The sequence below is a fragment of the Procambarus clarkii genome, chromosome 47 (assembly GCF_040958095.1).
Source record: "Procambarus clarkii isolate CNS0578487 chromosome 47, FALCON_Pclarkii_2.0, whole genome shotgun sequence".
Taxonomy (NCBI): Eukaryota; Metazoa; Arthropoda; class Malacostraca; order Decapoda; family Cambaridae; genus Procambarus; species Procambarus clarkii.
The window spans coordinates 1,952,879-2,024,967 of NC_091196.1; positions in this window are offsets into that span (position 1 = coordinate 1,952,879).

Sequence of the window (72,089 nt, forward strand, 5' to 3'; positions counted from 1 at the left end):
AATGGTCTGTGGTAAAGGTTGGACATAAGTTTGGGATGTCTCCCTAAAGTTTTTAGTAATTGTAATTCAATATTTTCAAAGAGAAAGGAGACAGAGGGGAAACAGGGGCAGGACGAGGGGAGTGACGAAGTAGGGGCCAAGTGGATTGGAACGAAAGAGGTAAAGTGGGTGATAAGTTGAAGAGGAAGGAAGAAGGGGAAAGAATGGGAGGGACACAAACACCTGGGTGCTACTGTGTACTGTGATCCCGTGTGTCAGGATCACAGTACACAGTAGCATAATGTGTAGGCGACCGACAGGCTCATCAGAGGTTGTCATTATTATTATTATTATTATTATTATTATTATTATTATTATTATATATATATATATATATATATATATATATATATATATATATATATATATATGTATATATATATCTATATATATATATATATATATATATATATATATATATATATATATATATATATATATATATATATATATATATAATGTAAGTATCTATATATGTATGTATATATATATATGTATGTTGGAGCTCTGTTGTTTGTGCATTGTTAATCGTCTAGAAAGAGACGTTGTTGTCTTCCCTATACACTGAGATCTTTGGGGCTGACAGTCCCCAAGTGGGCATTTGAAGGCATAGACGACGTTGGTTTGTTTCCAAGCGTTCTGTTTGGTGTCTGGAGAGTTCATGAGTAGGTTGACCGTTTTCTTGTTGTTGTAGTAAATTGTTAATTGCATCTTCTGATTTGTCTGTGGGGATAACCTTCCTATTGATAATATCTTTCAGGACACTTTCATCCATTTTGTGAGCTGTCAAAAAAGAAGTTCCTGTAAAACACTCTAATAGGAGATACAAGTGTTGTGTTGGTTGACTCTTCAGTGGTTGCATTGCGTTTCACCTTTCTTTTGATGACGTCTTCAAGAACATAACCATTAGAGAAGCCTTTGTTGACTAGGACCTGCCTTACTCTACAGAGTTCTTCGTCGACCTGCTTCCAACCAGAGCTATGAGTGAGAGCTTGGTCGCCATAAGCATTGACAACGCTCCTCTTGTACCCGTCGGGGCACTCACTATTGGCATTAAGGCACATTCGAATGTTCGTTTCCTTAGTGTAGAAAGCAGTGTGGAAGTGACCATTCCTTTCCGTGACTGTTTCATCTAGAAAGGGCAACCTCCCTTCACTCTCCATCCCGTAAGTGAAACTTGACACCTAATTTTGCTCGAATGCCTCTTTCAGCTGCTGCAGACGTCTGACATCAGGTACCTGCATAAAAATGTCATCAACACTGAGGTACATGGCGGGCTTCTAGTCCATATATATATATATATATATATATATATATATATATATATATATATATATATATATATATATATATATATTATTAAATATGACCGAAAAAGTAAGATTAATAATTCTAACACGAATTTTCTCAATCTTTCGTACATTACGCTTCACTGTTGGAGGTAAATCAAAAATCACTTCTCCAAAATTCATTTTTATTTCTAGTCTGACGCGACACGGGCGCGTTTCGTAAAACTTATTACATTTTCAAAGACTTCACAAATACACAACTGATTAGAACTTACGTATCTCTGCTATTATATCTACATTTGAGTGAGGTGGGAGGGATGATGTGGCATATAGTGACGTGGCATTAACACAAGACAGAACATGAGGGGATATTAATAGGGTATTAAAAGTATCAACACAAGACAGAACACGAAACAATGGGTATTGAATAGAAGTGATTGTAGAAGGCCTATTGGTCCATATTTCTTGATGCTTCTATATTGGAGCGGAGTCTTGAGGTGGGTAGAATATAGTTGTGCATTAATTGGCTGTTGATTGCTGATGTTGACTTTTTGATGTGTAGTGCCTCGCAAACGTCAAGCCGTCTGCTATCGCTGTATCTATCGATGATTTCTGTGTTGTTTACTAGGATTTCTCTGGCGATGGTTTGGTTGTGGGAAGAGATTATATGTTCCTTAATGGAGCCCTGTTGCTTACGCATCGTTAAACGCCTAGAAAGAGATGTTGTTGTCTTGCCTATATACTGTTTTTTTGGAGCTTACAGTCCCCAAGAAAGCATTTGAAGAAATAGACGACGTTGGTCTCTTTTAAAGCGTGTCTGGAGAGTTTCTCATGAGTAGGATGGCCGTTTTTCTGGTTTTATAGTAAATCGTCAGTTGTATCCTCTGATTTTTGTCTGTAGGGATAACGTTTCTATTAACAATATCTTTCAGGACCCTTTCCTCTGTTTTATGAGCTGTGGAAAAGAAGTTCCTGTAAAATAGTCTAATAGGGGGTATAGGTGTTGTGTTAGTTGTCTCTTCAGAGGTTGCATGGCGTTTCACTTTCCTTCTTATGATGTCTTCGACGAAACCATTGGAGAAGCCGTTGTTGACTAGGACCTGCCTTACCCTACAGAGTTCTTCGTCGACTTGCTTCCATTCTGAGCTGTGGCTGAGAGCACGGTCGACATTTGCGTTAACAACACTCCTCTTGTACCTGTCTGGGCAGTCTCTGTTGGCATTTAGGCACATTCCTATGCTCGTTTCCTTAGTGTAGACTGCAGTGTGGAAACCTCCGCTCTTTTCCATGACTGTTACATATAGAAAGGGCAGTTTCCCATCCTTTTCCATCTCGTAAGTGAAACGCAGCACGGAACTCTGCTCAAACGCCTCCTTCAGCTCCTGCAGATGTCTGACATCAGGTACCTGTGTAAAAATGTCGTCAACATACATGCAGTATATGGCCGGTTTCAAGTTCATGTCGACTAAGACTTTTTGCTCGATGGTACCCATGTAGAAGTTTGCAAACAGGACACCTAGGGGAGAACCCATGGCGACCCCATCTACTTGCTTATACATGTGCCCATCCGGGCTCAAGAAGGGTGCCTCTTTAGTACAAGCTTGGAGTAGTTTCCTTAGGATATTTTCTGGTATGTCAAGAGGAGTACAGGCTGGATCACGATACACTCTGTCGGCTATCATCCCGATTGTCTCGTCCACAGGTACGTTAGTGAACAGTGATTCTACATCACGCGAGGCTCTTATCCCTGTGGCCCGTGTGCCCCGCAGTAAGTCAAAAAATTCCTTTGGAACAAATTCCTCCACAGGAATTTGTTTTTTAGGATAATTTTTATGAATTAATTGTTTTTCGACTACCTAACCTACCTAACCTAACCGAACCTAACTTTTTCGGCTACCTAACCTAACCTAACCTATAAAGATAGGTTAGGTTAGGTTAGGTAGGGTTGGTTAGGTTCGGTCATATATCTTCGTTAATTTTAACTCCAATAACAAAAAAATTGACTTCATACATAATGAAATGGTTAGCTTTATCATTTCATAAGAAAAAAATTAGAGAAAATATATTAATTCAGGAAAACTTGGCTTATTAGGCAAATCAGGCCTTGCATAGTAGGCTGAGAAGTGCGTTCTGGCTACTAGGTACGACATATATATATATATATATATATATATATATATATATATATATATATATATATATGTCGTACCTAGTAGCCAGAACTCACTTCTCAGCCTACTATTCAAGGCCCGATTTGCCTAATAAGCCAAGTTTTCCTGAATTAATATATTTACTATAATTTTTTTCTTATGAAATGATAAAGCAACCCTTTTCTCTATGTATGAGGTCAATTTTTTTTTATTGGAGTTAAAATTAACGTAGATATATGACCGAACCTAACCAACCCTACCTAACCTAACCTAACCTATATTTATAGGTAAGGTTAGGTTAAGTAGCCAAAAAAAGCTAGGTTAGGTTAGGTTAGGTAGGTTAGGTAGACGAAAAAACATTAATTCATGAAAACTTGGCTTATTAGGCAAATCGGGCCTTGAATAGTTGGCTGAGAAGTGCGTTCTGGCTATTAGGTACGACATATATATATATATATATATATATATATATATATATATATATATATATATATATATATATATATATATATATATATATATATATATATATATATATATGTCGTAAATAGTAGCCAGAACGCACTTCTCAGCCTACTATGCCAATTTCATATATATATTTCATATATATATATATATATATATATATATATATATATATATATATATATATATATATATATGATTTTCATATATATATATATATATGTCGTACCTAGTAGCCAGAACGCACTTCTCAGCCTACTATGCAAGGCTCGATTTGCCTAATAAGCAGAGTTTTCCTGAATTAATATATTTTCTCTAATTTTTTTCTTATGAAATGATAAAGCCACCCATTTCATTATGTATGAGGTCAATTTGTTTTTATTGGAGTTAAAATTAACGTAGATATATGACCGAACCTAACCAACGCTACCTAACCTAACCTAACCTATCTTTATAGGTTAGGTTAGGTTAGGTAGCCGAAAACGTTAGGTTAGGTTAGGTTAGGTAGGTTAGGTAGCCGAAAAACAATTAATTCATGAAAACTTGGCTTATTAGGCAAATCGGGCCTTGCATAGTAGACTGAGAAGTGCGTTCTGGCTACTAGGTACGACATATATATATATATATATATATATATATATATATATATATATATATATATATATATATATATATATATATATATATATATATATATAAATATATATATCAAATCATCGATATATATATATATATATATATATATATATATATATATATATATATATATATATATATATATATATATGTATATATATATATATATATATATATATATATATATATATATATATATATATATATATATATATATATATATATATATGTCGTACCTAATAGCCAGAACGCACTTCTCAGCCTACTATTCAAGGCCCGATTTGCCTAATAAGCCAAGTTTTCATGAATTAATGTTTTTTCGTCTACTTAACCTACCTAACCTAACCTAACCTAGCTTTTTTTGGCTACCTAACCTAACCTTACCTATAAATATAGGTTAGGTTAGGTTAGGTAGGGTTTGTTAGGTTCGGTCATATATCTACGTTAATTTTAACTCCAATAAAATAAATTGACCTCATACATAGAGAAAAGGGTTGCTTTATCATTTCATAAGAAAAAAAATTATAGTAAATATATTAATTCAGGAAAACTTGGCTTATTAGGCAAATTGGGCCTTGAATAGTAGGCTGAGAAGTGAGTTCTGGCTACTAGGTACGACATATATATATATATATATATATGTCGTACCTAGTAGCCAGAACTCACTTTTTGGTCTACTATTCAAGGCCCGATTTGCCTAATAAGCCAAGTTTTCATGAATTAATTGTTTTTCGACTACCTAACCTACCTAACCTAACCTAACCTAACTTTTTCGGCTACCTAACCAAACCTAACCTATAAAGATAGGTTAGGTTAGGTTAGGTAGGGTTGGTTAGGTTCGGTCATATATCTACGTTAATTTTAACTCCAATAAAAAAAAATTGACCTCATACATAATGAAATGGGTAGCTTTATCATTTCATAAGAAAAAAATTAGAAAAAATATATTAATTCAGGAAAACTTGGCTTATTAGGCAAATCGGGCCTTGAATAGTAGGCCAAAAAGTGAGTTCTGGCTACTAGGTACGACATATATATATATATATATATATATATATATATATATATATATATATATATATATATATATATATATATATATATATATATATATATATATATATATATATATATATATATATATATATATATATATATATATATATATGTCGTACCTAGTAGCCAGAACTCACTTTTTGGCCTACTATGCAAGGCCTGATTTGCCTAATAAGCCAAGTTTTCTTGAATTAATATATTTTCTCTAATTTTTTTCTTATGAAATGATAAAGCTTCCAATTTCATTATGTATGAGGTAAATTTTTTTTTATTGGAGTTAAAATTAACGTAGATATATGACCGAACCTAACCAACCCTACCTAACCTAACCTAACCTATGTTGACCAGACCACACACTAGAAATTGAAGGGACGACGACGTTTGGTGTGGTCAACATACTTCAGCCACGTTATTGTGACTCATCGCCTGCATAACCTAACCTATCTTTATAGGTTAGGTTAGGTTAGGTAGCCGAAAAAGTAAGGTTAGGTTAGGTTAGGTAGGTTAAGTAGTCGAAAAACAATTAATTCATGAAAAATTGGTTTATTAGGCAAATCGGGCCTTGCATAGTAGGCTGAGAAGTGCGTTCTGGCTACTAGGTACGATATATATTATATATATATATATATATATATATATATATATATATATATATATATATATATATATATATATATATATATGTCGTACTTAGTAGCCAGAACGCACTTCTCAGCCTACTATGCAAGACCCGATTTGCCTAATAAGCCAAGTTTTCATGAAATAATTGTTTTTCGACAACCTAACCTACCTAACCTAACCTAACCTAACTTTTTCGGCTACCTAACCGAACCTAACCTATAGAGATAGGTTAGGTTAGGTTAGGTAGGGTTGGTTAGGTTCGGTCATATATCTACGTTAATTTTAATTCCAATAACAAAAAATTGACCTCATACATAATGAAATGGGTAGCTTTATCATTTCATAAGAAAAAAATTAGAGAAAATATATTAATTCAGGAAAACTTGACTTATTAGGCAAATCGGGCCTTGCATAGTAGGCTCAGAAGTGCGTTCTGGCTACTAGGTACGACATATATATATATATATATATATATATATATATATATATATATATATATATAATATATATTTAATATATATAATATATATATATTATATATATATATATAATATATATATATATATTATATATATATATATATATATATATATATATATATATATATATATATATATATGTCGTACCTAGTAGCCAGAACGCACTTCTCAGCCTAACATGCAAGGCCCGATTTGCCTAATAAGCCAAGTTTTCATGAATTAATATATTTTCTCAATTTTTTTTCTTATGAAATGATAAAGCTACCCATTTCATTATGTATGAGGTCAATTTTTTTTTATTGGAGTTAAAATTAACGTAGATATATGACCGAACCTAACCAACCCTACCTAACCTAACCTAACCTATCTTTATAGGTTAGGTTTGGTTAGGTAGCCGAAAAAGTTAGGTTAGGTTAGGTTAGGTAGGTTAGGTAGCCGAAAAACAATTAATTCATGAAAACTTGGCTTATTAGGCAAATCGGGCCTTGCATAGTAGGCTGACAAGTGCGTTCTGGCTACTAGGTACGACATATATATATATATATATATATATATATATATATATATATATATATATATATATATATGTCGTACCTAGTAGCCAGAACGCACTTCTGAGCCTACTATGCAAGGCCCGATTTGCCTAATAAGCCAAGTTTTCCTGAATTATTATATTTTCTCTAATTTTTTTCTTATGAAATGATAAAGCTACCTATTTCATTATGTATGAGGTCAATTTTTTGGTATTGGAATTAAAATTAACGCAGATATATGACCGAACCTAACCAACCCTACCTAACCTAACCTAACCTATCTCTATAGGTTAGGTTCGGTTAGGTAGCCTAAAAAGTTAGGTTAGGTTAGGTTAGGTAGGTTAGGTCGTCGAAAAACAATTATTTCATGAAAACTTGGCTTATTAGGCATATCGGGCCTTGCATAGTAGGCTGAGAAGTGCGTTCTGGCTACTAGGTACGACATATATATATATATATATATATATATATATATATATATATATATGTCGTACCTAGTAGCCAGAACTCACTTTTCAGCCTACAATGCAAGGCCCGATTTGCCTAATAAGCCAAGTTTTCATGATATAATATATTTTCTCTAATTTTTTTCTTATGAAATGATAAAGCAACCCATTTCATTATGTAAGAGGTGAATTTTTTTTTATTGGAGTTAAAATTAACGTAGATATATGACCGAACCTAACCAACCCTACCTAACCTAACCTAACCTATCTTTATAGGTTAGGTTAGGTTAGGTAGCCGAAAAAGTTAGGTTAGGTTAGGTTAGGTAGGTTAGGTAGTCGAAAAGCAATTAATTCATGAAAACTTGGCTTATTAGGCAAATCGGGCCTTGCATAGTAGGCTCAGAAGTGAGTTCTGGCTACTAGGTACGACATATATATATATATATATATATATATATATATATATATATATATATATATAACTTCAGAGGTAGGATATATATATATATATATATATATATATATATATATATATATATATATATATATATATATATATATATATATATATATATATATATATCTTCAGAGGTAACCTCTGAAGAGACAACTAACACAACACCTATACCCCCTATTAGACTATTTTACAGGAACTTCTTTTCCACAGCTCATAAAGCGGAGGAAAGGGTCCTGAAAGATATTGTTAATAGAAACGTTATCCCTACAGACAAAAATCAGAGGATACAACTGATCAAAGGATGTGGCATTAACACAAGACAGAACAAAATGTGGTATTAATAGGGTATTAATTTCATCAACACAAGACAGAACAAGAGTATTAATAGGGTATTAATTTCATCAACACAAGACAGTTCTAGTCTGACGCGACACGTCATCAGTCACTTTCACGTTCTAGTCATCAACACAACACTGTCTTGTGTTGTTGAAATTAATACCCTATTAATACTCTTGTTCTGTCTTGTGTTGATGAATTTAATACCCTATTAATACCACATTTTGTTCTGTCTTGTGTTAATGCCACATCACCCCTTCCACCTCACTCAAATGTAGATATAAAATCGGAGATACATAAGTTCTATTCAGTTGTGTATTTGTGAACTAAAGTCTTTGAAAATGTAATAAGTTTTACGAAACGCGCCCGTGTCGCGTCAGACTAGAAAAAAAAAAAAAAAAAAAAAAAAAAATGAATTTTGGAGAATTGATTTTTGATTTACCTCCAACAGTGAAGCGTAATGTACGAAAGATTGAGAAAATTCGTGTTAGAATTATTAATCTTACTTTTTCGGTCATATTTAATAATATATATATATATATATATATATATATATATATATATATATATATATATATATATATATATATATATATATATATATATATATACATATATATATATATATATATATATATATATATATATATATATATGTATATATATATATATATATATATATATATATATATATATATATATATATATATACACATATATATATATATATATTATATTATATTACATATAATATAGTGTTTGAGAAAACATAAGCAGCAAGGTTAAAGAAAGGAGATAAAGAACGCAAGACCCTAAGGTAAGGACAGAGGTGATAGGGTCGACCACAGCGCTGGAAGACCGGCAGAGTGTGGAGCTCAGCACCACTTGAGGCGCTATGTTTATATCGGGCTGCTGCTGCTGCTGCTCTTACCCTGATGATCTTCCCGCGGGAGGAGCGTTAAAGACGATGCGTGCTACAAGGACGTATCACAACCTTCACCTGCTCGACACAATATTAACTGATATATTCAGCTACTAATTATAAATATTACATTTAGTTAACAGTTTAAATGGAAGCCATTAACAACATCAAACAAATGATAATTTATAGTTAGCGTTTTAGTGTGGTGAACAAGGAAGTTTACTGTGAGCAGGTGTACTTGTAGGTGTAGTACACGTGTGAGGTGTACTTGTAGGTGTAGTACACATGTGAGGTGTACTTGTAGGTGTAGTACACGTGTGAGGTGTACTTGTAGGTGTAGTACAAGTGTGAGGTGTACTTGTAGGTGTAGTACACGTGTGAGGTGTACTTGTAGGTGTAGTACACGTGTGAGGTGTACTTGTAGGTGTAGTACACGTGTGAGGTGTACTTGTAGGTGTAGTACAAGTGTGAGGTGTACTTGTAGGTGTAGTACACGTGTGAGGTGTACTTGTAGGTGTAGTACACGTGTGAGGTGTACTTGTAGGTGTAGTACAAGTGTGAGGTGTACTTGTGGGTGTAGTACAAGCGTGAGGTGTACTTGTAGGTGTAGTACAAGCGTGAGGTGTACTTGTAGGTGTAGTACAAGCGTGAGGTGTACTTGTAGGTGTAGTACAAGTGTGAGGTGTACTTGTAGGTGTAGTACAAGTGTGTGCAGGTGGACTTGTAGGTACAATACAAATATGTGGGATATGTACATGAACTTTCATTTTAAGCTTGAGAAAGTGTACAAATAAGGTTAGTACAAGCGTGAGTATGTGTACAGTTATGTGTTTACAAACCTGAGGACTTGTAACTGTAGGTACAACTACATGTGTGAGGATGTATACATGTACTTTCAGTTCAAGCGTGAGGATGTACTTACCTATTTGTACTTACCTATCAGTGTCTAAGGGGAAGAGTGGTCTAGTTCCTTATGCCCCGCCAACTTGTCCTGTACATGTTGCGTGTCAATTAAACTATTATGACTTTCAATTGCTTTGTGGGATCTGGCCTTAAAGTTGAGGAAGGAGGCGGCTTCCACAACTTCCTCTTTTAGAGTATTCCACTTGTTGACTACCTGTACACGCTACCAGTATTTTCTTACGTCTCTTCGGCTCATTTATATTTTCAGCTTTCAGCTGTGTCCTCTTGTCTAACTTTCTCGTAATCTGCTGAGGAGATCCTTTCCCCACCTTATCTATTCATCTCAGTATATTGGATGTTGTGATCATATCCCCTCTGTTCCTTCTATCCTTTTGGTATTGTTTCTAGGGTTTTGAGATTTATTACCATTAGCTTAACCCTCTTAGCTCTGGCACCAGTCTTGTCGCAAACCTTTGTACTTTTTCAACTTTGGCTTAATTTATGCTTCACAAGGTGCGGACTCAATGCCAGTGATGAGTATTCCAGTATTGGTCGAACAAATGTGATGTAGATTGCCTTGAAGGGGTTCCGATATAAGTTTCTGAACGATGTTCTTATATTTGCCATCGTCTCATATGCCGCTGATGTTGTTATGTTTATGTTTATCTCCGGTGTGAGTGTCGGAATTATATCCACTTAGTTGAGTTCCCACACATACCTCCTTATCATTCTCTGTGAGAGCTCCCCATTGTTTCCTCAGTCTGAGTACATGGTCTCTCACGGTCGTTTTCCTCACACTTATATGCCTATAAAACAACTTTAGTTGTTACTTTGCTTTTGTAGCTATGTCATTTTTAAAGTGCCTCTCATCTTCTCTCCAAACTCCAGTGAATAAATTTCTGGTTCTGTTTAGTGCCTCCCTAAAGTCATATGGGTCTGTTCTCTCTCTTAGGGGAGCACTCTTCATCCACCTACTTCATGAGTGGAATTAACTGTTCTTTGGGATTGGCACATTTCCCAGCAAATGAATTCCATAACGTCATTTGCTACCTGCTCTTTCATTTCCCATTGAATATCCCACAGAGTCCCTCAGCCTGTTGCAGTCGTCTATAATATTTTTTTCTTTTTTAACCGGTTTCATTGTGTAAGCAATTCCTTCAAGTGTGACAATTCAGTAGTCGTTCTCTCCTAGAGGCATATTATTATTTGATCAACAAGTGCTGCATCTTAGGGAAACACCATGTATAGTGTTGATGGTGGATCGTCTCCTCTTACTTGTGCTGGTTCTGTGTCGTGTTGTTTTAAGAAATATTTGTTTACCTTGTCTATTAGTTTTGCTCTCCTTGTCTCATCACCAGAGTGGATCCCTATCTATCCAGTCAATTTCTATATGGTTGAACTCCACCAATATTATGATTTTAGGTCTTGTTCCCCTAGTTACTGTGGCTGTTTTTCCCATTGCCTTTAAACAATTCTCACTGCATCGGTCGTTATCTTCCCGGGGCCTACTATTGTTTGGTAGGGGATTATAAATCACTGCTACCACTATCCTCATATCTTCCACTGTTGCTATTCCAAGTATATACTCTTGAGTGTCACCTCTCCGCTTGTTTTACTTCTTCAAAGCACCACTGTAGGACTAGTGACAGAGCTACACCACCTCTGTACTCCTTATCTCTTCTTATTACTTAATACCTTCCTAGGAAGATTGCATTTCATCTAACACTTGTCAGATTTCTTTCTGTTATCGCAATCATGTGCACTTGTATTTCTTCCACCCATTCCTGCAACTCAACTCCTTCATTTGCAATTCCATCTTCATGTGTGTTCCTAACTTTTAGGCAACTAATGACAACTCTGCTGTTTTCTCCTTGGGAAAGGTTGTTCATGTGGTTGCAGTTACGTGACTGTCATGGGGTGAAGTAGGGAGGTGAGCCAGTCATTCTTGCCTACTCATTTGTGTCGATGCTCCACTAGGCTGGACAGTTCTACTGTCTCCCTCTGTAATACTCACTATTGCATTGTTACACTGGTCTGCCCCACTATTTCCCTTGTGTTCTACTGCCTGTTGCAGATTTGCTTCATACGATCCCCTGTTAATGACACTGTCTGGTCTCCTTGCACTTCTCATTTGATGTTCTTCTCTGAGTCTCTTTCCCACCTCCTTTTCCTCCTTAAACATGTCCACTCTAATAAAAACTGCAAGGTAATTTTCCTTGCTCCTCATCTATCTCTTGTCAGTATTTGATTAGGTTGCTCTTCATGAAAATAACTTTTAATGGTAGATTTCCTCCTCTTTCAAACTTACCAAGCCTGCAGAACCCCTCAGTTTTCGTTGTTGCATCTGCAACCTGAATTTTGTGTAAAATCTGATATTTTATTCTGTTTTCTTTCCATATTTCTCTCTTTCTTGCCCTGGTCAGCTGCATATTACCACCAAATCTCACTCTCCAACACCTGCCGTGTACATTTCATGACTTGGGCAGTCACGTTACGGCCTTTAACACTTGCCTTAATTAACTTCATTCTATCTACATTTTTGCTGCTTCAGCAAAGGTTATAAATAGTCGCACTTTCCACATCTCTGTTACATTCTCTATTTCTTTAACTCTCTCTTCCTTAAATCTACTTACTTCTTTTTGTTGCTTATCCTTTTCTCTTCATCGGTTTCTATTTCTGTTCTGTAGCCTATTCACACTTGCATCCCTTTTGCAATTCATTATCATAAGTCCCCATGACTTATCATGGTGCTGACCATCTGCACCTATGGTGCTCTTATAGTGCACCTATGGTGCACCATAAGATCACCTATCTGCACCTATGGTGACCAATTATGGTGCTGACCATCTGCACCACCTACGTGATGCAAGGTTGAAATGTTGAGTTAGAGCACCAGCTGACCCTCTGTTACTCCACCAGCTGACCATCTGTTACTGTACCAGCTGACCATCTGTTACTGTACCAGCTGACCATCTGTTACTGTACCAGCTGATCATATACTACTCCACCAGCTGACCATATATTACTCCACCAGCTGACCATATATTACTCCACCAGCTGACCATATATTACACCACCAGCTGACCATATATTACTCCTCCACCTGACCATATATTACACCAGCTGACCATATATTACTCCACCAGCTGACCATCTGTTACTCCACCAGGTGACCATCTGTTACTCCACCAGCTGACCCTCTGTTACTCCACCACTGACCCTCTGTTACTCCACCAGCTGACCATCTGTTACTCCAACCGATGACCATCTGTTACTCCACCAGCTGACCATATATTACTCCATCAACTGACCATCTGTTACACCACCAGCTGACCATATATTACTCCACCAGCTGACCATATATTACTCCACCAGCTGACCATATATTACAACACCAGCTGACCATCTGTTAATCCACAAGCTGACCATATATTACTCCACCAGCTGACCATATATTACCACCAGCTGACCATATATAACTCCACCAGCTGACCATATATTACACCACCAGCTGACCATATATTACACCACCAGCTGACCACATATTACTCCACCAGCTGACCACATATTACACCACCACCTGACCACATATTACACCACCAAATGACCATATATTACATCACCAGCTGACCACATATTACACCAGCAGCTGACCATATATTACACCAAAAGCTGACCATATATTACACCACCAGCTGACCATATATTACTCCACCAGCTGACCATATATAACTCCACCAGCTGACTATATATTACTCCACTAGCTGACCATATATTACTCCACCAGCTGACCATATATTACTCCACCAGCTGACCATAAATTACACCACCAGCTAACCATATATTACTCCACCAGCTGACCACATATTACTCCACCAGCTGACCATATATTACTCCTCCAGCTGACCATATATTACTCCACCAGCTGACTATATATTACACCACCAGCTGACCATATATTACTCCACCAGCTGACCATATATTACACCACCAGCTGACCATATATTACTCCTCCAGCTGACCATATATTACACCACCAGCTGACCATATATTACTCCACCAGCTGACCATATATTACTCCAAAAGCTGACCATATATTACTCCACCAGCTGACCATATATTACTCCACCAGCTGACCATATATTACTCCACCAGCTGACCATATATTACTCCACCAGCTGACCATATATTACACCACCAGCTGACCATATATTACTCCACCAGCTGACCATATATTACACCAGCAGCTGACCATATATTACTCCTCCAGCTGACCACATATTACACCACCACCTGACCATATATTACTCCACCAGCTGACCATATATTACTCCACCAGCTGACCATATATTACTCCACCAGCTGACCATATATTACTCCACCAGCTGACCATATATTACTCCACCAGCTGACCATATATTACTCCACCAGCTGACCATATATTACTCCACCAGCTGACCACATATTTCTCCACCCGCTGACCACATATTACTCCACCAGCTGACCATATATTACTCCTCCAGCTGACCATATATTACACCACCAGCTGACCATATATTTCTCCTCCAGCTGACCATATATTACACCACCAGCTGACCATATATTACTCCACCAGCTGACCATATATTACACCACCAGCTGACCATATACTACACCACCAGCTGACCATATATTACTCCTCCAGCTGACCATATATTACACCACCAGCTGACCATATATTACTCCACCAGCTGACCATATATTACACCACCAGCTGACCATATATTACTCCACCAGCTGACCATATTTTACTCCACCAGCTGACCATATATTACACCACCAGCTGACCATATATTACTCCACCAGCTGACCATATATTACACCACCACCTGACCATATATTACTCCACCAGCTGACCATATATTACACCACCAGCTGACCATATATTACTCCTCCAGCTGACCATATATTACTCCACCAGCTGACCATATATTACTCCACCAGCTGACCATATATTTCACCACCAGCTGGCCATATATTACACCACCAGCTGACCATATATTACACCACCAGCTGACCATATATTACTCCTCCAGCTGATCATATATTACTCCACCCACTGACTATATATTACACCACCAGCTGACCATATATTACTCCACCAGCTGACCATATATTACACCACCAGCTGACCATATATTACTCCTCCAGCTGACCATATATTACACCACCATCTGACCATATATTAATCCACCAGTTGACCATATATTACTCCAAAAGCTGACCATATATTACTCCACCAGCTGACCATATATTACTCCACCAGCTGACCATATATTACTCCACCAGCAGACCATATATTACTCCACCAGCTGACCATATATTACTCCACCAGCTGACCATATATTACTCCACCAGCTGACCATATATTACTCCACAAGCTGACCACATATTTCTCCACCAGCTACCACATATTACTCCACCAGCTGACCATATATTACTCCTCCAGCTGACCATATATTACTACACCAGCTGACCATGTATTACTCCACCAGCTGACTATATATTACACCACCAGCTGACCATATATTACTCCACCAGCTGACCATATATTACACCACCAGCTGACCATATATTACTCCTCCAGCTAACCATATATTACACCACCATCTGACCAAATATTACTCCACCAACTGACCATATATTACTCCACCAGCTGACCATATATTACTCCTCCAGCTGACCATATATTACACCACCAACTGACCATATATTACTCCTCCAGCTGATTATATATTACACCACCTGCTGACCATATATTACTCCACCAGCTGACCATATATTACACCACCAGCTGACCATATATTACACCACCAGCTGACCATATATTACTCCTCCAACTAACCATATATTACTCCACCAGCTGACCATATATTACTCCACCAGCTGACCATATATTTCACCACCAGCTGACCATATATTACACCACCAGCTGACCATATATTACTCCACCAGCTGACCATATATTACTCCACCAGCTGACCATATATTACTCCACCAGCTGACCACATATTTCTCCACCAGCTGACCACATATTACTCCACCAGCTGACCATATATTACTCCTCCAGCTGACAATATATTACTCCACCAGCTGACCATATATTACTCCACCAGCTGACTATATATTACACCACCAGCTGACCATATATTACTCCACCAGCTGACCATATATTACACCACCAGCTGACCATATATTACTCCTCCAGCTGACCATATATTACAACACCATCTGCCCATATATTACTCCACCAACAGACCATATATTACTCCACCAGCTGACCATATATTACACCTCCAGCTGACCATATATTACACAACCAGCTGACCATATATTACTCCTCCAGCTGATCATATATTACACCACCAGCTGACAATATATTACTCCACCAGCTGACCATATATTACACCACCAGCTGACCATATATTACACCACCAGCTGACCATATATTACTCCTCCAGCTGACCATATATTACTCCACCAGCTGACCATATATTACTCCACCAGCTGACCATATATTTCACCACCAGCTGACCATATATTACACCACCAGCTGACCATATATTATTCCAACAGCTGACCATATATTACTCCACCAGCTGACCATATATTACACCACCAGCTGACCATATATTACACCACCAGCTGACCATATATTACTCCTCCAGCTGACCATATATTACTCCACCAGCTGACAATATATTACTCCACCAGCTGACCATATATTTCACCACCAGCTGACCATATATTACACCACCAGCTGACTATATATTATTCCAACAGCTGACCATATATTACTCCACCAGCTGACCATATATTACACCACCAGCTGACCATATATTACTCCACCAGCTGACCACATATTACTCCACCAGCTGACTATATATTACTCCACCAGCTGACCATATATTACTCCACCAGCTGACCATATATTACTCCACCAGCAGACCATATATTACTCCACCAGCTGACCATATATTACTCCACCAGCTGACCATATATTACTCCACCAGCTGACCATATATTTCACCACCAGCTGACCATATATTACACCACCAGCTGACCATATATTATTCCAACAGCTGACCATATATTACTCCACCAGCTGACCATATATTACACCACCAGCTGACCATATATTACACCACCAGCTGACCATATATTACTCCTCCAGCTGACCATATATTACTCCACCAGCTGACAATATATTACTCCACCAGCTGACCATATATTACTCCTCCAGCTTACCATATATTACACCACCAACTGACCATATATTACTCCTCCAGCTGACCATATATTACTCCACCAGCTGACCACATATTACTCCACCAGCTGACCATATATTACTCCACCAGCTGACCATATATTACTCCACCAGCTGACCATATATTACTCCACCAGCAGACCATATATTACTCCACCAGCTGACCATATATTACTCCACCAGCTGACCATATATTACTCCACCAGCTGACCATATATTACTCCACCAGCTGACCACATATTTGTCCACCAGCTACCACATATTACTCCACCAGCTGACCATATATTACTCCTCCAGCTGACCATATATTACTACACCAGCTGACCATGTATTACTCCACCAGCTGACTATATATTACACCACCAGCTGACCATATATTACTCCACCAGCTGACCATATACTACACCACCAGCTGACCATATATTACTCCTCCAGCTAACCATATATTACACCACCATCTGACCAAATATTACTCCACCAACTGACCATATATTACTCCACCAGCTGACCATATATTACTCCTCCAGCTGACCATATATTACACCACCAACTGACCATATATTACTCCTCCAGCTGATTATATATTACACCACCTGCTGACCATATATTACTCCACCAGCTGACCATATATTACACCACCAGCTGACCATATATTACACCACCAGCTGACCATATATTACTCCTCCAACTGACCATATATTACTCCACCAGCTGACCATATATTACTCCACCAGCTGACCATATATTTCACCACCAGCTGACCATATATTACACCACCAGCTGACCATATATTACTCCACCAGCTGACCATATATTACTCCACCAGCTGACCATATATTACTCCACCAGCTGACCACATATTTCTCCACCAGCTGACCACATATTACTCCACCAGCTGACCATATATTACTCCTCCAGCTGACAATATATTACTCCACCAGCTGACCATATATTACTCCACCAGCTGACTATATATTACACCACCAGCTGACCATATATTACTCCACCAGCTGACCATATATTACACCACCAGCTGACCATATATTACTCCTCCAGCTGACCATATATTACAACACCATCTGACCATATATTACTCCACCAACAGACCATATATTACTCCACCAGCTGACCATATATTACACCTCCAGCTGACCATATATTACACAACCAGCTGACCATATATTACTCCTCCAGCTGATCATATATTACACCACCAGCTGACAATATATTACTCCACCAGCTGACCATATATTACACCACCAGCTGACCATATATTACACCACCAGCTGACCATATATTACTCCTCCAGCTGACCATATATTACTCCACCAGCTGACCATATATTACTCAACCAGCTGACCATATATTTCACAACCAGCTGACCATATATTACACCACCAGCTGACCATATATTATTCCAACAGCTGACCATATATTACTCCACCAGCTGACCATATATTACACCACCAGCTGACCATATATTACACCACCAGCTGACCATATATTACTCCTCCAGCTGACCATATATTACTCCACCAGCTGACAATATATTACTCCACCAGCTGACCATATATTTCACCACCAGCTGACCATATATTACACCACCAGCTGACCATATATTATTCCAACAGCTGACCATATATTACTCCACCAGCTGACCATATATTACACCACCAGCTGACCATATATTACTCCACCAGCTGACCACATATTACTCCACCAGCTGACCATATATTACTCCACCAGCTGACCATATATTACTCCACCAGCTGACCATATATTACTCCACCAGCAGACCATATATTACTCCACCAGCTGACCATATATTACTCCACCAGTTGACCATATATTACTCCACCAGCTGACCATATATTACTCCACCAGCTGACCACATATTTCTCCACCAGCTACCACATATTACTCCACCAGCTGACCATATATTACTCCTCCAGCTGACCATATATTACTACACCAGCTGACCATGTATTACTCCACCAGCTGACTATATATTACACCACTAGCTGACCATATATTACTCCACCAGCTGACCATATATTACACCACCAGCTGATCATATATTACTCCTCCAGCTAACCATATATTACACCACCATCTGACCAAATATTACTCCACCAACTGACCATATATTACTCCACCAGCTGACCATATATTACTCCACCAGCTGACCATATATTTCACCACCAGCTGGCCATATATTACACCACCAGCTGACCATATATTACACCACCAGCTGACCATATATTACTCCTCCAGCTGATCATATATTACTCCACCAGCTGACTATATATTACACCACCAGCTGACCATATATTACTCCACCAGCTGACCATATATTACACCACCAGCTGACCATATATTACTCCTCCAGCTGACCATATATTACACCACCATTTGACCATATATTAATCCACCAGTTGACCATATATTACTCCACCAGCTGACCATATATTACTCCACCAGCTGACCATATATTACTCCACCAGCTGACCATATATTACTCCACCAGCAGACCATATATTACTCCACCAGCTGACCATATATTACTCCACCAGCTGACCATATATTACTCCACCAGCTGACCATATATTACTCCACCAGCTGACCACATATTTCTCCACCAGCTACCACATATTACTCCACCAGCTGACCATATATTACTTCTCCAGCTGACCATATATTACTACACCAGCTGACCATGTATTACTCCACCAGCTGACTATATATTACACCACCAGCTGACCATATATTACTCCACCAGCTGACCATATATTACACCACCAGCTGACCATATATTACTCCTCCAGCTAACCATATATTACACCACCATCTGACCAAATATTACTCCACCAACTGACCATATATTACTCCACCAGCTGACCATATATTACTCCTCCAGCTGACCATATATTACACCACCAACTGACCATATATTACTCCTCCAGCTGATTATATATTACACCACCTGCTGACCATATATTACTCCACCAGCTGACCATATATTACACCACCAGCTGACCATATATTACTCCTCCAACTGACCATATATTACTCCACCAGCTGACCATATATTACTCCACCAGCTGACCATATATTTCACCACCAGCTGACCATATATTACACCACCAGCTGACCATATATTACTCCACCAGCTGACCATATATTACTCCACCAGCTGACCATATATTACTCCACCAGCTGACCACATATTTCTCCACCAGCTGACCACATATTACTCCACCAGCTGACCATATATTACTCCTCCAGCTGACAATATATTACTCCACCAGCTGACCATATATTACTCCACCAGCTGACTATATATTACACCACCAGCTGACCATATATTACTCCACCAGCTGACCATATATTACACCACCAGCTGACCATATATTACTCCTCCAGCTGACCATATATTACAACACCATCTGACCATATATTACTCCACCAACAGACCATATATTACTCCACCAGCTGACCATATATTACACCTCCAGCTGACCATATATTACACAACCAGCTGACCATATATTACTCCTCCAGCTGATCATATATTACACCACCAGCTGACAATATATTACTCCACCAGCTGACCATATATTACACCACCAGCTGACCATATATTACACCACCAGCTGACCATATATTACTCCTCCAGCTGACCATATATTACTCCACCAGCTGACCATATATTACTCCACCAGCTGACCATATATTTCACCACCAGCTGACCATATATTACACCACCAGCTGACCATATATTATTCCAACAGCTGACCATATATTACTCCACCAGCTGACCATATATTACACCACCAGCTGACCATATATTACACCACCAGCTGACCATATATTACTCCTCCAGCAGACCATATATTACTCCACCAGCTGACAATATATTACTCCACCAGCTGACCATATATTTCACCACCAGCTGACCATATATTACACCACCAGCTGACCATATATTATTCCAACAGCTGACCATATATTACTCCACCAGCTGACCATATATTACACCACCAGCTGACCATATATTACTCCACCAGCTGACCACATATTACTCCACCAGCTGACCATATATTACTCCACCAGCTGACCATATATTACTCCACCAGCTGACCATATATTACTCCACCAGCAGACCATATATTACTCCACCAGCTGACCATATATTACTCCACCAGCTGACCATATATTACTCCACCAGCTGACCATATATTACTCCACCAGCTGACCACATATTTCTCCACCAGCTACCACATATTACTCCACCAGCTGACCATATATTACTCCTCCAGCTGACCATATATTACTACACCAGCTGACCATGTATTACTCCACCAGCTGACTATATATTACACCACTAGCTGACCATATATTACTCCACCAGCTGACCATATATTACACCACCAGCTGACCATATATTACTCCTCCAGCTAACCATATATTACACCACCATCTGACCAAATATTACTCCACCAACTGACCATATATTACTCCACCAGCTGACCATATATTACTCCTCCAGCTGACCATATATTACACCACCAACTGACCATATATTACTCCTCCAGCTGATTATATATTACACCACCTGCTGACCATATATTACTCCACCAGCTGACCATATATTACACCACCAGCTGACCATATATTACACCACCAGCTGACCATATATTACTCCTCCAACTGACCATATATTACTCCACCAGCTGACCATATATTACTCCACCAGCTGACCATATATTTCACCACCAGCTGACCATATATTACACCACCAGCTGACCATATATTACTCCACCAGCTGACCATATATTACTCCACCAGCTGACCATATATTACTCCACCAGCTGACCATATATTACTCCACCAGCTGACCACATATTTCTCCACCAGCTACCACATATTACTCCACCAGCTGACCATATATTACTCCTCCAGCTGACCATATATTACTACACCAGCTGACCATGTATTACTCCACCAGCTGACTATATATTACACCACCAGCTGACCATATATTACTCCTCCAGCTAACCATATATTACAACACCATCTGCCCATATATTACTCCACCAACAGACCATATATTACTCCACCAGCTGACCATATATTACACCTCCAGCTGACCATATATTACACAACCAGCTGACCATATATTACTCCTCCAGCTGATCATATATTACACCACCAGCTGACAATATATTACTCCACCAGCTGACCATATATTACACCACCAGCTGACCATATATTACACCACCAGCTGACCATATATTACTCCTCCAGCTGACCATATATTACTCCACCAGCTGACCATATATTACTCCACCAGCTGACCATATAATTCACCACCAGCTGACCATATATTACACCACCAGCTGACCATATATTATTCCAACAGCTGACCATATATTACTCCACCAGCTGACCATATATTACACCACCAGCTGACCATATATTACACCACCAGCTGACTATATATTACTCCTCCAGCTGACCATATATTACTCCACCAGCTGACAATATATTACTCCACCAGCTGACCATATATTTCACCACCAGCTGACCATATATTACACCACCAGCTGACTATATATTATTCCAACAGCTGACCATATATTACTCCACCAGCTGACCATATATTACACCACCAGCTGACCATATATTACTCCACCAGCTGACCACATATTACTCCACCAGCTGACTATATATTACTCCACCAGCTGACCATATATTATTCCACCAGCTGACCATATATTACTCCACCAGCAGACCATATATTACTCCACCAGCTGACCATATATTACTCCACCAGCTGACCATATATTACTCCACCAGCTGACCATATATTTCACCACCAGCTGACCATATATTACACCACCAGCTGACCATATATTATTCCAACAGCTGACCATATATTACTCCACCAGCTGACCATATATTACACCACCAGCTGACCATATATTACACCACCAGCTGACCATATATTACTCCTCCAGCTGACCATATATTACTCCACCAGCTGACAATATATTACTCCACCAGCTGACCATATATTACTCCTCCAGCTTACCATATATTACACCACCAACTGACCATATATTACTCCTCCAGCTGACCATATATTACTCCACCAGCTGACCACATATTACTCCACCAGCTGACCATATATTACTCCACCAGCTGACCATATATTACTCCACCAGCTGACCATATATTACTCCACCAGCAGACCATATATTACTCCACCAGCTGACCATATATTACTCCACCAGCTGACCATATATTACTCCACCAGCTGACCATATATTACTCCACCAGCTGACCACATATTTGTCCACCAGCTACCACATATTACTCCACCAGCTGACCATATATTACTCCTCCAGCTGACCATATATTACTACACCAGCTGACCATGTATTACTCCACCAGCTGACTATATATTACACCACCAGCTGACCATATATTACTCCACCAGCTGACCATATACTACACCACCAGCTGACCATATATTACTCCTCCAGCTAACCATATATTACACCACCATCTGACCAAATATTACTCCACCAACTGACCATATATTACTCCACCAGCTGACCATATATTACTCCTCCAGCTGACCATATATTACACCACCAACTGACCATATATTACTCCTCCAGCTGATTATATATTACACCACCTGCTGACCATATATTACTCCACCAGCTGACCATATATTACACCACCAGCTGACCATATATTACACCACCAGCTGACCATATATTACTCCTCCAACTGACCATATATTACTCCACCAGCTGACCATATATTACTCCACCAGCTGACCATATATTTCACCACCAGCTGACCATATATTACACCACCAGCTGACCATATATTACTCCACCAGCTGACCATATATTACTCCACCAGCTGACCATATATTACTCCACCAGCTGACCACATATTTCTCCACCAGCTGACCACATATTACTCCACCAGCTGACCATATATTACTCCTCCAGCTGACAATATATTACTCCACCAGCTGACCATATATTACTCCACCAGCTGACTATATATTACACCACCAGCTGACCATATATTACTCCACCAGCTGACCATATATTACACCACCAGCTGACCATATATTACTCCTCCAGCTGACCATATATTACAACACCATCTGACCATATATTACTCCACCAACAGACCATATATTACTCCACCAGCTGACCATATATTACACCTCCAGCTGACCATATATTACACAACCAGCTGACCATATATTACTCCTCCAGCTGATCATATATTACACCACCAGCTGACAATATATTACTCCACCAGCTGACCATATATTACACCACCAGCTGACCATATATTACACCACCAGCTGACCATATATTACTCCTCCAGCTGACCATATATTACTCCACCAGCTGACCATATATTACTCAACCAGCTGACCATATATTTCACCACCAGCTGACCATATATTACACCACCAGCTGACCATATATTATTCCAACAGCTGACCATATATTACTCCACCAGCTGACCATATATTACACCACCAGCTGACCATATATTATACCACCAGCTGACCATATATTACTCCTCCAGCTGACCATATATTACTCCACCAGCTGACAATATATTACTCCACCAGCTGACCATATATTTCACCACCAGCTGACCATATATTACACCACCAGCTGACCATATATTATTCCAACAGCTGACCATATATTACTCCACCAGCTGACCATATATTACACCACCAGCTGACCATATATTACTCCACCAGCTGACCACATATTACTCCACCAGCTGACCATATATTACTCCACCAGCTGACCATATATTACTCCACCAGCTGACCATATATTACTCCACCAGCAGACCATATATTACTCCACCAGCTGACCATATATTACTCCACCAGTTGACCATATATTACTCCACCAGCTGACCATATATTACTCCACCAGCTGACCACATATTTCTCCACCAGCTACCACATATTACTCCACCAGCTGACCATATATTACTCCTCCAGCTGACCATATATTACTACACCAGCTGACCATGTATTACTCCACCAGCTGACTATATATTACACCACTAGCTGACCATATATTACTCCACCAGCTGACCATATATTACACCACCAGCTGACCATATATTACTCCTCCAGCTAACCATATATTACACCACCATCTGACCAAATATTACTCCACCAACTGACCATATATTACTCCACCAGCTGACCATATATTACTCCACCAGCTGACCATATATTTCACCACCAGCTGGCCATATATTACACCACCAGCTGACCATATATTACACCACCAGCTGACCATATATTACTCCTCCAGCTGATCATATATTACTCCACCAGCTGACTATATATTACACCACCAGCTGACCATATATTACTCCACCAGCTGACCATATATTACACCACCAGCTGACCATATATTACTCCTCCAGCTGACCATATATTACACCACCATTTGACCATATATTAATCCACCAGTTGACCATATATTACTCCACCAGCTGACCATATATTACTCCACCAGCTGACCATATATTACTCCACCAGCTGACCATATATTACTCCACCAGCAGACCATATATTACTCCACCAGCTGACCATATATTACTCCACCAGCTGACCATATATTACTCCACCAGCTGACCATATATTACTCCACCAGCTGACCACATATTTCTCCACCAGCTACCACATATTACTCCACCAGCTGACCATATATTACTTCTCCAGCTGACCATATATTACTACACCAGCTGACCATGTATTACTCCACCAGCTGACTATATATTACACCACCAGCTGACCATATATTACTCCACCAGCTGACCATATATTACACCACCAGCTGACCATATATTACTCCTCCAGCTAACCATATATTACACCACCATCTGACCAAATATTACTCCACCAACTGACCATATATTACTCCACCAGCTGACCATATATTACTCCTCCAGCTGACCATATATTACACCACCAACTGACCATATATTACTCCTCCAGCTGATTATATATTACACCACCTGCTGACCATATATTACTCCACCAGCTGACCATATATTACACCACCAGCTGACCATATATTACACCACCAGCTGACCATATATTACTCCTCCAACTGACCATATATTACTCCACCAGCTGACCATATATTACTCCACCAGCTGACCATATATTTCACCACCAGCTGACCATATATTACACCACCAGCTGACCATATATTACTCCACCAGCTGACCATATATTACTCCACCAGCTGACCATATATTACTCCACCAGCTGACCACATATTTCTCCACCAGCTGACCACATATTACTCCACCAGCTGACCATATATTACTCCTCCAGCTGACAATATATTACTCCACCAGCTGACCATATATTACTCCACCAGCTGACTATATATTACACCACCAGCTGACCATATATTACTCCACCAGCTGACCATATATTACACCACCAGCTGACCATATATTACTCCTCCAGCTGACCATATATTACAACACCATCTGACCATATATTACTCCACCAACAGACCATATATTACTCCACCAGCTGACCATATATTACACCTCCAGCTGACCATATATTACACAACCAGCTGACCATATATTACTCCTCCAGCTGATCATATATTACACCACCAGCTGACAATATATTACTCCACCAGCTGACCATATATTACACCACCAGCTGACCATATATTACACCACCAGCTGACCATATATTACTCCTCCAGCTGACCATATATTACTCCACCAGCTGACCATATATTACTCCACCAGCTGACCATATATTTCACCACCAGCTGACCATATATTACACCACCAGCTGACCATATATTATTCCAACAGCTGACCATATATTACTCCACCAGCTGACCATATATTACACCACCAGCTGACCATATATTACACCACCAGCTGACCATATATTACTCCTCCAGCAGACCATATATTACTCCACCAGCTGACAATATATTACTCCACCAGCTGACCATATATTTCACCACCAGCTGACCATATATTACACCACCAGCTGACCATATATTATTCCAACAGCTGACCATATATTACTCCACCAGCTGACCATATATTACACCACCAGCTGACCATATATTACTCCACCAGCTGACCACATATTACTCCACCAGCTGACCATATATTACTCCACCAGCTGACCATATATTACTCTACCAGCTGACCATATATTACTCCACCAGCAGACCATATATTACTCCACCAGCTGACCATATATTACTCCACCAGCTGACCATATATTACTCCACCAGCTGACCATATATTACTCCACCAGCTGACCACATATTTCTCCACCAGCTACCACATATTACTCCACCAGCTGACCATATATTACTCCTCCAGCTGACCATATATTACTACACCAGCTGACCATGTATTACTCCACCAGCTGACTATATATTACACCACTAGCTGACCATATATTACTCCACCAGCTGACCATATATTACACCACCAGCTGACCATATATTACTCCTCCAGCTAACCATATATTACACCACCATCTGACCAAATATTACTCCACCAACTGACCATATATTACTCCACCAGCTGACCATATATTACTCCTCCAGCTGACCATATATTACACCACCAACTGACCATATATTACTCCTCCAGCTGATTATATATTACACCACCTGCTGACCATATATTACTCCACCAGCTGACCATATATTACACCACCAGCTGACCATATATTACACCACCAGCTGACCATATATTACTCCTCCAACTGACCATATATTACTCCACCAGCTGACCATATATTACTCCACCAGCTGACCATATATTTCACCACCAGCTGACCATATATTACACCACCAGCTGACCATATATTACTCCACCAGCTGACCATATATTACTCCACCAGCTGACCATATATTACTCCACCAGCTGACCATATATTACTCCACCAGCTGACCACATATTTCTCCTCCAGCTACCACATATTACTCCACCAGCTGACCATATATTACTCCTCCAGCTGACCATATATTACTACACCAGCTGACCATGTATTACTCCACCAGCTGACTATATATTACACCACCAGCTGACCATATATTACTCCACCAGCTGACCATATATTACACCACCAGCTGACCATATATTACTCCTCCAGCTAACCATATATTACACCACCATCTGACCAAATATTACTCCACCAACTGACCATATATTACGCCACCAGCTGACCATATATTACTCCTCCAGCTGACCATATATTACACCACCAACTGACCATATATTACTCCTCCAGCTGATTATATATTACACCACCTGCTGACCATATATTACTCCACCAGCTGACCATATATTACACCACCAGCTGACCATATATTACACCACCAGCTGACCATATATTACTCCTCCAACTGACCATATATTACTCCACCAGCTGACCATATATTACTCCACCAGCTGACCATATATTTCACCACCAGCTGACCATATATTACACCACCAGCTGACCATATATTACTCCACCAGCTGACCATATATTACTCCACCAGCTGACCATATATTACTCCACCAGCTGACCACATATTTCTCCACCAGCTGACCACATATTACTCCACCAGCTGACCATATATTACTCCTCCAGCTGACCATATATTACAACACCATCTGACCATATATTACTCCACCAACAGACCATATATTACTCCACCAGCTGACCATATATTACACCTCCAGCTGACCATATATTACACAACCAGCTGACCATATATTACTCCTCCAGCTGATCATATATTACACCACCAGCTGACAATATATTACTCCACCAGCTGACCATATATTACACCACCAGCTGACCATATATTACACCACCAGCTGACCATATATTACTCCTCCAGCTGACCATATATTACTCCACCAGCTGACCATATATTACTCCACCAGCTGACCATATATTACTCCACCAGCTGACCATATATTTCACCACCAGCTGACCATATATTACACCACCAGCTGACCATATATTACTCCACCAGCTGACCATATATTACTCCACCAGCTGACCATATATTACACCACCAGCTGACCATATATTACACCACCAGCTGACCATATATTACTCCTCCAGCTGACCATATATTACTCCACCAGCTGACAATATATTACTCCACCAGCTGACCATATATTTCACCACCAGCTGACCATATATTACACCACCAGCTGACCATATATTATTCCAACAGCTGACCATATATTACTCCACCAGCTGACCATATATTACACCACCAGCTGACCATATATTACTCCACCAGCTGACCACATATTACTCCACCAGCTGACCATATATTACTCCACCAGCTGACCATATATTACTCCACCAGCTGACCATATATTACTCCACCAGCAGACCATATATTACTCCACCAGCTGACCATATATTACTCCACCAGCTGACCATATATTACTCCACCAGCTGACCATATATTACTCCACCAGCTGACCACATATTTCTCCACCAGCTACCACATATTACTCCACCAGCTGACCATATATTACTCCTCCAGCTGACCATATATTACTACACCAGCTGACCATGTATTACTCCACCAGCTGACTATATATTACACCACTAGCTGACCATATATTACTCCACCAGCTGACCATATATTACACCACCAGCTGACCATATATTACTCCTCCAGCTAACCATATATTACACCACCATCTGACCAAATATTACTCCACCAACTGACCATATATTACTCCACCAGCTGACCATATATTACTCCTCCAGCGGACCATATATTACACCACCAACTGACCATATATTACTCCTCCAGCTGATTATATATTACACCACCTGCTGACCATATATTACTCCACCAGCTGACCATATATTACACCACCAGCTGACCATATATTACACCACCAGCTGACCATATATTACTCCTCCAACTGACCATATATTACTCCACCAGCTGACCATATATTACTCCACCAGCTGACCATATATTTCACCACCAGCTGACCATATATTACACCACCAGCTGACCATATATTACTCCACCAGCTGACCATATATTACTCCACCAGCTGACCATATATTACTCCACCAGCTGACCACATATTTCTCCACCAGCTGACCACATATTACTCCACCAGCTGACCATATATTACTCCTCCAGCTGACAATATATTACTCCACCAGCTGACCATATATTACTCCACCAGCTGACTATATATTACACCACCAGCTGACCATATATTACTCCACCAGCTGACCATATATTACACCACCAGCTGACCATATATTACTCCTCCAGCTGACCATATATTACAACACCATCTGACCATATATTACTCCACTAACAGACCATATATTACTCCACCAGCTGACCATATATTACACCTCCAGCTGACCATATATTACACAACCAGCTGACCATATATTACTCCTCCAGCTGATCATATATTACACCACCAGCTGACAATATATTACTCCACCAGCTGACCATATATTACACCACCAGCTGACCATATATTACACCACCAGCTGACCATATATTACTCCTCCAGCTGATCATATATTACACCACCAGCTGACAATATATTACTCCACCAGCTGACCATATATTACACCACCAGCTGACCATATATTACACCACCAGCTGACTATATATTACTCCTCCAGCTGATCATATATTACCCCACCAGCTGACAATATATTACTCCACCAGCTGACCATATATTACACCACCAGCTGACCATATATTACACCACCAGCTGACCATATATTACTCCTCCAGCTGATCATATATTACACCACCAGCTGACAATATATTACTCCACCAGCTGACCATATATTACACCACCAGCTGACCATATATTACACCACCAGCTGACCATATATTACTCCTCCAGCTGACCATATATTACTCCACCAGCTGACCATATATTACTCCACCAGCTGACCATATATTTCACCACCAGCTGACCATATATTACACCACCAGCTGACCATATATTATTCCAACAGCTGACCATATATTACTCCACCAGCTGACCATATATTACACCACCAGCTGACCATATATTACACCACCAGCTGACCATATATTACTCCTCCAGCTGACCATATATTACTCCACCAGCTGACAATATATTACTCCACCAGCTGACCATATATTTCACCACCAGCTGACCATATATTACACCACCAGCTGACCATATATTATTCCAACAGCTGACCATATATTACTCCACCAGCTGACCATATATTACACCACCAGCTGACCATATATTACTCCACTAGCTGACCACATATTACTCCACCAGCTGACCATATATTACTCCACCAGCTGACCATATATTACTCCACCAGCTGACCATATATTACTCCACCAGCAGACCATATATTACTCCACCAGCTGACCATATATTACTCCACCAGCTGACCATATATTACTCCACCAGCTGACCATATATTACTCCACCAGCTGACTATATATTACACCACCAGCTGACCATATATTACTCCACCAGCTGACCATATATTACACCACCAGCTGACCATATATTACTCCTCCAGCTGACCATATATTACAACACCATCTGACCATATATTACTCCACCAACAGACCATATATTACTCCACCAGCTGACCATATATTACACCTCCAGCTGACCATATATTACACAACCAGCTGACCATATATTACTCCTCCAGCTGATCATATATTACACCACCAGCTGACAATATATTACTCCACCAGCTGACCATATATTACACCACCAGCTGACCATATATTACACCACCAGCTGACCATATATTACTCCTCCAGCTGACCATATATTACTCCACCAGCTGACCATATATTACTCCACCAGCTGACCATATTTTTCACCACCAGCTGACCATATATTACACCACCAGCTGACCATATATTATTCCAACAGCTGACCATATATTACTCCACCAGCTGACCATATATTACACCACCAGCTGACCATATATTACACCACCAGCTGACCATATATTACTCCTCCAGCTGACCATATATTACTCCACCAGCTGACAATATATTACTCCACCAGCTGACCATATATTACTCCTCCAGCTGACCATATATTACACCACCAACTGACCATATATTACTCCTCCAGCTGACCATATATTACTCCACCAGCTGACCACATATTACTACACCAGCTGACCATATATTACTCCACCAGCTGACCATATATTACTCCACCAGCTGACCATATATTACTCCACCAGCAGACCATATATTACTCCACCAGCTGACCATATATTACTCCACTAGCTGACCATATATTACTCCACCAGCTGACCATATATTACTCCACCAGCTGACCACATATTTGTCCACCAGCTACCACATATTACTCCACCAGCTGACCATATATTACTCCTCCAGCTGACCATATATTACTACACCAGCTGACCATGTATTACTCCACCAGCTGACTATATATTACACCACCAGCTGACCATATATTACTCCACCAGCTGACCATATATTACACCACCAGCTGACCATATATTACTCCTCCAGCTAACCATATATTACACCACCATCTGACCAAATATTACTCCACCAACTGACCATATATTACTCCACCAGCTGACCATATATTACTCCTCCAGCTGACCATATATTACACCACCAACTGACCATATATTACTCCTCCAGCTGATTATATATTACACCACCTGCTGACCATATATTACTCCACCAGCTGACCATATATTACACCACCAGCTGACCATATATTACACCACCAGCTGACCATATATTACTCCTCCAACTGACCATATATTACTCCACCAGCTGACCATATATTACTCCACCAGCTGACCATATATTTCACCACCAGCTGACCATATATTACACCACCAGCTGACCATATATTACTCCACCAGCTGACCATATATTACTCCACCAGCTGACCATATATTACTCCACCAGCTGACCACATATTTCTCCACCAGCTGACTACATATTACTCCACCAGCTGACCATATATTACTCCTCCAGCTGACAATATATTACTCCACCAGCTGACCATATATTACTCCACCAGCTGACTATATATTACACCACCAGCTGACCATATATTACTCCACCAGCTGACCATATATTACACCACCAGCTGACCATATATTACTCCTCCAGCTGACCATATATTACAACACCATCTGACCATATATTACTCCACCAACAGACCATATATTACTCCACCAGCTGACCATATATTACACCTCCAGCTGACCATATATTACACAACCAGCTGACCATATATTACTCCTCCAGCTGATCATATATTACACCACCAGCTGACAATATATTACTCCACCAGCTGACCATATATTACACCACCAGCTGACCATATATTACACCACCAGCTGACCATATATTACTCCTCCAGCTGACCATATATTACTCCACCAGCTGACCATATATTACTCCACCAGCTGACCATATATTTCACCACCAGCTGACCATATATTACACCACCAGCTGACCATATATTATTCCAACAGCTGACCATATATTACTCCACCAGCTGACCATATATTACACCACCAGCTGACCATATATTACACCACCAGCTGACCATATATTACTCCTCCAGCTGACCATATATTACTCCACCAGCTGACAATATATTACTCCACCAGCTGACCATATATTTCACCACCAGCTGACCATATATTACACCACCAGCTGACCATATATTATTCCAACAGCTGACCATATATTACTCCACCAGCTGACCATATATTACACCACCAGCTGACCATATATTACTCCACCAGCTGACCACATATTACTCCACCAGCTGACCATATATTACTCCTCCAGCTGACCATATATTACTCCACCAGCTGACTATATATTACACCACCAGCTGACCATATATTACTCCACCAGCTGACCATATATTACACCACCAACTGACCATATATTACTCCTCTAGCTTACCGTATATTACACCACCAACTGACCATATATTAATCCACCAGCTGACCATATATTACTCCAAAAGCTGACCATATATTACTCCACCAGCTGACCATATATTACTCCACCAGCTGACCATATATTACTCCACCAGCTGACCATATATTACTCCACCAGCTGACCATATATTACACTACCAGCTGACCATATATTACTCCACCAGCTGACCATATATTACACCACCAGCTGACCATATATTACTCCTCCAGCTGACCATATATTACACCACCAGCTGACCATATATTACTCCACCAGCTGACCATATATTACTCCACCAGCTGACCATATATTACTCCACCAGCTGACCATATATTTATCCACCAGCTGACCATATATTACTCCACCAGCTGACCATATATTACTCCACCAGCTGACCATATATTACTCCACCAGCTGACCACATATTTCTCCACCAGCTGACCACATATTACTCCACCAGCTGACCATATATTACTCCTCCAGCTGACCATATATTACTCCACCAGCTGACCATATATTACACCACCAGCTGACCATATATTTCTCCTCCAGCTGACCATATATTACACCACCAGCTGACCATATATTACACCACCAGCTGACCATATATTACTCCACCAGCTGACCATATATTACTACCACCAGCTGACCATATATTACTCCACCAGCTGACCATATATTACTCCACCAGCTGACCATATATTACACCACCAGCTGACCATATATTACTCCACCAGCTGACCATATATTACACCACCACCTGACCATATATTACTCCACCAGCTGACCATATATTACACCACCAGCTGACCATATATTACTCCTCCAGCTGACCATATATTACTCCACCAGCTGACCATATATTACTCCACCAGCTGACCATATATTTCACCACCAGCTGGCCATATATTACACCACCAGCTGACCATATATTACACCACCAGCTGACCATATATTACTCCTCCAGCTGATCATATATTACTCCACCAGCTGACTATATATTACACCACCAGCTGACCATATATTACTCCACCAGCTGACCATATATTACACCACCAGCTGACCATATATTACTCCTCCAGCTGACCATATATTACACCAACATCTGACCATATATTACTCCACCAGCTGACTATATATTACACCACCAGCTGACCATATATTACTCCACCAGCTGACCATATATTACACCACCAACTGACCATATATTACTCCTCTAGCTGACCATATATTACACCACCAACTGACCATATATTAATCCACCAGCTGACCATATATTACTCCAAAAGCTGACCATATATTACTCCACCAGCTGACCATATATTACTCCACCAGCTGACCATATATTACTCCACCAGATGACCATATATTACTCCACCAGCTGACCATATATTACACTACCAGCTGACCATATATTACTCCACCAGCTGACCATATATTACACCACCAGCTGACCATATATTACTCCTCCAGCTGACCATATATTACACCACCAGCTGACCATATATTACTCCACCAGCTGACCATATATTACTCCACCAGCTGACCATATATTACTCCACCAGCTGACCATATATTTATCCACCAGCTGACCATATATTACTCCACCAGCTGACCATATATTACTCCACCAGCTGACCATATATTACTCCACCAGCTGACCACATATTTCTCCACCAGCTGACCACATATTACTCCACCAGCTGACCATATATTACTCCTCCAGCTGACCATATATTACTCCACCAGCTGACCATATATTACACCACCAGCTGACCATATATTTCTCCTCCAGCTGACCATATATTACACCACCAGCTGACCATATATTACTCCACCAGCTGACCATATATTACACCACCAGCTGACCATATATTACACCACCAGCTGACCATATATTACTCCTCCAGCTGACCATATATTACACCACCAGCTGACCATATATTACTCCACCAGCTGACCATATATTACACCACCAGCTGACCATATATTACTCCACCAGCTGACCATATATTACTCCACCAGCTGAACATATATTACACCACCAGCTGACCATATATTACTCCACCAGCTGACCATATATTACACCACCACCTGACCATATATTACTCCACCAGCTGACCATATATTACACCACCAGCTGACCATATATTACTCCTCCAGCTGACCATATATTACTCCACCAGCTGACCATATATTACTCCACCAGCTGACCATATATTTCACCACCAGCTGGCCATATATTACACCACCAGCTGACCATATATTACACCACCAGCTGACCATATATTACTCCTCCAGCTGATCATATATTACTCCACCAGCTGACTATATATTACACCACCAGCTGACCATATATTACTCCACCATCTGACCATATATTACACCACCAGCTGACCATATATTACTCCTCCAGCTGACCATATATTACACCAACATCTGACCATATATTAATCCACCAGTTGACCATATATTACTCCACCAGCTGACCATATATTACTCCACCAGCTGACCATATATTACTCCACCAGCTGACCATATATTACTCCACCAGCAGACCATATATTACTCCACCAGCTGACCATATATTACTCCACCAGCTGACCATATATTACTCCACCAGCTGACCATATATTACTCCACCAGCTGACCACATATTTCTCCACCAGCTACCACATATTACTACACCAGCTGACCATATATTACTCCTCCAGCTGACCATATATTACTACACCAGCTGACCATGTATTACTTCACCAGCTGACTATATATTACACCACCAGCTGACCATATATTACTCCACCAGCTGACCATATATTACACCACCAGCTGACCATATATTACTCCTCCAGCTGACCATATATTACACAACCATCTGACCATATATTACTCCACCAACTGACCATATATTACTCCACCAGCTGACCATATATTACTCCTCCAGCTGACCATATATTACACCACCAACTGACCATATATTACTCCTCCAGCTGATCATATATTACACCACCTGCTGACCATATATTACTCCACCAGCTGACCATATATTACACCACCAGCTGACCATATATTACACCACCAGCTGACCATATATTACTCCTCCAACTTACCATATATTACTCCACCAGCTGACCATATATTACTCCACCAGCTGACCATATATTTCACCACCAGCTGACCATATATTACACAACCAGCTGACCATATATTACTCCACCAGCTGACCATATATTACTCCACCAGCTGACCATATATTACTCCACCGGCTGACCATATATTACTCCACCAGCTGACCATATATTACTCCACCAGCTGACCATATATTACACCACCAGCTGACCATATATTACTCCACCAGCTGACCACATATTACTCCACCAGCTGACCATATATTACTCCTCCAGCTGATCATATATTACTCCACCAGCTGACTATATATTACACCACCAGCTGACCATATATTACTCCACCAGCTGACCATATATAACACCACCAGCTGACCATATATTACTCCTCTAGCTGACCATATATTACACCATCAACTGACCATATATTTCTCCACCAGCTGACCATATATTACTCCACCAGCTGACCATATATTACTCCACCAGCTGACCATATATTACACCACCAGCTGACCATATATTACTCCACCAGCTGACCATATATTACACCACCAGCTGACCATATATTACTCCTCCAGCTGACCATATATTACACCACCAGCTGACCATATATTACTCCACCAGCTGACCATATATTACTCCACCAGCTGACCATATATTACTCCACCAGCTGACCATATATTAATCCACCAGCTGACCATATATTACTCCACCAGCTGACCATATATTACTCCACCAGCTGACCATATATTACTCCACCAGCTGACCACATATTTCTCCACCAGCTGACCACATATTACTCCACCAGCTGACCATATATTACTCCTCTAGCTGACCATATATTACTCCACCAGCTGACCATATATTACACCACCAGCTGACCATATATTACTCCTCCAGCTGACCATATATTACACCACCAGCTGACCATATATTACCCCTCCAGCTGACCATATATTACACCACCAGCTGACCATATATTACTCCACCAGCTGACCATATATTACACCACCAGCTGACCATATATTACACCACCAGCTGACCATATATTACTCCACCAGCTGACCATATATTACACCACCAGCTGACCATATATTACTCCACCAGCTGACCATATATTACTCCACCAGCTGACCATATATTACACCACCAGCTGACCATATATTACTCCACCAGCTGACCATATATTACACCACCACCTGACCATATATTACTCCACCAGCTGACCATATATTACTCCTCCAGCTGACCATATATTACTCCACCAGCTGACCATATATTACTCCACCAGCTGACCATATATTTCACCACCAGCTGACCATATATTACACCACCAGCTGACCATATATTACACCACCAGCTGACCATATATTACTCCACCAGCTGACCATATATTACTCCACCAGCAGACCATATATTACTCCTCCAGCTGACAATATATTACTCCACCAGCTGACCATATATTACTCGACCAGCTGACCATATATTACTCCACCAGCAGACCATATATTACTCCACCAGCTGACCATATATTACTCCACCAGCTGACCATATATTACTCCACCAGCTGACCATATATTACTCCACCAGCTGACCACATATTTCTCCACCAGCTACCACATATTACTCCACCAGCTGACCATATATTACTCCTCCAGCTGACCATATATTACTACACCAGCTGACCATGTATTACTCCACCAGCTGACTATATATTACACCACCAGCTGACCATATATTACTCCACCAGCTGACCATATATTACACCACCAGCTGACCATATATTACTCCTCCAGCTAACCATATATTACACCACCATCTGACCAAATATTACTCCACCAACTGACCATATATTACTCCACCAGCTGACCATATATTACTCCTCCAGCTGACCATATATTACACCACCAACTGACCATATATTACTCCTCCAGCTGATTATATATTACACCAGCTGCTGACCATATATTACTCCACCAGCTGACCATATATTACACCACCAGCTGACCATATATTACACCACCAGCTGACCATATATTACTCCTCCAACTGACCATATATTACTCCACCAGCTGACCATATATTACTCCACCAGCTGACCATATATTTCACCACCAGCTGACCATATATTACACCACCAGCTGACCATATATTACTCCACCAGCTGACCATATATTACTCCACCAGCTGACCATATATTACTCCACCAGCTGACCACATATTTCTCCACCAGCTGACCACATATTACTCCACCAGATGACCATATATTACTCCTCCAGCTGACAATATATTACTCCACCAGCTGACCATATATTACTCCACCAGCTGACTATATATTACACCACCAGCTGACCATATATTACTCCACCAGCTGACCATATATTACACCACCAGCTGACCATATATTACTCCTCCAGCTGACCATATATTACAACACTATTTGACCATATATTACTCCACCAACAGACCATATATTACTCCACCAGCTGACCATATATTACACCTCCAGCTGACCATATATTACACAACCAGCTGACCATATATTACTCCTCCAGCTGATCATATATTACACCACCAGCTGACAATATATTACTCCACCAGCTGACCATATATTACACCACCAGCTGACCATATATTACACCACCAGCTGACCATATATTACTCCTCCAGCTGACCATATATTACTCCACCAGCTGACCATATATTACTCCACCAGCTGACCATATATTTCACCACCAGCTGACCATATATTACACCACCAGCTGACCATATATTATTCCAACAGCTGACCATATATTACTCCACCAGCTGACCATATATTACACCACCAGCTGACCATATATTACACCACCAGCTGACCATATATTACTCCTCCAGCTGACCATATATTACTCCACCAGCTGACAATATATTACTCCACCAGCTGACCATATATTTCACCACCAGCTGACCATATATTACACCACCAGCTGACCATATATTATTCCAACAGCTGACCATATATTACTCCACCAGCTGACCATATATTACACCACCAGCTGACCATATATTACTCCACCAGCTGACCACATATTACTCCACCAGCTGACCATATATTACTCCTCCAGCTGACCATATATTACTCCACCAGCTGACAATATATTACTCCACCAGCTGACCATATATTTCACCACCAGCTGACCATATATTACACCACCAGCTGACCATATATTATTCCAACAGCTGACCATATATTACTCCACCAGCTGACCATATATTACACCACCAGCTGACCATATATTACTCCACCAGCTGACCACATATTACTCCACCAGCTGACCATATATTACTCCTCCAGCTGACCATATATTACTCCACCAGCTGACTATATATTACACCACCAGCTGACCATATATTACTCCACCAGCTGACCATATATTACTCCACCAGCTGACCATATATTACTCCACCAGCTGACCATATATTACACTACCAGCTGACCATATATTACTCCACCAGCTGACCATATATATTACACCACCAGCTGACCATATATTACTCCTCCAGCTGACCATATATTACACCACCAGCTGACCATATATTACTCCACCAGCTGACAATATATTACTCCACCAGCTGACCATATATTACTCCACCAGCTGACCATATATTTATCCACCAGCTGACCATATATTACTCCACCAGCTGACCATATATTACTCCACCAGCTGACCATATATTACTCCACCAGCTGACCACATATTTCTCCACCAGCTGACCACATATTACTCCACCAGCTGACCATATATTACTCCTCCAGCTGACCATATATTTCTCCTCCAGCTGACCATATATTACACCACCAGCTGACCATATATTACTCCACCAGCTGACCATATATTACACCACCAGCTGACCATATATTTCACCACCAGCTGACCATATATTACTCCTCCAGCTGACCATATATTACACCACCAGCTGACCATATATTACTCCACCAGCTGACCATATATTACACCACCAGCTGACCATATATTACTCCACCAGCTGACCATATATTACTCCACCAGCTGACCATATATTACACCCCCAGCTGACCATATATTACTCCACCAGCTGACCATATATTACACCACCACCTGACCATATATTACTCCACCAGCTGACCATATATTACACCACCAGCTGACCATATATTACTCCTCCAGCTGACCATATATTACTCCACCAGCTGACCATATATTACTCCACCAGCTGACCACATATTTCTCCACCAGCTGACCACATATTACTCCACCAGCTGACCATATATTACTCCTCCAGCTGACCATATATTTCTCCTCCAGCTGACCATATATTACACCACCAGCTGACCATATATTACTCCACCAGCTGACCATATATTACACCACCAGCTGACCATATATTTCACCACCAGCTGACCATATATTACTCCTCCAGCTGACCATATATTACACCACCAGCTGACCATATATTACTCCACCAGCTGACCATATATTACACCACCAGCTGACCACATATTACTCCACCAGCTGACCATATATTACTCCACCAGCTGACCATATATTACACCACCAGCTGACCATATATTACTCCACCAGCTGACCATATATTACACCACCACCTGACCATATATTACTCCACCAGCTGACCATATATTACACCACCAGCTGACCATATATTACTCCTCCAGCTGACCATATATTACTCCACCAGCTGACCATATATTACTCCACCAGCTGACCATATATTTCACCACCAGCTGGCCATATATTACACCACCAGCTGACCATATATTACACCACCAGCTGACCATATATTACTCCTCCAGCTGATCATATATTACTCCACCAGCTGACTATATATTACACCACCAGCTGACCATATATTACTCCACCAGCTGACCATATATTACACCACCAGCTGACCATATATTACTCCTCCAGCTGACCATATATTACACCAACATCTGACCATATATTACTCCACCAGCTGACTATATATTACACCACCAGCTGACCATATATTACTCCACCAGCTGACCATATATTACACCACCAACTGACCATATATTACTCCTCTAGCTGACCATATATTACACCACCAACTGACCATATATTAATCCACCAGCTGACCATATATTACTCCAAAAGCTGACCATATATTACTCCACAAGCTGACCATATATTACTCCACCAGCTGACCATATATTACTCAACCAGCTGACCATATATTACTCCACCAGCTGACCATATATTACACTACCAGCTGACCATATATTACTCCACCAGCTGACCATATATTACACCACCAGCTGACCATATATTACTCCTCCAGCTGACCATATATTACACCACCAGCTGACCATATATTACTCCACCAGCTGACCATATATTATTCCACCAGCTGACCATATATTACTCCACCAGCTGACCATATATTACTCCACCAGCTGACCATATATTACTCCACCAGCTGACCATATATTACTCCACCAGCTGACCATATATTACTCCACCAGCTGACCACATATTTCTCCACCAGCTGACCACATATTACTCCACCAGCTGACCATATATTACTCCTCCAGCTGACCATATATTACTCCACCAGCTGACCATATATTACACCACCAGCTGACCATATATTTCTCCTCCAGCTGACCATATATTACACCACCAGCTGACCATATATTACTCCACCAGCTGACCATATATTACACCACCAGCTGACCATATATTACACCACCAGCTGACCATATATTACTCCTCCAGCTGACCATATATTACACCATTAGCTGACCATATATTACTCCACCAGCTGACCATATATTACACCACCAGCTGACCATATATTACTCCACCAGCTGACCGTATATTACTCCACCAGCTGACCATATATTACACCACCAGCTGACCATATATTACTCCACCAGCTGACCATATATTACACCACCACCTGACCATATATTACTCCACCAGCTGAGCATATATTACACCACCAGCTGACCATATATTACTCCTCCAGCTGACCATATATTACTCCACCAGCTGACCATATATTACTCCACCAGCTGACCATATATTTCACCACCAGCTGGCCATATATTACACCACCAGCTGACCATATATTACACCACCAGCTGACCATATATTACTCCTCCAGCTGATCATATATTACTCCACCAGCTGACTATATATTACACCACCAGCTGACCATATATTACTCCACCAGCTGACCATATATTACACCACCAGCTGACCATATATTACTCCTCCAGCTGACCATATATTACACCAACATCTGACCATATATTAATCCACCAGTTGACCATATATTACTCCACCAGCTGACCATATATTACTCCACCAGCTGACCATATATTACTCCACCAGCTGACCATATATTACTCCACCAGCAGACCATATATTACTCCACCAGCTGACCATATATTACTCCACCAGCTGACCATATATTACTCCACCAGCTGACCATATATTACTCCACCAGCTGACCACATATTTCTCCACCAGCTACCACATATTACTCCACCAGCTGACCATGTATTACTCCTCCAGCTGACCATATATTACTACACCAGCTGACCATGTATTACTTCACCAGCTGACTATATATTACACCACCAGCTGACCATATATTACTCCACCAGCTGACCATATATTACACCACCAGCTGACCATATATTACTCCTCCAGCTGACCATATATTACACCACCATCTGACCATATATTACTCCACCAACTGACCATATATTACTCCACCAGCTGACCATATATTACTCCTCCAGCTGACCATATATTACACCACCAACTGACCATATATTACTCCTCCAGCTGATCATATATTACACCACCTGCTGACCATATATTACTCCACCAGCTGACCATATATTACACCACCAGCTGACCATATATTACACCACCAGCTGACCATATATTACTCCTCCAACTGACCATATATTACTCCACCAGCTGACCATATATTACTCCACCAGCTGACCATATATTTCACCACCAGCTGACCATATATTACACCACCAGCTGACCATATATTACTCCACCAGCTGACCATATATTACTCCACCAGCTGACCATATATTACTCCACCGGCTGACCATATATTACTCCACCAGCTGACCATATATTACTCCACCAGCTGACCATATATTACACCACCAGCTGATCATATATTACTCCACCAGCTGACCACATATTACTCCACCAGCTGACCATATATTACTCCTCCAGCTGATCATATATTACTCCACCAGCTGACTATATATTACACCACCAGCTGACCATATATTACTCCACCAGCTGACCATATATTACACCACCAGCTGACCATAAATTACTCCTCTAGCTGACCATATATTACACCATCAACTGACCATATATTACTCCACCAGCTGACCATATATTACTCCACCAGCTGACCATATATTACTCCACCAGCTGACCATATATTACACCACCAGCTGACCATATATTACACCACCAGCTGACCATATATTACTCCACGAGCTGACCATATATTACACCACCAGCTGGACATCTGTTACACCACGAGCTGACCATCTGTTACTCCACCAGCTGACCATATATTACCCCACCAGCTGACCATCTGTTACTCCACCAGCTGACCATATATTACTCCACCAGCTGACCATATATTACACCACCAGCTGACCATCTGTTACTCCACCAGCTGACCATATATTACTCCACCAGCTGACCACATATTTCTCCACCAGCTGACCACATATTACTCCACCAGCTGACCATATATTACTCCTCTAGCTGACCATATATTACTCCACCAGCTGACCATATATTACACCACCAGCTGACCATATATTACTCCTCCAGCTGACCATATATTACACCACCAGCTGACCATATATTACCCCTCCAGCTGACCATATATTACACCACCAGCTGACCATATATTACTCCACCAGCTGACCATATATTACACCACCAGCTGACCATATATTACACCACCAGCTGACCATATATTACTCCACCAGCTGACCATATATTACTCCTCCTGCTTACCATATATTACTCCACCAGCTGACCATATATTACTCCACCAGCTGACCATATATTACACCACCAGCTGACCATATATTACTCCACCAGCTGACCATATATTACACCACCACCTGACCATATATTACTCCACCAGCTGACCATATATTACTCCTCCAGCTGACCATATATTACTCCACCACCTGACCATATATTACTCCACCAGCTGACCATATATTAGTCCACCAGCTGACCATATATTACACCAGCTGACCATATATTACTCCACCAGCTGACCACATATTACTCCACCAGCTGACCATATATTACACCACCACCTGACCATATATTACTCCACCAGCTGACCATATATTACACCACCAGCTGACCATATATTACTCCTCCAGCTGACCATATATTACTCCACCAGCTGACCATATATTACTCCACCAGCTGACCATATATTTCACCACCAGCTGGCCATATATTACACCACCAGCTGACCATATATTACACCACCAGCTGACCATATATTACTCCTCCAGCTGATCATATATTACTCCACCAGCTGACTATATATTACACCACCAGCTGACCATATATTACTCCACCAGCTGACCATATATTACACCACCAGCTGACCATATATTACTCCTCCAGCTGACCATATATTACACCAACATCTGACCATATATTACTCCACCAGCTGACTATATATTACACCACCAGCTGACCATATATTACTCCACCAGCTGACCATATATTACACCACCAACTGACCATATATTACTCCTCTAGCTGACCATATATTACACCACCAACTGACCATATATTAATCCACCAGCTGACCATATATTACTCCAAAAGCTGACCATATATTACTCCACAAGCTGACCATATATTACTCCACCAGCTGACCATATATTACTCAACCAGCTGACCATATATTACTCCACCAGCTGACCATATATTACACTACCAGCTGACCATATATTACTCCACCAGCTGACCATATATTACACCACCAGCTGACCATATATTACTCCTCCAGCTGACCATATATTACACCACCAGCTGACCATATATTACTCCACCAGCTGACCATATATTATTCCACCAGCTGACCATATATTACTCCACCAGCTGACCATATATTACTCCACCAGCTGACCATATATTACTCCACCAGCTGACCATATATTACTCCACCAGCTGACCATATATTACTCCACCAGCTGACCACATATTTCTCCACCAGCTGACCACATATTACTCCACCAGCTGACCATATATTACTCCTCCAGCTGACCATATATTACTCCACCAGCTGACCATATATTACACCACCAGCTGACCATATATTTCTCCTCCAGCTGACCATATATTACACCACCAGCTGACCATATATTACTCCACCAGCTGACCATATATTACACCACCAGCTGACCATATATTACACCACCAGCTGACCATATATTACTCCTCCAGCTGACCATATATTACACCATTAGCTGACCATATATTACTCCACCAGCTGACCATATATTACACCACCAGCTGACCATATATTACTCCACCAGCTGACCGTATATTACTCCACCAGCTGACCATATATTACACCACCAGCTGACCATATATTACTCCACCAGCTGACCATATATTACACCACCACCTGACCATATATTACTCCACCAGCTGAGCATATATTACACCACCAGCTGACCATATATTACTCCTCCAGCTGACCATATATTACTCCACCAGCTGACCATATATTACTCCACCAGCTGACCATATATTTCACCACCAGCTGGCCATATATTACACCACCAGCTGACCATATATTACACCACCAGCTGACCATATATTACTCCTCCAGCTGATCATATATTACTCCACCAGCTGACTATATATTACACCACCAGCTGACCATATATTACTCCACCAGCTGACCATATATTACACCACCAGCTGACCATATATTACTCCTCCAGCTGACCATATATTACACCAACATCTGACCATATATTAATCCACCAGTTGACCATATATTACTCCACCAGCTGACCATATATTACTCCACCAGCTGACCATATATTACTCCACCAGCTGACCATATATTACTCCACCAGCAGACCATATATTACTCCACCAGCTGACCATATATTACTCCACCAGCTGACCATATATTACTCCACCAGCTGACCATATATTACTCCACCAGCTGACCACATATTTCTCCACCAGCTACCACATATTACTCCACCAGCTGACCATGTATTACTCCTCCAGCTGACCATATATTACTACACCAGCTGACCATGTATTACTTCACCAGCTGACTATATATTACACCACCAGCTGACCATATATTACTCCACCAGCTGACCATATATTACACCACCAGCTGACCATATATTACTCCTCCAGCTGACCATATATTACACCACCATCTGACCATATATTACTCCACCAACTGACCATATATTACTCCACCAGCTGACCATATATTACTCCTCCAGCTGACCATATATTACACCACCAACTGACCATATATTACTCCTCCAGCTGATCATATATTACACCACCTGCTGACCATATATTACTCCACCAGCTGACCATATATTACACCACCAGCTGACCATATATTACACCACCAGCTGACCATATATTACTCCTCCAACTGACCATATATTACTCCACCAGCTGACCATATATTACTCCACCAGCTGACCATATATTTCACCACCAGCTGACCATATATTACACCACCAGCTGACCATATATTACTCCACCAGCTGACCATATATTACTCCACCAGCTGACCATATATTACTCCACCGGCTGACCATATATTACTCCACCAGCTGACCATATATTACTCCACCAGCTGACCATATATTACACCACCAGCTGATCATATATTACTCCACCAGCTGACCACATATTACTCCACCAGCTGACCATATATTACTCCTCCAGCTGATCATATATTACTCCACCAGCTGACTATATATTACACCACCAGCTGACCATATATTACTCCACCAGCTGACCATATATTACACCACCAGCTGACCATAAATTACTCCTCTAGCTGACCATATATTACACCATCAACTGACCATATATTACTCCACCAGCTGACCATATATTACTCCACCAGCTGACCATATATTACTCCACCAGCTGACCATATATTACACCACCAGCTGACCATATATTACACCACCAGCTGACCATATATTACTCCACGAGCTGACCATATATTACACCACCAGCTGGACATCTGTTACACCACGAGCTGACCATCTGTTACTCCACCAGCTGACCATATATTACCCCACCAGCTGACCATCTGTTACTCCACCAGCTGACCATATATTACTCCACCAGCTGACCATATATTACACCACCAGCTGACCATCTGTTACTCCACCAGCTGACCATATATTACTCCACCAGCTGACCACATATTTCTCCACCAGCTGACCACATATTACTCCACCAGCTGACCATATATTACTCCTCTAGCTGACCATATATTACTCCACCAGCTGACCATATATTACACCACCAGCTGACCATATATTACTCCTCCAGCTGACCATATATTACACCACCAGCTGACCATATATTACCCCTCCAGCTGACCATATATTACACCACCAGCTGACCATATATTACTCCACCAGCTGACCATATATTACACCACCAGCTGACCATATATTACACCACCAGCTGACCATATATTACTCCACCAGCTGACCATATATTACTCCTCCTGCTTACCATATATTACTCCACCAGCTGACCATATATTACTCCACCAGCTGACCATATATTACACCACCAGCTGACCATATATTACTCCACCAGCTGACCATATATTACACCACCACCTGACCATATATTACTCCACCAGCTGACCATATATTACTCCTCCAGCTGACCATATATTACTCCACCACCTGACCATATATTACTCCACCAGCTGACCATATATTAGTCCACCAGCTGACCATATATTACACCAGCTGACCATATATTACTCCACCAGCTGACCATATATTTCTCCACCAGCTGACCATATATTACACCACCAGCTGACCATATATTACTCCACCAGCTGACCATATATTACTCCTCCAGCTGACCATATATTACTCCACCAGCTGACCATATATTACTCCACAAGCTGACCATATATTACTCCACCAGCTGACCATATATTACTCCACAAGCTGACCATATATTACTCCACCAGCTGACCATATATTACACCACCAGCTGACCATATATTACTCCACCAGCTGACCATATATTACTCCTCCAGCTGACCATATATTACTCCACCAGCTGACTATATATTACTCCACAAGCTGACCATATATTACTCCACCAGCTGACCATATATTACACCACCAGCTGACCATATATTACTCCACGAGCTGACCATATATTACACCACCAGCTGGACATCTGTTACACCACGAGCTGACCATCTGTTACTCCACCAGCTGACCATATATTACCCCACCAGCTGACCATCTGTTACTCCACCAGCTGACCATATATTACTCCACCAGCTGACCATATATTACACCACCAGCTGACCATCTGTTACTCCACCAGCTGACCATATATTACTCCACCAGCTGACCATATATTACACCACCAGCTGGCCATATATTACTCCACCAGCTGACCATATATAACTCCACCAGCTGACCATATATTACACCACCAGCTGACCATATATTACACCACCAGCTGACCATATATTACACCACCAGCTGACCATATATTACTCCACCAGCTGACCATATATTACTCCAACAGCTGACCATATATAACTCCACCAGCTGACCATATATTACACCACCAGCTGACCATATATTACACAACCAGCTGACCATATATTACTCCACCAGCTGACCATATATTACTCCACCAGCTGACCATATATTACTCCTCCTGCTTACCATATATTACTCCACCAGCTGACCATATATTACTCCACCAGCTGACCATATATTACTCCACCAGCTGACCATATATTACTCCACCAGCTGACCACATATTACTCCACCAGCTGACTATATATTACACCACCAGCTGACCATATATTACTCCACCAGCTGACCATATATTACACCTCCAGCTGACCATATATTACTCCTCCAGCTGACCATATATTACACCACCAGCTGACCATATATTACACCACCAGCTGACCATATATTACTCCTCCAGCTGACCATATATTACTCCACCAGCTGACTATATATTACACCACCAGCTGACCATATATTACTCCACCAGCTGACCATATATTACACCACCAGCTGACCATTTATTACTCCTCCAGCTGACCATATATTAGACCACCAGCTGACCATATATTACTCCTCCAGCTGACCATATATTACACCACCAGCTGACCATATATTACACCACCAGCTGACCATGTATTACTCCACCAGCTGACCATATATGTGGGAACCGACCTGTGAGATTTATATTTATTTAATTATATGAATATATATTTACGTTAATTTATATACTTCGATAGCAATTTGTATAATGATAAGTGGACTGTATTTCTGCAATAATCTCTTAATCTCACAAATCGATCCTCTACACATTAGGGGGGTTTTATATTATTTATATATATATATGCAGCCAATCAAATTACAGTATTAACTACATACATTGAAAAGGTTCCTTATCTTATAGTACAGCAGGTTAGTCCACCAGGTATAACTAGGGTGTAGACTCCACATTTTCCCTCTTTGAGGTAGCTTCCATCACTCTGGTAACTGATGCACAAAAGATACTTCCTCGTCTTGACCTGTCAAAAGGGCGCTAGCTGTAAAGCCAGATACCTATATATGACAGGTATATCAGAGAAAATACTGTACATGGAACAATGAAGGCCTGGGCTAATTACCTTTAGTTTGAGGCTATCTCGTGCTCTAATCGGCTAACCCTACCCAATGACATTAATGGCCACTAATGATAGATAATGGGTTTCGGAAAGAACACTTAACTTGATTTGTTGACAGCGTGTTGATAATGATACACCTTTGGTTTCCATAACACTTCGTCCAAGTAAAATTAACAGGAGCCGAATTTGCTCCCGTGAGCCTCTGGTCTTAGTATCAACAATGGCAATGTCTAACACTCCATACTATTGACGCTACTGGCCTACATTGTCCAGATATGATAGGAGCCGAATTTGCTCCTCGCGTCTCGGAGGTTACAATAACAATGGCAGCCCTTCCTTCCTCACTGACTCCTGGCCTACATTGTCCAGATGTCAATAAGTGATAGAAGGGTCACATTTACTCTACTTTAATATTGATAAGTAAGTTAATTTATATGAGATGTTTTATGATGGTAAAGTCCAAAGACTAATGTATTTAAGAATAATTCCCACCATAATAAGTGAAGAATTTAAAATAGTATGTGGTGATGATATCCCGTTTTCTATAGACAGTAATTCCACTACAAGTTACGTTTTCTATGGTTAACTTGTTCATACCATACAGCAGCTATTATTATCTGTCTGTATGATATTAAATGGTGTCGGATTTTCCGACAATATATTTCACCACCAGCTGACCATATATTACACCACCAGCTGACCATATATTACTCCACCAGCTGACCATATATTACTCCACCAGCTGACCATATATTACTCCACCAGCTGACCATATATTACTCCACCAGCTGACCATATATTACTCCACCAGCTAACCATATATTACACCAGGTGACCATATATTACTCCACCACCTGACCATATATTACTCCACCACCTGACCATATATTACTCCACCAGCTGACCATATATTAGTCCACCAGCTGACCATATATTACACCAGCTGACCATATATTACTCCACCAGCTGACCATAAATTACTCCACCAGCTGACCATATATTACTCCACCAGCTGACCATATATTACACCACCAGCTAACCATATATTACACCAGCAGCTGACCATATATTACTCCACCAGCTGACCATATATATTACACCACCAGCTGACCATATATTACACCACCAGCTGACCATATATTACTCCATCAGCTGACCATATATTACTCCACCAGCTGACCATATATTACTCCCCCAGCTGACCATATATTACACCAGCTGATTATATGTTACTCCACCAGCTGACCATATATTACTCCACCAGCTGACCATCTGTTACTCCACCAGGTGACCATCTGTTACTCCACCAGCTGACCCTCTGTTACTCCACCAACTGACCATCTGTTACTCCACCACCTGACCATCTGTTACTCCACCAAGTGACCATCTGTTACTCCACCAGCTGACCCTCTGTTACTCCACCAGCTGACCATCTGTTACGCCACCAGCTGACCATCTGTTACACCACCAGCTGACCATATATTACTCCTCCAGCTGACCATCTGTTACTCCAGCTGACCATATATTACTCCACCAGCTGACTATATATTACTCCACCAGCTGACCATATATTACACCAGCTGACCATATATTACTCCACCACCTGACCATATATTACTCCACCAGCTGACCATATATAAGTCCACCAGCTGACCATATATTACACCAGCTGACCATATATTACTCCACCAGCTGACCATATATTACACCAGCTGACCATATATTACTCCACCACCTGACCATATATTACTCCACCAGCTGACCATATATTACTCCACCAGCTGACCATATATTACACCAGCTGACCATATATTACTCCACCACCTGACCATATATTACTCCACCAGCTGACCATATATTAGTCCACCAGCTGACCATATATTACACCAGCTGACCATATATTACTCCACCAGCTGACCATATATTTCTCCACCAGCTGACCATATATTACACCACCAGCTGACCATATATTACTCCACCAGCTGACCATATATTACTCCTCCAGCTGACCATATATTACTCCACCAGCTGACCATATATTACTCCACAAGCTGACCATATATTACTCCACCAGCTGACCATATATTACTCCACAAGCTGACCATATATTACTCCACCAGCTGACCATATATTACACCACCAGCTGACCATATATTACTCCACCAGCTGACCATATATTACACCACCAGCTGACCATATATTACTCCACGAGCTGACCATATATTACACCACCAGCTGGACATCTGTTACACCACGAGCTGACCATCTGTTACTCCACCAGCTGACCATATATTACCCCACCAGCTGACCATCTGTTACTCCACCAGCTGACCATATATTACTCCACCAGCTGACCATATATTACACCACCAGCTGACCATCTGTTACTCCACCAGCTGACCATATATTACTCCACCAGCTGACCATATATTACACCACCAGCTGGCCATATATTACTCCACCAGCTGACCATATATAACTCCACCAGCTGACCATATATTACACCACCAGCTGACCATATATTACACCACCAGCTGACCATATATTACACCACCAGCTGACCATATATTACTCCACCAGCTGACCATATATTACTCCAACAGCTGACCATATATAACTCCACCAGCTGACCATATATTACACCACCAGCTGACCATATATTACACAACCAGCTGACCATATATTACTCCACCACCTGACCATATATTACTCCACCAGCTGACCATATATTACTCCTCCTGCTTACCATATATTACTCCACCAGCTGACCATATATTACTCCACCAGCTGACCATATATTACTCCACCAGCTGACCATATATTACTCCACCAGCTGACCACATATTACTCCACCAGCTGACTATATATTACACCACCAGCTGACCATATATTACTCCACCAGCTGACCATATATTACACCACCAGCTGACCATATATTACTCCTCCAGCTGACCATATATTACACCACCAGCTGACCATATATTACACCACCAGCTGACCATATATTACTCCTCCAGCTGACCATATATTACTCCACCAGCTGACTATATATTACACCACCAGCTGACCATATATTACTCCACCAGCTGACCATATATTACACCACCAGCTGACCATTTATTACTCCTCCAGCTGACCATATATTAGACCACCAGCTGACCATATATTACTCCTCCAGCTGACCATATATTACACCACCAGCTGACCATATATTACACCACCAGCTGACCATGTATTACTCCACCAGCTGACCATATATGTGGGAACCGACCTGTGAGATTTATATTTATTTAATTATATGAATATATATTTACGTTAATTTATATACTTCGATAGCAATTTGTATAATGATAAGTGGACTGTATTTCTGCAATAATCTCTTAATCTCACAAATCGATCCTCTACACATTAGGGGGGTTTTATATTATTTATATATATATATGCAGCCAATCAAATTACAGTATTAACTACATACATTGAAAAGGTTCCTTATCTTATAGTACAGCAGGTTAGTCCACCAGGTATAACTAGGGTGTAGACTCCACATTTTCCCTCTTTGAGGTAGCTTCCATCACTCTGGTAACTGATGCACAAAAGATACTTCCTCGTCTTGACCTGTCAAAAGGGCGCTAGCTGTAAAGCCAGATACCTATATATGACAGGTATATCAGAGAAAATACTGTACATGGAACAATGAAGGCCTGGGCTAATTACCTTTAGTTTGAGGCTATCTCGTGCTCTAATCGGCTAACCCTACCCAATGACATTAATGGCCACTAATGATAGATAATGGGTTTCGGAAAGAACACTTAACTTGATTTGTTGACAGCGTGTTGATAATGATACACCTTTGGTTTCCATAACACTTCGTCCAAGTAAAATTAACAGGAGCCGAATTTGCTCCCGTGAGCCTCTGGTCTTAGTATCAACAATGGCAATGTCTAACACTCCATACTATTGACGCTACTGGCCTACATTGTCCAGATATGATAGGAGCCGAATTTGCTCCTCGCGTCTCGGAGGTTACAATAACAATGGCAGCCCTTCCTTCCTCACTGACTCCTGGCCTACATTGTCCAGATGTCAATAAGTGATAGAAGGGTCACATTTACTGTACTTTAATATTGATAAGTAAGTTAATTTATATGAGATGTTTTATGATGGTAAAGTCCAAAGACTAATGTATTTAAGAATAATTCCCACCATAATAAGTGAAGAATTTAAAATAGTATGTGGTGATGATATCCCGTTTTCTATAGACAGTAATTCCACTACAAGTTACGTTTTCTATGGTTAACTTGTTCATACCATACAGCAGCTATTATTATCTGTCTGTATGATATTAAATGGTGTCGGATTTTCCGACAATATATTTCACCACCAGCTGACCATATATTACACCACCAGCTGACCATATATTACTCCACCAGCTGACCATATATTACTCCACCAGCTGACCATATATTACTCCACCAGCTGACCATATATTACTCCACCAGCTGACCATATATTACTCCACCAGCTAACCATATATTACACCAGGTGACCATATATTACTCCACCACCTGACCATATATTACTCCACCACCTGACCATATATTACTCCACCAGCTGACCATATATTAGTCCACCAGCTGACCATATATTACACCAGCTGACCATATATTACTCCACCAGCTGACCATAAATTACTCCACCAGCTGACCATATATTACTCCACCAGCTGACCATATATTACACCACCAGCTAACCATATATTACACCAGCAGCTGACCATATATTACTCCACCAGCTGACCATATATATTACACCACCAGCTGACCATATATTACACCACCAGCTGACCATATATTACTCCATCAGCTGACCATATATTACTCAACCAGCTGACCATATATTACTCCCCCAGCTGACCATATATTACACCAGCTGATTATATGTTACTCCACCAGCTGACCATATATTACTCCACCAGCTGACCATCTGTTACTCCACCAGGTGACCATCTGTTACTCCACCAGCTGACCCTCTGTTACTCCACCAACTGACCATCTGTTACTCCACCACCTGACCATCTGTTACTCCAACAAGTGACCATCTGTTACTCCACCAGCTGACCCTCTGTTACTCCTCCAGCTGACCATCTGTTACGCCACCAGCTGACCATCTGTTACACCACCAGCTGACCATATATTACTCCTCCAGCTGACCATCTGTTACTCCAGCTGACCATATATTACTCCACCAGCTGACTATATATTACTCCACCAGCTGACCATATATTACACCAGCTGACCATATATTACTCCACCACCTGACCATATATTACTCCACCAGCTGACCATATATAAGTCCACCAGCTGACCATATATTACACCAGCTGACCATATATTACTCCACCAGCTGACCATATATTTCTCCTCCAGCTGACCATATATTACACCACCAGCTGACCATATATTACTCCACCAGCTGACCATATATTACTCCTCCAGCTGACCATATATTACTCCACCAGCTGACTATATATTACTCCACTAGCTGACCATATATTACTCCACCAGCTGACCATATATTACACCACCAGCTGACCATATATTACTCCACCAGCTGACCATATATTACTCCTCCAGCTGACCATATATTACTCCACCAGCTGACTATATATTACTCCACAAGCTGACCATATATTACTCCACCAGCTGACCATATATTACACCACCAGCTGACCATATATTACTCCACCAGCTGACCATATATTACACCACCAGCTGGACATCTGTTACACCACGAGCTGACCATCTGTTACTCCACCAGCTGACCATATATTACCCCACCATCTGACCATCTGTTACTCCACCAGCTGACCATATATTACTCTACCAGCTGACCATATATTACACCACCAGCTGACCATCTGTTACTCCACCAGCTGACCATATATTACTCCACCAGCTGACCATATATTACACCACCAGCTGGCCATATATTACTCTACCAGCTGACCATATATAACTCCACCAGCTGACCATATATTACACCACCAGCTGACCATATATTACACCACCAGCTGACCATATATTACTCCACCAGCTGACCATATATTACTCCAACAGCTGACCATATATAACTCCACCAGCTGACCATATATTACACCACCATCTGACCATATATTACACCACCAGCTGACCATATATTACTCCACCAGCTGACCATATATTACTCCATCAGCTGACCATATATTACTCCTCCTGCTGACCATATATTACTCCACCAGCTGACCATATATTACTCCACCAGCTGACCATATATTACTCCACCAGCTGATCATATATTACTCCACCAGCTGACCACATATTACTCCACCAGCTGACTATATATTACACCACCAGCTGACCATATATTACTCCACCAGCTGACCATATATTACACCACCAGCTGACCATATATTACTCCCCCAGCTGACCATATATTACACCACCAGCTGACCATATATTACACCACCAGCTGACCATATATTACTCCTCCAGCTGACCATATATTACTCCACCAGCTGACTATATATTACACCACCAGCTGACCATATATTACTCCACCAGCTGACCATATATTACACCACCAGCTGACCATTAATTACTCCTACAGCTGACCATATATTACACCACCAGCTGACCATCTATTACTCCTCCAGCTGACCATATATTACACCACCAGCTGACCATATATTACACCACCAGCTGACCATATATTACTCCACCAGCTGACCACATATTACTCCACCAGCTGACTATATATTACACCACCAGCTGACCATATATTACTCCACCAGCTGACCATATATTACACCACCAGCTGACCATATATTACTCCTCCAGCTGACCATATATTACACCACCAGCTGACCATATATTACACCACCAGCTGACCATATATTACTCCTCCAGCTGACCATATATTACTCCACCAGCTGACTATATATTACACCACCAGCTGACCATATATTACTCCACCAGCTGACCATATATTACACCACCAGCTGACCATTAATTACTCCTACAGCTGACCATATATTACACCACCAGCTGACCATCTATTACTCCTCCAGCTGACCATATATTACACCACCAGCTGACCATATATTACAACACCAGCTGACCATATATTACTCCACCAGCTGACCATATATTACACCACCAGCTGACCACATATTACTCCACCAGCTGACCATATATTACTCCTCCAGCTGACCATTTATTACTCCACCAGCTGACCTTATATTACTCCACCAGCTGACCATATATTACTCCTCCAGCTGACCATATATTACACCACCAGCTGACCATATATTACTCCTCCAGCTTACCATATATTACTCCACCAGCTGACCATATATTACTCCACCAGCTGACCATATATTACCCACCAGCTGACCATATATTACTCCACCAGCTGACCATATATTACACCACCAGCTGACCATATATTACTCCACCAGCTGACCATATATTACACCACCAGCTGACCTTATATAACTCCACCAGCTGACCATATATTACACCACCAGCTGACCATATATTACACCACCAGGTGACCATATATTACACCACCAGCTGACCATATATTACTCCTCCAGCTGACCATATATTACCCCACCAGCTGACCATATATTACTCCTCCAGCTGACCATATATTACTCCACCAGCTGACCATATATTACTCCACCAGCTGACCACATATTACTCCACCAGCTGACTATATATTACACCACCAGCTGACCATATATTACTCCACCAGCTGACCATATATTACACCACCAGCTGACCATATATTACTCCTCCAGCTGACCATATATTACACCACCAGCTGACCATATATTACACCACCAGCTGACCATATATTACTCCTCCAGCTGACCATATATTACTCCACCAGCTGACTATATATTACACCACCAGCTGACCATATATTACTCCACCAGCTGACCATATATTACACCACCAGCTGACCATTTATTACTCCTCCAGCTGACCATATATTACACCAACAGCTGACCATATATTACTCCTCCAGCTGACCATATATTACACCACCAGCTGACCATATATTACACCACCAGCTGACCATATATTACTCCACCAGCTGACCATATATTACACCACCAGCTGACCACATATTACTCCACCAGCTGACCATATATTACTCCTCCAGCTGACCATTTATTACTCCACCAGCTGACCTTATATTACTCCACCAGCTGACCATATATTACTCCTCCAGCTGACCATATATTACACCACCAGCTGACCATATATTACTCCTCCAGCTTACCATATATTACTCCACCAGCTGACCATATATTACTTCACCAGCTGACCATATATTACTCCACCAGCTGACCATATATTACTCCACCAGCTGACCATATATTACACCACCAGCTGACCATATATTACTCCACCAGCTGACCATATATTACACCACCAGCTGACCTTATATAACTCCACCAGCTGACCATATATTACACCACCAGCTGACCATATATTACACCACCAGGTGACCATATATTACACCACCAGCTGACCATATATTACTCCTCCAGCTGACCATATATTACCCCACCAGCTGACCATATATTACTCCTCCAGCTGACCATATATTACTCCGCCAGCTGACCATATATTACTCCACCAGCTGACCACATATTACTCCACCAGCTGACTATATATTACACCACCAGCTGACCATATATTACTCCACCAGCTGACCATATATTACACCACCAGCTGACCATATATTACTCCTCCAGCTGACCATATATTACACCACCAGCTGACCATATATTACACCACCAGCTGACCATATATTACTCCTCCAGCTGACCATATATTACTCCACCAGCTGACTATATATTACACCACCAGCTGACCATATATTACTCCACCAGCTGACCATATATTACACCACCAGCTGACCATTTATTACTCCTCCAGCTGACCATATATTACACCACCAGCTGACCATATATTACTCCTCCAGCTGACCATATATTACACCACCAGCTGACCATATATTACACCACCAGCTGACCATATATTACTCCACCAGCTGACCATATATTACACCACCAGCTGACCACATATTACTCCACCAGCTGACCATATATTACTCCTCCAGCTGACCATTTATTACTCCACCAGCTGACCTTATATTACTCCACCAGCTGACCATATATTACTCCTCCAGCTGACCATATATTACACCACCAGCTGACCATATATTACTCCTCCAGCTTACCATATATTACTCCACCAGCTGACCATATATTACTTCACCAGCTGACCATATATTACTCCACCAGCTGACCATATATTACTCCACCAGCTGACCATATATTACACCACCAGCTGACCATATATTACTCCACCAGCTGACCATATATTACACCACCAGCTGACCTTATATAACTCCACCAGCTGACCATATATTACACCACCAGCTGACCATATATTACACCACCAGGTGACCATATATTACACCACCAGCTGACCATATATTACTCCTCCAGCTGACCATATATTACCCCACCAGCTGACCATATATTACTCCTCCAGCTGACCATATATTACTCAACCAGCTGACCACATATTACTCCACCAGCTGACTATATATTACACCACCAGCTGACCATATATTACACCACCAGCTGACCATATATTACTCCTCCAGCTGACCATATATTACCCCACCAGCTGACCATATATTACTCCTCCAGCTGACCATATATTACTCCGCCAGCTGACCATATATTACTCCACCAGCTGACCACATATTACTCCACCAGCTGACTATATATTACACCACCAGCTGACCATATATTACTCCACCAGCTGACCTTATATTACACCACCAGCTGACCATATATTACTCCTCCAGCTGACCATATATTACACCACCAGCTGACCATATATTACACCACCAGCTGACCATATATTACTCCTCCAGCTGACCATATATTACTCCACCAGCTGACTATATATTACACCACAGGCTGACCATATATTACTCCACCAGCTGACCATATATTACACCACCAGCTGACCATTTATTACTCCTCCAGCTGACCATATATTACACCACCAGCTGACCATATATTACTCCTCCAGCTGACCATATATTACACCACCAGCTGACCATATATTACACCACCAGCTGACCATATATTACTCCACCAGCTGACCATATATTACACCACCAGCTGACCACATATTACTCCACCAGCTGACCATATATTACTCCTCCAGCTGACCATTTATTACTCCACCAGCTGACCTTATATTACTCCACCAGCTGACCATATATTACTCCTCCAGCTGACCATATATTACACCACCAGCTGACCATATATTACTCCTCCAGCTTACCATATATTACTCCACCAGCTGACCATATATTACTTCACCAGCTGACCATATATTACTCTACCAGCTGACCATATATTACTCCACCAGCTGACCATATATTACTCCACCAGCTGACTATATATTACACCACCAGCTGACCATATATTACTCCACCAGCTGACCATATATTACACCACCAGCTGACCATTAATTACTCCTACAGCTGACCATATATTACACCACCAGCTGACCATCTATTACTCCTCCAGCTGACCATATATTACACCACCAGCTGACCATATATTACACCACCAGCTGACCATATATTACTCCACCAGCTGACCACATATTACTCCACCAGCTGACTATATATTACACCACCAGCTGACCATATATTACTCCACCAGCTGACCATATATTACACCACCAGCTGACCATATATTACTCCTCCAGCTGACCATATATTACACCACCAGCTGACCATATATTACACCACCAGCTGACCATATATTACTCCTCCAGCTGACCATATATTACTCCACCAGCTGACTATATATTACACCACCAGCTGACCATATATTACTCCACCAGCTGACCATATATTACACCACCAGCTGACCATTAATTACTCCTACAGCTGACCATATATTACACCACCAGCTGACCATCTATTACTCCTCCAGCTGACCATATATTACACCACCAGCTGACCATATATTACACCACCAGCTGACCATATATTACTCCACCAGCTGACCACATATTACTCCACCAGCTGACCATATATTACTCCTCCAGCTGACCATTTATTACTCCACCAGCTGACCTTATATTACTCCACCAGCTGACCATATATTACTCCTCCAGCTGACCATATATTACACCACCAGCTGACCATATATTACTCCTCCAGCTTACCATATATTACTCCACCAGCTGACCATATATTACTCCACCAGCTGACCATATATTACCCACCAGCTGACCATATATTACTCCACCAGCTGACCATATATTACACCACCAGCTGACCATATATTACTCCACCAGCTGACCATATATTACACCACCAGCTGACCTTATATAACTCCACCAGCTGACCATATATTACACCACCAGCTGACCATATATTACACCACCAGGTGACCATATATTACACCACCAGCTGACCATATATTACTCCTCCAGCTGACCATATATTACCCCACCAGCTGACCATATATTACTCCTCCAGCTGACCATATATTACTCCACCAGCTGACCATATATTACTCCACCAGCTGACCACATATTACTCCACCAGCTGACTATATATTACACCACCAGCTGACCATATATTACTCCACCAGCTGACCATATATTACACCACCAGCTGACCATATATTACTCCTCCAGCTGACCATATATTACACCACCAGCTGACCATATATTACACCACCAGCTGACCATATATTACTCCTCCAGCTGACCATATATTACTCCACCAGCTGACTATATATTACACCACCAGCTGACCATATATTACTCCACCAGCTGACCATATATTACACCACCAGCTGACCATTTATTACTCCTCCAGCTGACCATATATTACACCACCAGCTGACCATATATTACTCCTCCAGCTGACCATATATTACACCACCAGCTGACCATATATTACACCACCAGCTGACCATATATTACTCCACCAGCTGACCATATATTACACCACCAGCTGACCACATATTACTCCACCAGCTGACCATATATTACTCCTCCAGCTGACCATTTATTACTCCACCAGCTGACCTTATATTACTCCACCAGCTGACCATATATTACTCCTCCAGCTGACCATATATTACACCACCAGCTGACCATATATTACTCCTCCAGCTTACCATATATTACTCCACCAGCTGACCATATATTACTTCACCAGCTGACCATATATTACTCCACCAGCTGACCATATATTACTCCACCAGCTGACCATATATTACACCACCAGCTGACCATATATTACTCCACCAGCTGACCATATATTACACCACCAGCTGACCTTATATAACTCCACCAGCTGACCATATATTACACCACCAGCTGACCATATATTACACCACCAGGTGACCATATATTACACCACCAGCTGACCATATATTACTCCTCCAGCTGACCATATATTACCCCACCAGCTGACCATATATTACTCCTCCAGCTGACCATATATTACTCCGCCAGCTGACCATATATTACTCCACCAGCTGACCACATATTACTCCACCAGCTGACTATATATTACACCACCAGCTGACCATATATTACACCACCAGCTGACCATATATTACTCCTCCAGCTGACCATATATTACCCCACCAGCTGACCATATATTACTCCGCCAGCTGACCATATATTACTCCACCAGCTGACCACATATTACTCCACCAGCTGACTATATATTACACCACCAGCTGACCATATATTACTCCACCAGCTGACCTTATATTACACCACCAGCTGACCATATATTACTCCTCCAGCTGACCATATATTACACCACCAGCTGACCATATATTACACCACCAGCTGACCATATATTTCTCCTCCAGCTGACCATATATTACTCCACCAGCTGACTATATATTACACCACAGGCTGACCATATATTACTCCACCAGCTGACCATATATTACACCACCAGCTGACCATTTATTACTCCTCCAGCTGACCATATATTACACCACCAGCTGACCATATATTACTCCTCCAGCTGACCATATATTACACCACCAGCTGACCATATATTACACCACCAGCTGACCATATATATTACTCCACCAGCTGACCATATATTACACCACCAGCTGACCACATATTACTCCACCAGCTGACCATATATTACTCCTCCAGCTGACCATTTATTACTCCACCAGCTGACCTTATATTACTCCACCAGCTGACCATATATTACTCCTCCAGCTGACCATATATTACACCACCAGCTGACCATATATTACTCCTCCAGCTTACCATATATTACTCCACCAGCTGACCATATATTACTTCACCAGCTGACCATATATTACTCCACCAGCTGACCATATATTACTCCACCAGCTGACCATATATTACACCACCAGCTGACCATATATTACTCCACCAGCTGACCATATATTACTCCACCAGCTGACCATATATTACACCACCAGCTGACCATATATTACTCCACCAGCTGACCATATATTACACCACCAGCTGACCATATATTACACCACCAGCTGACCATATATTACACCACCAGCTGACCATATATTACTCCACCAGCTGACCATATATTACTCCACCAGCTGACTATATATTACACCACCAGCTGACCATATATTACACCACCAGCTGACCATATATTACACCACCAGCTGACACTGGTGAATGAACAACACTTTACCCAAGACTGACAACAGTGAATATAATCATATATCCTCGTCATCCTGGAGGTAAGTTATATACCAATATTTACCTTCGACCAGTCCCAGCTGGAGACAAATCTATGTAACAACTTGACCAAATTTATACCACCGTAATAAAATGGGAATGGGAATTAAAAATTGCCAGAAAATACCACGACACTTGGAAATCAAACACAGTAAATTGCATAATAATATTTAAGAGGCAGTTCCTACACCCAGACCTTTGACCATTAGGTAACACGTCCTCGAACCAGGGAACAGCTTTATCTCTCTCTCTCTCTCTCTCTCTTTCCAATTATTTAGGATATTATTTTGAATATTAATGAGAAACAAATACAACTGAGCTCCACCTGGTACCTAATGGGCCGCTTAATCTGCCGCGGATAGTTTGGGAAAAAACAAAAATATATTCCGGTCGTACTTAGGTTCATGATTTTCAGTAAAAATGTAGAGTTATAGGGAGGATTTGCTTTTGTGTGTATGTGTGTGTGTGTGTGTGTGTGTGTGTGTGTGTGTTCTCATCTAGTTGTTATACACACCTAATTGTGCTTGCGGGGGTTGAGCTCTGTTATGATCTCAGCCTACAGGAGAAACGAGTCTCCCTCCTTGAGAGTTATTCATCAAGCCTGACCTGATTAGAAGGTCTAGCAAATATTGAGGTGATAACGCATATGTAAAATAGTTGCTTGGATATGTATAACAGTTTGAGATTATGGGCAATGAAGGAGAAAACAGATAAATGACTGGCTAGGAGATGTGGACATTTTGCTGGAGGCGTGAGGCTCGCTTCCGGAGGACCTTGACCTCACTTGAGTGCCAGACATCGCAGGGGGTAGCCGCGCTCCGTTGAGCTCCCATCAGAAGGGAACCCCTAGTGATATATCTCGAAGAGAAGAGAAGTGTGTAGACGTGCCAGCTGTGGAACCGAGCTGGGAACGTTGTGGTCTCAAGTCCTGGTCGAAGAAGAGAGTATCAAGCCGGCCAGAGACATTATTGTGGGCCGTGGGAGCGCCCTGACCAGACGCCGTCAGAGGGAAAGCGCCCTCGACCAGCCGATCTGTGGTAAGCACGATATACGCCAGTTCATAGTGATCACTTGTAGTTGGTCGTGTGCCCAGCGACAGTAGCAATGTTTATTTATAAGTTAGACATGTTTTAATAAGGCAGAAGGCCTGAAATAGGAGAGTGAAGAGGGAGGAACACGGAGCGACGTCCGCCCCCTCTGAGCGCTGGCAGACGACTGAGGGAGCCCGGCTCCGGATGGAGGAAGACCCTCCCAGTGAGTGAGGACCGCCGCCAGGCGAGGTGGAGTATGGACCCGCCCAAAACGGGGGAGTCCACTCTCACTGTATGTAGAGAACAGATAGAGGTTTGAGGCAAGCATATTGTGTGGTTATTTTTGTTTATGTGTTAAAGGGGAACGTTTTATTGGAGTGTCGATGGGTTGCAGGTTTGTCTTTTGGGGAAGAAGTTGCTGAGAACTTCGAAGCCAGCAGATGAAGTAATTGATGAGACTCCAAAGGTAGTGGAGCAGAGGACCTCGAGCTGTGAGGAGAAGCAGCAGTGAAGAGGAGTGTCACGTGCTTCTGTAGAGGTGGAGAAGCACCATACTTGCTCGGGGAAACTTCATGGTGTAGCAGCCAACAGAGCTGTGGAGGACCCTAGCAGAAGGGTGAAGCACCGTAGTTGCTCAAGGAAACTTCATGATAGCAGCCTGGAGGAGCTGCAGAGGATCCTGGTAGTGAAGCCCGGAAGAACCTAAGGATATTAGGGTAGTGAACTTCCAGAGGTGGAAGGGGAAGTTCTGGTGGATTACTTATAGGGAGTTGATAGTGTTTGGTTGTCATTAGCGTGCAAGACGCAGTGAGAGGTGAGTGACTGTTGGCATTCTTACGTCAAGGAGTTTTTTATACTGAAGTATCAATGAACATTTATACTGGTATATGTTATTGCATTCAAATGCTGATTTTCTGTATATATATGTTATCTTGCTGATGGTGCAACAGTGTATGTAGACTTGATCAACTTGAGGAGGTTGATAGTATCAGGTGGTGAACCATGAGATAGGATACCACTTGATAAGCTGATAATAGAGTTCTGATGGTGTTGGAGTGCAACCTGATTGTGATATTATAGAGTATAGGATTCATTATTATTATATGTGTGTATGTATCGTGTATGTGCTTTGTCCAGTAAATGTATCCCAATTTGCTGGTGTTTGCCCTCGTCCTAGTGAGGCTTCCCAGGAGGTAGTAAAGAAGGAGAGAGAGAGAGAAAGAACCAAGAACCACTGCCGTGGACAGGGTAAAAGGTAATACTAATAAGTCAAAAAGGGGATTGAGGAGATCATATCACCTAGGGAGAGAGTGGGGAGTCACAGCGGCTCGAGTGGGTGTGTGCACGTGACAACGAGGCTAAATGTTGGAGCCGCATCCCCTAAACGTGTGACGTTGAGCCCCTCTCCAAGAGCCAGAAGCGCCAAGGGTGATCTCCTAGTATAAGCACTCTACCGAGTTGTGGGTTGGGTTGTCCGTAGAGAAGGATCAACGAAGACAACACCAACCAACCCACAGTCTATAATAAATTGGGGGCCTGTGTCCGGGAGAGTGAACTGACACACCCACACCCTGTCCAAGAGTGGATTTGTACACCCCTGCTGAGATAAACTGTGTGACCGCAGGTGTGTACTCTCTCTCTTGGGAAGACTCACAGGACAAAGATGGATAAGGTGCAAGCGTTTGTGGAGTCAGGCAAGCCTGAGGACTTGGAAGGTTGCACGAGGGATCAATTGAAACAAATAGCAGAAAAATGTGGCATTAGGTTGAAAGCATCTAAAGTAGCTGGGATGAAGGATGAGATCCTGAGGCAGTTAAGAGCCAAAAATGAAGCGGCAGAGCAAGGAGCCCAAAAAGGAGCTGAAAGTGGAAAGGAGGATGATGGGCAGGATGAAGTGAGATCCCAGGGATCGAGTAGGAGCAGCAAGAGTAGCCGCAGTAGCAGGAGTAGCCGAAATAGGAGCTTGGAGAGATTCCAGTTAGAGCTCCAGATGCAGCAACAACGAGAGGACAAGGAGAGACAGTTCCAGCTGGAAAAGATGAAATTAGAACTCCAGATGAAAAATGAAGCAGAGAAGGAAAAAGAAAAAACCAGGCTGGAAGTAGAAAAAGAAAAAACCAGACTGGAAATAGAAAAAGAGAAAGCAAGACTAGAGGTGGAGAAAGAAAAAGAGAAAACCAGAGTAAGAGAACTGGAGTTGGAACAGGAGAAAGAAAAAGAGAAAGCAAGGCTAGAGGTGGAAAAAGAAAAAGAGAGAACAAAACAAATGCAGATAGAAGCGAACAGAACCTTGGCTGAGCAAAGGATTGAACATGGGTTGCCAGAGAGCACCACCCAGGTATCACACCCAACAGATGTTAGGGTTAGGGAGAAGGACATTCCCTTGTTTGTGCCCGAAGAGGCAGAGAGCTTCTTCGAGCATTTTGAGAAAGTAGCCAGTATCAAGGAGTGGCCACAGGAGGAATGGGCCCAGCTGGTCCAGTTAAGATTGACCGGTGCAGCCAGGGAGGCATACACCCAATTGTCACTGGAAGAGTGCCAGGATTATGCCACAGTAAAGAGCAGCATATTGCGCTCGTTTCAGTTAACCCCAGAAGCTTATAGGAAGCGCTTCAGAGAGATGATCAAAGTTGGAGCGTGTACGTTTGCTGAGACAGCAAGAGATCTGGAAAGACGATTCCAGAAGTGGATTGAGGCTGCTGGAGTTGGATCTTACGCTGACCTGAAGCAACTGATGGTCATGGAGAAGTTCTTGGAGATGATGCATCCCGAAACAAAGTTCAAGATCCAAGAAGCAGGGATAAAGGAGGTGAAAGATGCCGCAGATAGGGCGGATATGATTACTGAAGCGTACAAGAGCTTAAGAGAGAACAGAGTAAGAAGCGAGGCGAGACGCAGCAATAGCAGACCCAGTGGAGTCTGGGGAGGAAGAAGTTTTGGGGGGCAGACAAGCAGACCAGCTAGTTTTAAGCCCCAGGAAGGAAAGTTGCCGAGTCCGCCTGCTGGAGGTAAGCAGGAAAATAAAAATGTGCAGAGGAGACAAGAGTCCAATGAAGCTCCACAGAGTATGAGTAGTACATCTGGCCCGAGGAACTCCAATACGAGTGGGCAGAGTCAGAGCCACTCGGGGGCGTATAGGAGAGATTTCTCCCAAATGAGATGCTACAAGTGCAACAGATCAGGTCACATGATGCGAGATTGTCGGCAGGGCAAGAGAGTCGTGGCCCTGACGACATGTGATCCCCGGAAGAAGTACGTTGATGTACAACAAGACAAACCACAGAAGGTAGATTTGATGAACGAGCGGTATAGGCCGTTCATTAGTAAAGGTTGGGTCGGCATAGAAGGTCAACCCGAGGTGGAGGTTAGTATCCTCAGGGATACTGGAGCCAATCAGAGCTTGATTCTGAGAGGCCTAATAAGAAATGATCGACTGTTAGCTGGCAGTAGGAGGATAAAGGTTCATGGGTTGTTGTCTAAGAGTGACATGCCCGTGTGTGCTGTCCAGTTGAAGTCAGATTATTTGTCGGCGGAGGTGATGTTGGGAGTGTGCCCCAACATACCTGTTCCAGGAGTCCAAGTGATCCTGGGGAACGACTTGTGTGGGTCCAAGGTGCTGCCAGAGCTGATAGTAAAAGCTGTGCCGGAGGTGAACCAGAAGGACCGCGGTACAAGTGGAACGCCGGACAAGATAGATCTAGCCAGCATCCTTGAAAATGAGGCAGAGGACAGTCAAGTCATCGTATACCCGGCCTGTGTAGTGACAGAGTCGGACGTAGCCGCCGAGGAAGACATTGGAGATGATATGGCAGTGTCGACTCCACCAAGGGAGGAGGTCAACATGGACATGTCTGGGCTGTTCGACGAAGATCGAGCTCAGGAGAATGAGGATTCGAGGAGACAGGAAGTGAAAATGACCCTACATGAAAAGTTCAGCGTGAACCAAGCGGACCTGATTAGGGCTCAGAAAGAGGAGTTTATAGATCTAATCATGGAGGCAAAAGGGGGAAATTCATGTCCGGAGTCCCCCGTGTATTACTACTTGGACGAAGATGTACTAATGAGGAAATGGCGACCGGACAAAGCCGGCGCAGATAAGGTATGGTTGGAGAAACACCAAGTGTTAGTGCCGAAGGAGTTTAGGGCGGCTGTGTTAGAACTAGCCCACTCCGTAGATATGGCAGAGCATTTAGGGGTGAAGAAGACCTTAAATAAGGTGCAGGAGCACTTCTACTGGCCGAACGTGTGGGAGGAGGTAAAGAAATATTGTAGGACATGTTTGGCGTGCCAACGTGCAGGTAAGCCGGCTCCGGCTATACCAAAGGCACCCTTAAAGCCCATACCGGCATTTGGCGAGCCTTTTGAGAGAGTCTTGATAGACTGTGTAGGTCCGTTGCCGAGGACCAGAAAAGGCCACGAGTACTTACTGACCATAATGTGCACGGCCACCCGTTTCACTGAAGCAATCCCCCTGAGAAGAGTGACGTCGAGAGCCGTTCTGGATAGACTACAGAACTACATTGCGTGGGTAGGAATGCCCAAGGTTATCCAGACGGACCAGGGGAGTGTCTTCCAGTCGAAGTTGTTTAGGGAAACTGTGAAAGGATGGAGAGTAGAGCAAGTGCGCTCGTCACCGTATCACCCTCAGTCGCAGGGAGCATTGGAGCGTTTCCATGGAACGCTAAAGAGCTTGTTGAGGATATACTGCGCTGAGGAAGGGAGTAGTTGGGACGAGGCATTACCATCCGTGTTGTTCGCCATCAGGGATGCGGTAGTAGAATCACTCGGATTCACCCCATTTCAACTGGTGTACGGACACTCCGTGAGGAGCCCAGTGGGCGCGCTGAAGGAGCAGCTCACCGTGGATAGGCCTAAGGTGGACGTGGGAAAATATGTGAAGACTTTTAGAGAGCGACTCTCTAGGGCCAGAGATTTGGCCAAGGAAAATTTGAGGACATCCCAGGCAGAGATGGTAAGGTACCACGACAGGAAGGCGAAGGGCAGGAAATTTCAAGAAGGAGATCAGGTGTTAGTCCTGCTACCGGTAAAAGGAAGTATATACGAGTCGAGATTTTGTGGACCATATACCATCCAGAAGGCATTAGGGGATGTGAATTATGTAATCCACATGCCAGATCGTCCGAGGAAGTCACAGGTTTGCCACGTGAACATGATAAAGAGGTACTATGACAGAGATAAGCCTCTAGGCGATGAAGAACCGATGGAAACCCCATTGCAGGCGACGGTGCTGTGTGGAGGAGACGGCAAAGGGATAGAAGAGGAGAACTGTAAGTTAGAGAAGGCCGATGGCGCGA